The 50,826-nt window shown below is 40.0% G+C and overlaps 4 protein-coding genes across 4 annotated transcripts; 1 reads left to right on the forward strand and 3 right to left on the reverse strand.

The window, feature by feature from the left end:
- Nucleotides 1–906: 906 nt before the first annotated feature.
- LOC306835837 (bifunctional 3'-phosphoadenosine 5'-phosphosulfate synthase 2-like) lies at nt 907–11,860 on the reverse strand. The gene is given in 16 exon segments (XM_079362601.1): nt 907–1,693; nt 2,625–2,854; nt 2,947–3,215; nt 3,891–4,026; nt 4,237–4,442; nt 5,223–5,334; nt 6,194–6,307; nt 7,803–7,921; nt 8,061–8,199; nt 8,308–8,543; nt 8,638–8,752; nt 11,187–11,249; nt 11,253–11,329; nt 11,332–11,374; nt 11,376–11,430; nt 11,432–11,860. Coding segments are annotated over 16 exon segments (2,082 nt in total). The 5' UTR covers nt 11,458–11,860; the 3' UTR covers nt 907–1,551.
- Nucleotides 11,861–13,188: 1,328 nt separating this feature from the next.
- minpp1a (multiple inositol-polyphosphate phosphatase 1a) lies at nt 13,189–19,266 on the reverse strand. The gene is made up of 5 exons (XM_079362809.1): nt 18,602–19,266; nt 18,327–18,521; nt 16,044–16,141; nt 15,270–15,400; nt 13,189–14,076 (listed from the first exon to the last, which is right to left on the reverse strand). Exons 1-5 carry the CDS (start codon nt 19,188–19,190, stop codon nt 13,704–13,706), a joined length of 1,386 nt encoding a protein of 461 aa, XP_079218935.1. The 5' UTR covers nt 19,191–19,266; the 3' UTR covers nt 13,189–13,703.
- A 422-nt stretch (nt 19,267–19,688) lies between these two features.
- On the reverse strand, nt 19,689–23,314 carry LOC306835969 (multiple inositol polyphosphate phosphatase 1-like). Its single transcript, XM_079362810.1, has 5 exons — nt 22,671–23,314; nt 22,390–22,584; nt 21,833–21,930; nt 20,575–20,705; nt 19,689–20,328 (listed from the first exon to the last, which is right to left on the reverse strand). Exons 1-5 carry the CDS (start codon nt 23,248–23,250, stop codon nt 19,950–19,952), a joined length of 1,383 nt encoding a protein of 460 aa, XP_079218936.1. The 5' UTR covers nt 23,251–23,314; the 3' UTR covers nt 19,689–19,949.
- Nucleotides 23,315–25,063: 1,749 nt separating this feature from the next.
- Nucleotides 25,064–46,140, forward strand: LOC306835922 (phosphatidylcholine:ceramide cholinephosphotransferase 1-like). The gene is made up of 6 exons (XM_079362725.1): nt 25,064–25,189; nt 39,157–40,046; nt 40,161–40,278; nt 41,237–41,390; nt 42,143–42,309; nt 42,976–46,140. The coding sequence occupies exons 2-6, from the start codon at nt 39,433–39,435 to the stop codon at nt 43,150–43,152; spliced, it is 1,230 nt and encodes a 409-aa protein (XP_079218851.1). The 5' UTR covers nt 25,064–25,189; nt 39,157–39,432; the 3' UTR covers nt 43,153–46,140.
- The last annotated feature ends 4,686 nt before the right edge of the window (nt 46,141–50,826 follow it).

Below are 50,826 nucleotides of genomic sequence, written 5' to 3' on the forward strand. Positions count from 1 at the left end.
ATTTGAAGACACACATGAGGTGCAAAAATGGGATCCTTCAGAAACATTAGGCCAGATGACCAGTATAAATGTACATCATTAGGCTTCTGGGGCATTTGTCAGTGACATGGCATGATAAATGCCCATTAGTTGGGATCTTAATTTTAGTACTTAAGGTTCAGTTCAGCATATTCAAAAGGGGTTATTGCAGATTACATGATCTGATCCCATGTGAGGCTAATTAGGAATCCGCTTCTTACAAGACATATTGGGTCTCCTCAAAGAAGAACACTCATCTCAGGCAAATCTAGCTCTTACATCTCAAGGAACAGTAAAATTAATCTGTCCTTCAAGTTCAATGAACCCGTTCTTAAGAGTAATTTGAAAGAATGTCATGATCTCCTTTCGAAATGATTTGGCAGGAAAAGCCAATGTAACACTGAACTCAGTGTATTTCAGTTCAAACCCTGTATGTTAACAGTATTTCAAATATCTCCAATATTGGTTGCCATTGATGCTGGTTATTTAATTAGACACAAAAGCTAATGTATGTCCAGTACGGCTTTGTTTTGTTTTCAACCAGCAGATGGCAGCATCGCACTTTTAGTCTTGCAGCCAAACAATGCCCAGTTGACTTCAAACATGTCGATAAGTGTGCACCTTGTACAGACAAAAAGTCAGTGAAAGGTATGTTGCATAACCAGCTGCACACAGAGGGATTCAGGACAAATGCATCCCTGAAAAATAAACATTTTAATCTATTACATGAATACAGGGTTTATATCTTATCTTACTGGCAAATGATCTGAAAGAGTCAGAAATGATTTAACAAAAAATCAGCTATTTTATCACTGAATTGGACAACCTTTGTCCTCCAGGTCTTTATTATTATATGAATGCACATGCCTTCCCCATACAATCACACAATTCAAGTCAGAGATTTATAATGTTGATATTTTCAGAGTAAGGCACTTTCACATTTTTACACATTTGTACCAAGTTTGTATTTCACAACAATAGGAAACATGATGAATTAATCAACATCCATACATGTAAAAAGGCGCTTTAGGTAGTAATCAAACTGAAACTGGCCCTAATTCAGTTCATTTGCTATAACTTGACAAACATCATTTCCACATAATGCCATAAAAAAGAGAAATCTATGGTTCATCTATGTAACACATCCTTCAGAATGACATTACATATTTACTTACATGTAAATATCAAAAATGCTGTTTTGGAATGTGCTCCAAAAATAATCTCAAGTTAACTTTAATTTATTAAAATACATATCTTAAGTTAATTTGCATATAAACATACAATGGATTTATAAATCACATTGTTTTATAGGAAGGTAAACATTCTATTTCTTAACTACTGCAAGATGATTCATTTTGGTTTGGCTAAAACTTACATAAAACACCCCACAACTCATTTTTGTAACAAATACATCATTCTTAATGTGCATATTTTATGAGTGATTTTACAAAACTCTTTCTAAAATACTCCCCGAAGAACCTATTGTATCTTTTACAGTACGCTGTTGTCTGGCCAGCTGGATTACTATGTCTGCTACTTGTCCTTCTGCAGCGAGGTGTAGTACTCCACCAGCACCTTCCAGGCCTTTGGGGCCATGAAACCATCCGGAGGGTTCTCTCCGCTCCGAGCCATGTTTCTCATCTTGGTTCCAGAGATGAATTCAAAGTCAGCATGTCTAAGACGGGTGAGACAGCAGGATAGCTTGTAAGATGTAAACAAATCTATAACGAAAGCTTTATATATTACAGTGTCACATTTGGGTCACAGTTTATGCTATAACCGTTTACAGTGCTGACAGGACGAATCATGAAGTCAAAGATGGTTCACATTCTTATGAAATTCATTTTTGGTTTAAAAGGATGCAAGGCAACACTTCATCAGGTCAGCCGAATCAGTCATCTCTTTTAAGTCCCTTCTGAAGACATACTGTAAAACAGAAAGCCTTTCCCAGTTTTCATTTTGAATCTAAATTTTCAAACTCCTTGAAAACAACTCTATATTTCTTATACTTCTTTTAAATGGTTAAAGGGGTTGTCATTTATTAATGTTTGCCTTGTTTATTACTCTATGACTTGCCTGTTTTTGCTCTCTTTTGTAAAGCACTTTGAATCAAATATTCAACTGAAAAACAAAATAACCAAATTTGCTTGTGGTTGATCATATGTTGTTCAAATCTTCTATTAAGCTCCAGTGAGGAGGTAATGGAATAGCCTGGCATTAACAAAAATACCTTATTTATAAAAACAGAAAAGCCAACAAAATTGACTGTGTTTTATCAATGATTTGAATGCTTATTATGCTGCCATTGGTAGCTAAATGTTTTACGTAAGTAACTACAACATTAGTAAAGATGTAAAGGACAGAATCCGTAAACAACAGGTAGTGTTTTTTTTCCCGCAGGTGTTCCCAAATTTGACACAAAATGAAAGGACCTTTGTAGAAAGGATTAAGAGATACTGTCTAATTTTGATTTATCATTTAAAAAGAATAAACAGCAGACCACAGGATAATCTGAAGGTGGGTAAAGCTTTTTGGTTCTCAGGCTGCAAAAACATTAATTCCAGATGATAATATGATGATAAAATAACCGCAGACTTCTCTCGTACCGGGCTTTGTCGTAGAAGTCCATAGACCTCTTAGTCTTGTTGTAGGCAGCCACTCTGAAGGGGATGATCTCCACAGAGGTGAGACCTGGTGCCATGGTGAGGACCTTGCTCCCGTGGGTGGGTTCGTAGAGGTCCTGTTTAGTCTCTGGGTGAGGCATGCCAGCTGGGTCCCTGCCGACAATGTAAAAGTTGGCTCCGGCGATCATTCTCGCTCTGCAGTGCCACTGAACCTGATGAGATTGGGGGAGTTTTAAAAGTTAATATTCAACCACACGTTTGAACGCTTGAGCTAGACTGATGTCATACATAAAGTAGTCCTCACCTCTGTGGGCCCAGCATACATCATAGGTGAGGGGAAGATGGCCACAATGGTGTTGGCCGGGTCCAGGACGCCCTCCTCCAAGACAGCAGCATGCTGCTTCATCCGCCAGTCCAGAGGCACGTCGTCATCTTTGGTCCAGCCTCCGAGTGGGTGCAGCAGGAGGACTGGATTCTTGTAGCCTCGATCCAGAAGGCGCCTCTTGGTGTCCTGCATCAGCAGGGCATGACCGTTGTGGACTGGGTTACGAAGTTGGAAAGCGAAAATGGCATCTGAGGAGGACAACATGAAGGAGAATATGAAGCATTTTATAAAGCTGTACTGCGTGTAGTAATAGCTGTGTGAAAACACAATAAAACATTATTTTCAATACAGTGTCAGGCAACAAATCCCATTAACAGAGCAAAAGTAAAAAGAAAATGTGTTGGGGAAGGAAAGATTGTGTTATTGATTTGTGCTTTAGATTTCCCCCTAAATACTCACTAACATCAAATCTAAAGGCCAGAGTAGTAGAACACAAATGTACTATTGGTTTAAAGCTAGCACAATAAAGCAATAAGCTCTTTCCAACTTTATTACATTCTGGCTGTATTTTGGGTGTAAGGAGCACAGACGGGCACACAGCTTGTTGACCTTTGTCTCAATTCATACTGTTCTGTTTTGTGGTGACGATAATAAAATGACAAAACATTCATGTCAAAGTGACAGTAAAACCATGTGATCACACGCCAAGCATCAGCATGCTCATTCAAATTTACCATTTTGTTTTTTTCATTTGGTCCTTTTCTCAAGTTCTTCTGAAAGACAGAGGGGGCACAGCTAAACAAATTGCTTCCGCGTTTCCTTTTTAACCAGCATCCATGGATATTAGATTGCTCTAAGGTGTAATTCAAAGTCTCATCTACTGACAACCAAAATGTAGATTTTGTTTCTTTTGGTATTCTGACCTGCTTTCATGTCTTTGAACTTTTGCTTGAGCTGCTGTGGAGTGAGGCGGTACTGGTCAAGTCCATCGTTCCATTTGATTCGCTCCAGAACCTCCAGGTCACCACCTACCAGCCAATCACCTCCCTCCATAACCATCTGCACAAAGTGATGAACCGAGAATACCACAGCTGTGTATTAATATCCGATCAAATAACTGCCTGTTGAGTTTGGCACAAAACTACAAACACTTAAATATTGACGATAAAAGCAAACAATGATGGCACCTCTGGTAGATCTAAGAGGGTAAATATGCTGTTGATACAGAAATGATATCTTAGTGTTGACATTGAATGAATGCTTTATTACCTTAATGTAAGGGTGCTGTGGACAAGTGGTGCCCCACTGCCTGGCGCAGCGCTCCTCCTTACGGTGTTCGTAAAACTCAGGGTTCCTAAGGACAGCCACACGTGAACCCTGGTACTCCAGAGCAATGGCCGCACAGCCGTCCAGCTGCTGCTTGGTCTCAGCACTGACAGGCAGGACGATGGGAACAGTCAGGTTGATAGCCCCGCCTTGAGAGAGAAGAGTAGGTGGTGATAGCAACCATGGGACGTATCTTTTCTGAAATCTTATTAACAAACCTAGAACCATTAAAAAGCTGCTTTGAAAGTGATGGACAGTGATGCAGTCGAAAGGGTGTTCATGTTATAAGATGTTTCGATAGTTGTAATTAATTTGAACATTTTAGCTTGTTGCTATTGGGCGTAAACTTGCCAGCAAGCAAGAAAAAGAGAGCAGAGGAGTTGTTCTCGAGATCTTTTGGCTTTTGCTAAAGGCTTCACGTCACTCCGACCAAAAAATCCCAGTGTGGGCCGCTCAGAGATTTTTAGACTTTCTTCTTTTATTTTACTTTCATTCCTTTTTACATTTTTATATCCTCAACTGATTTGTATTCAAGTTTTAAAAGACATTTACCTTTTTGAATTTTCAATACATTTTATGAAATCTTTTGAAATCCTTTTTGACTTGAGTTTCTTCAGGGTGCCTCTTCTGCCTCGGAGGTATGGCCAACCACATCACAGCACACATCTACTGACAAAGATACACACCTAGCATCCGAATTGAGAAGGATTTTTTGTGGGACTAAGGCTTGGACACGGACTCCGACGCTTTACTGTTGTTCTCTCCCTTAAAAAGTCCTATAAGAATCCCACGTACGTACACCTTTAATGTGTTGCTGAGGTTGTCACTTTGAAAAGGAAAACTAGCAAGCTTATACGGTTAATGCTGCGCTGCTGTTCTGTTTCTTGGCAGATTATAAGAAGAGTAAATATGCTGCAGCCGTCTCTTACCGTCCAATAGGTTGCCAAAGTGTAACACCTGCAGGAACTCTCTCTCTCTCATGAAGCCTTTCAGAGGGCTAGCCCAGCCCTCTGCCAAAACCTGCACCCACTGCAGATCCAACTGAGGACAAAAAAATGATGACTCATTATAAACAGCAGGTGCCATGTGCAAATTATGTCTCTACTTCTGGCAGACTCACTGCTGGTAATCAGTGTTCAAATGTGGATACACGTATCCACATTTCTGTAGTTGCTCTATGAATAAAAACAGAGTTTTCTTTGAAAGATAAATAATGACTTTAAGACCTTCAGGCTTGTTGTGCTGTGTTTGAATGAGACAAACAGAGCTTCTTGTGAACAGGCTTTTATATGATAACAAACAACAACTCATTTGGCTGACAGTCTTAGAGCCTTATCACTGTAATCAAAAGTAATGCCTTACTGTATTATTATATACACATGCTAGTTTCACAGTGTAAAAGGCCACACTTGAACAAAACGTGTCCACTGACTCATTACCATGCTAAACTACTTTTTATCATTATTTTGTATAGCCATTATGCCTATTTTTGATAGTGAGGGCTTAAGAATGACAGGAAATGTACGGAGACAGAGGGGGGACGGGGGGTAGGATGGCATACACGAGAATCGAACCAGCGTTCACTTTGTTGAAGACAGTGTCCTCTGTACATGGGGTGCCTGCTCTAAGCTAATCTAAACCAGCGCTCACTTTCACCCATCCTTTAGGAAATGTGTGTTAGAAATCTTCATTCAGCTTCAGGCAGCCGAGCTGAACAGTCGGTAGGTTTTTTATGTCTTTATTAGTACCCAGGGAAGCCAGAGTAGACCATTAGCACAAGGGGAGCAGCAGGAAATATTTATGGGCTCATCATAAGCAACACTCTGTCACCTCCAGTACAGACCCCTTCGCCCCTCTGCTGGGTCATAAAATGAAGCCTATATACCAGTGACGGGCTCACCTTGGTGATGCTGATGGTGGGAAGTGTGTTTGCGTCAGCTACAGTGAGATTCAGCTTGTTCTCCGGCACAAAGAGCTCCTTCACCTCCTCCATGATCTCGCTTGGTACAATGTCCTACATGCACAGAAAAAAGGCTATTATAAATACTTTATTGTCGGATAAGGTGAGTTATGCAGGACTAAAACTGAAGATTATTGTCATTGTTCATTCATCGGGCAATTATTTTTCGACTGATCAATTAATTCGAGGGAGTTTACTTTTCATTTTATTTATTTTACAAAAAAAAGCAGCAAATCTTCTTATTTGAGACATTAAAACCAAAGAATGTCTCACATAAATGCTAAAAAAAAAAAAAAAAAAAGATTGAAATGTTTCATCCATTTTCTTGCCGTTGACCAAACACTTCACTATCAGGGTCTATGCTTTTGTATGGACTTATACAAGCTCTGGGTAGAATGGTTGTTGATTGTAGATGACACCATTTTTGAATCTCTTCAACTTAAGTTCATTTTTTCCTCTGAATAAAGTGTGTGTTTATCCGTCCACATAATGCACCTTTAAATGTCTCCTGTGATCGTGAAGTTTGGTTCAATCAGTTTTTTTGGAGAACATTGTTGATTAGTGAAAATGATTTTTAAGTGGATGACCAAAAGGTTATGATGTGTTATTTTACTCTTACTGCTACTTCTCAAAAGAATCTGCTGTGTCATACTGAACCAGGCAGCTATATGTGCAGTTAGTATGAAGAATGGGCGTTTATTTGACAGTGCATTAATTTGTAGAGAGGGCAAACTCATGTTGTTGAATCAGGATTACGTGGATTATTTGGTTATCCTTTAAGAGAAAGTTTGCCAATGCCTCATTGACAGGCATGTATATAGAAACTGTGTTGACATACATGCTATATATTTACTTAATAAGACAATTATCGTCACTACAGCCAGGGCCTTGGCAGCAAAAGCATTGTTACATCCTGTGTGTTTGTTTGAATCCTTCTCTGGGTCTGATATACTTAACACATTTACAAATCATTACATCAATGTTGCACAGAATTTACCTCTTCTTTTCTCAGCTGTGAAACGTATTTAGTGCTCCAAGACAGGAGGAGGGCTTCAGTTGAAGATCTTTGAGATGTATTGTTTGAGAAGCTTTTTGTACTTTATTCTTTTTTATCTCAGTGTGATCGAGACTGGAGCTGCGTAATATCACCCTGTGGTCACCACAGTGGTCTTTGCCTTTGGCTGGTCCTTCCTAACCCACCCCCTCCCTTGTGTAAATCCTTGACTGGATCACCAACAAAAGAACACAGTGATCTATTTGATTCAACAGTTAAAGTAAATGTTTGTTCTTTAATAGGCAGTGAGTACATCCCATCCTGGATCATCATTTTTCTTTCAGGACTTGAGCTGTGTGTTTAAATAGATATTCTGAATATGAATAGGTATTATTATTTGACGATTAGGTTGGATGATGAAGGCCTACAGTTTGTGAGATAGAGCATGTACAGAACAATAGCATCATTCTGTCACAGAAGTCTGGAAAAGTTTTCCAGGCTTTATTTGACAATCTTGTGCAAGGAAAACACATGATCCTGGTGTCTTTCACCCACCTGTTCCCTGAGCAGCTCCAACACTTGCTGGAGGCATTCGTTCACTGTGAGCTCTCCGGTTTTCAGCACAAGATCTGGAATCTCAGGGCGTTCATAATCTGAGTCGATCCCAGTGAAACCTGGCAACACATGTAGGAACCATAACTAGAGTCACCCACAGGTTGTAGAAAGGGCTTGGCATTACTTGTATGATTTCTAGAGTGGAAGGACAAAAAAATACAGGAGAAAGTCAATTGAGTTGAACATTGCCAAACAGACCTTTGATCTCTCCAGCACGAGCCTTCTTGTAAAGTCCTTTTACATCCCGGCTCTCGCACACCTCAAGAGAAGCATGGATGAAGACCTCGAAAAATGGCAAACCATTACTTGCATGGATCTTTCTGGCTTCCTCACGATCCTATAGGGGAAAAAAAATATACAGTATATTTAATATTAATACAGTCCAAAATATAGAGATGTGTCCCAGATATTCGGCCAAAAAATAAATAATTGAAAATGTTTTGACCTTAGCGAAAGGAGAGATGAAACTTGTGATGCACACCAGCCCGGCGTCTGCAAACAATCTTGCCACCTCAGCAATGCGACGGATGTTCTCTTCTCGGTCGCCTGCTGAGAAGCCAAGATTCTTGTTCAAGCCGTGGCGAATGTTGTCTCCATCCAGTGAGTAGCAGGGGATAGCATGAGACACAAGGAACTCTTCCAGTGCAAAACTGATGGTGGTCTTCCCGGCCCCGGACAAACCTTGTGAAGGAATGTGATCAGACATTAGAGAGAGTTCATTTTAGAGTCCACATGCAGCCATGGTTCATTTCAAAAAAATCCTTGTGAGAGTTACCGGTGAGCCAAATAGTACAGCCTCTGAAGCCTCCCCTGGTTCCCACAACCTGCCCCCTCTTGCTTCGGCTTACATGGTGGGCCTGGTAAACCACATTTGTCGACCTGTTGAGATCCTAAAATAGAAGAAATGCCCATGCATCGAAACAAAAATAAATTATGCGTATAAAGGATAGTGTGATAAATTAATCAAACAGGACCTTAACACATCTCATCGTATTAGATATCATAGCTCTGTACACAGTAGTTAGAAGTAAATGGTTTGTCAGGCTCTTTTCAAAGTGAGTATGTGGACCAGGCTGTGAATAAATGGGGTTGTATTGACTCTTAGAAGGGAGGGGTAAAAGGGGGAGGATGGCATGGAGGGAGGGAGAGGACCGACTGGACAATGTGTCCAGTGTGCTGCCTGCAGCCCAGCGATGATGTGGCAGTGATCATGCCCACACGTTCGCCCTCTGCATCCACTCTTCCGTCTTCCCCACACCCATCCCATGTCACCACTTTGCGCACACTCGCCCCTCCTGGCCCTGTCTGAAGGAATTCTGGGGTCCCTCGCACAGCAATGACTGAAATAAAAGATGTCCTTGACACATCACAGTTTGTTTCTTTCAAAGATTTGAGAAGAGTCACTACTTTTTTTCTTACTGGAGAGGATACAAGTACATAACCGTATCAATTAACATTATTAATGATAATATTATTGATATTTACACCAAGCAACCTTAAATATTTGACAAAAAAAAGGTTAATATAATTGTCCTCCCGAATCAATTCTTCATCACCTTTATGTGAGGAGAATCATGGTGTGTATGTATTTAGCTTGTTAAAGTTTTTCCACAATGTACTTTTATATTTTTGTGATTTATCTCATGATGTTATACAATAAGGAAAGTTATATTTGGGTTGTGTTCTCTCAGATAGTATTTTCAACTTGCCAGCATGTCTAAGAGACACTGGAGGCTGATCTTGAAAAGGCGGTCTTAGCGATGCAAAGGTGTGACACTGACGATGTAAATGTAGACTACGATTGTATCAGACGCCATTGTTTCACCACAAGCAGCATTTTCAAAGGGACCCGAGGCCTTGACTCACAAAAAAAAAACTAGAACAAATGAACGTCACACGCCCTCATAATGACCATAATGCTCCTCATATGACATGTAGCCTCCACTTTGTGCTTGTAAACCCACACACACAGAAATGTGGGACAAAGAACACTGTAGTATTCTATCAGACACCTTCTCTCCTTCCGTCACAGACTCTTACAGCCAGCACATCACTCCTTATCCTCTCCTCCTCCCTTTACTGCTGGAGAGAATATGGGGTCTTTTTTTCAGCCTGTGCACTGCTAGGTCACATCATTTCATAACTGTCGAAATATGTGAGAGATTAAAACAGCACTTTAGAAATACGTATTTCTTTCTCATACATTTAACTGTCCCATTAAAAACTGTGTAAGAATTGTGTCAAATTACCTCTATTTTGAAAACCTTATGCAACTCCTCTTCTCATTCGTCCACTTCAGTTGTCTTCCTGTTTCTCAGGAAATAGTATTTTGATAAAACTGATAACAAAACATTGTGAAACTCTTCAACTGAAGGCAAAAGCCCTGTACCACAGTTTGTATAAAAATGATGTGGGTGTTGCAAATAGTCATCACTGACATCATCAAATGGAAGGCTACTTTTCCCCATATAATTCAATCAACAAAATGTCAGAACAATTATTTGAAAGAGTTATCTTCTCGCAAGTATTTAACATATTTGATTAGTTTGTACATAAACCATTTTAAATTATTTAAAATGTATTACATGTATTGATGTTGTGTTGACGTCTGATGTTCTGAAAAGTGCAACTTTTTTGTAGTAGCAACAATACAGCTTTATGGGACAGAAAACACATGACAAGTTTGTGCATAAAAGCTACTGTATGAGACTGTACACTTCATGGTATTTGCCCTGATTTCTCGCTATTCTCATTCTTTGGACAACTGCGCATATATGGTCTCCAAGTTAGCAGCATTCCTGTGCACTGTCAGTCTACTGTTTCACAGTGGCTCCTTTCTCCCCCACCACCCCACACCCCTTTTAAGACACCCTACGGTATGAATGGGCCAGATTGACATGGAAACATTGCTTCAACAACCGGCCTATTCAGAGCCAAGGCTGAAACCATCACACCTGGAAGAGACTCAAAAACGGCGAACAAGTGAGCAGTGATTTAAAGAGCACACTGTTTATTAAACTACAACCAGGGCTTACTTACTTGAAGGGGGAGAGCAACTTTGCAGTCTACTCTCGCTGCTTTTCTGTGCGATGACTGCCATCGTATTGCAAGAGTAGCCTAAACAAGATGAACTGTAGCGGAGACTCACAGTGTTGTGGTATTATCGCGTATTAACACATTTGACGCCGACTTGGGAGGAGTTTCAGCTCCTTCGTTTTGGGACGCTGTCGGTTTACAAACACTCCTTTGCACTTTGCTCAAGCATACGAGGCTCAAATCTGATGACAGTTCTGTATCCTTCCAGTTAACTCAATATCTACTTACCGTGCAAAGCTTTTTCACTCCAGACATTATGTCCCACGACTGTATCACCGCCGACGGTCTGCTTCACTCACACACACGCAGGTCTGGGAGGATGAGGGAGTCTGCAGCCGGTCTGCTTCCAGTTGTAATCTCAAAACTTTTTGGCTGCGGTACTCGAAGAAGACGATGGTTTTTTTTTTTTTTTTAAAAAGGGACTTCCAAGACACGTAGCATTCCTCTGGCCCAGCCTCCAGCCCTCCTCCTCCCTCCTTCGACGTCCAGAAATCTGCATAATTTGCCGTTTACCAGCCAATACTCAAGCATAACGACACGACGGGGCTGAGCACCAAAACAGGCAGTTCTTATAGCCGGAGGTCGGACATCATGTTCATCTTAGTTCTGTTGAATCACTGTGCTTTTTTTTCAAGGCATAGCGGGACATAGCCTTGTTAGTGTTGCTTTACTGCCTATGTTTTGTTTCCAGTTCTAGGAGAAAATAACTCATATCTTTCCGCTAAAATCCGCTAACACACATCAGGTCGCTTCAGTTAACTTGCAGCCTTGTTGCTTAGTAACGGTCATTTTTATTCTCATTCCAGTTAGTTACAGTTTATCGTCAAGTTATGTTGTTAACTATTTGCCTACCTGCAAGATCTTTCCATGACATGGACATTATTGCGTCGAATTGGCAGATTTGTTAAATGAAAACTGACAATTTAAGAATAAAAACCAGTTAGTTACGAGAGGCAAGCAAGTTAATAAAGCCACATATTTTTAGACGGAATCGGTGAAATGGCAGACGCAGCCCAGTCTGATGAGTTCTGTGACAGAGGGAACTGGGAGGCTATTTTGGCAATGGGCATCAAATATGGGTTCTTTAATAGGAAAGGAAAGCTTCTTTAACTGAATAATGTAATAACATGTATTATGTTACCAGTATAACGCAATGAAGTTTGCAGTCACTCTTGGAGTGTTGGGTAGTGGTGGCTAAAGAAGTGGGGATAGACTTTTCTTAATTTTCCCACCAGATGTGTTTTTAGGTGACCCGTCCAGCAGAGGAAAATGGCCTTTGTTATAAACAGTGACATGTGAGACTACTCATGCATATTCACTTATAGTCAATGAAAGACAGAGCAAGATCCACCCCTCACCTATCCTAGAAAAAAAAAAATATGTCAGTCAATCAATGGAGGAAGGACCCTCCAGAGTCTTCAACGGAGACAATGTGATGAAGGGACCTTCAGCCAAAGATTTTAGTTAAAAAAAAAATGTAATACAGTTAAGTGTCCACCAGGTTGCACTCAACAAAGTAAAGAGATGCACAGAATACTCTTTCCAATGAAAATAGTGCACTACAATGAATAGGTTGCACTGCCCCACCACATCAAGCGGGTTTCCTTCCTTGTTTTGTCCACTGAGATAAAACAACCCTGTATTAATCCCACAAAGACATTTTTCCATTGTATTAAATACAGGTTAATGAAGGAAGTATAACGTTTTACATGTTTAAAAGATCATATATAGCATTTAGTGATCATTTACCAGTAAAACAAAAACAGTTGCAATATATTAATATTGTCAAAGAGTGCCTTTTCAGAATGTGGTGCCCAACAAACACAATATTAAAATAATAGCCAACATCAAAAGGAGCTAAGAAATTTTGTTCTAAATGCAGAAGTATCCAGCTTATTTTTTTATTCTAATATGTAGCATAAACAATAAGTGTAAAGAACAAGCATAAACAAGCCTATAGTATTGAGTTCCATACAGGAAAACAATACTGCAAAACATAGATAATAACTACGCTAGCTTTCTAGAATGCATGGGGCCATCAGACACATCTTTCATAATTAAAACTAAATGACATAGCAGTGACTAGAGTAACTGTAAAAATGATTGATAACATACTTTAACACAAATGTTGAAATATTATCACTCTCTGAAAAGTAAATAGATATTTGTACCAGAGCACCATAATGACCAGATTAACCTATATATGTGCCAATTCTATGTTACCAGAGGGTTTAAATGACTTGTAAGGAATTTGCAATGTTAAAAATACCATAAAGTTTCTGTTACAGTTGATAACACAATCTTTGGCTTTCTCTTAAACAAGGGATGACGCATATTTTGGTGACGCAATAGCACTTCCAAATTGCAGCAAACTTAAAGAAATGTTTCAGTCCAAACTAATGATCAGGAAAAAGTGATGCATGTCTCAACTTCCTATGAACAATATATAAAATGTGTACACTGCAAAAATAAAATCTTTTGTTCCTGCTCTAACTTGTGCAATTATGAAAAGAAGCCTTGATAAAAAAATAAATAAAAAAAAATTAGACAAGTGTAAAGATCACTTCTTTTTTTTTTTCTTTTCCAGAGACAATATTAAACGCTACAAAGGAAAAGGCAACTAGTGATAAGTTCATGTTTGCATAGTAGAAGCATTCTGGTAAAATGATCCCAATATTTTCACTCAATTTTTCAGATTCAGCCTAATTCACTATCATGCCTTCTATGCCAGACTTTCACATCTCTCTAAGCAAGATTATTGAACAGCTGACACTCAGTCTCAAAGTCACAGCCTTGCAGCAGTTCCCTGTAGTGCTCTTTGACTTCCTGATAGAGTGGTATGGAGGCCTCATTCAAACCAGGGAAAGTGACAGGCTTCTCGTTGAGCAGAGGCTGCAGTCTCAAGTCACCGTCCCCACAGTCGTACAGCACAAAAAGTAAGTTAGCAGCATATGGTAACATGTTGCTGGTACGGAAGGAGCGTTGTGTTGTTGTGGCGTAGTTGCTTGAAGTCAGGGTCTCATTGTCTTTAAAGAAGCCGAGGAGGGTGAGCAGGGGCAGGAGGGTCTCTGCATGGCCCACCTGGACTGTCACAGCTTCAGTCACCTGCTGGCCTGGCCTGACAGGACAGGACAAAGGGCAACTTTTAGTTTTGGGGTCTTGGTCAGACGAGACTCAACTTTAACAGAATTGGCATTTGACTATTGAGTCATTTTAGTTGAACATACGGTAGATTAAACCACAGATAATGACATGAACAAAAAAACAGACCTGCTATGGATTTTTGGTTTTGTACTTTTCCTGCTGCCTGTCATTGTATTCATTTATTTATGTATTTTTATTAATACCCTTTTTTGGACATTTTAATCATCAGTTCATGTGCTGAACAGATAACTGATAACTTAACAGTGACACACTGATGCCTGAGGAAAGGGTGTACTTTTCTTTAACTTATCAACACATTTTTTAATTGTCAGCTTGAGCTTGATGTGGACTAGATTTTCCAGACGGAAAGTAAATAGCTGTAGCCAGAAAATGAAAATAATGAATTATTTATTTTTGGAGTAATGACACCATGTTGATTTAAAGCTTTGCCCCTTTTATTAGATTAATAAATTGTAACGTGTAATGTGTGTTAAAACAGGCCGTTTGGAGATTTTACTTTCATGATCGTGTGCCTTGAATCACAGCTCACGTGCATTTAAAGCTACAGACACAAAAACAGCCTGTTCTGAGCAAGGCCGAAAAAGAGGGGTTTACAGGCATGATACAAAACAGAATCAGAGCGGATTTTTGGCAAAAACAAAAACTTTAAAGACATGCTTTGGGGAGCTCTGAGACTTTTAATTTAAACTGGTTGAAAAGGAGTCTTGTGAGCTTTAAAGTAACACATTTTAGATTTAAGAAATGCAATATTTGAGTCACTGGGAGCCTTGACTTCAGGATAGCCCGATGCAATTAAGGCTAAAATGGATTTCCAAAGGTATTTTTTTTACATTGGATAATACATAAACAGACAAAAACTAGCCTTACTGTTACATTAGATAACGTGATCTTCCCATGCATTCATCTGCAACTAAGATTAAAACGATGTTTGGGGCTTAAATGAGGGTTGGCTTTCCTTTTTTTAAGCATCAGATGTGCTGCTGCTGAAAATAGTTCTTTAGTAGGAACAATGTTCTCCGGGCTATACTATTGAGTATTGGGAGATGGGGCATAATTTTTTGTCTTTCACACTATTTTTCCACAATAAAAATAAATTAACAACCCCTCTCCGTTTCTTCACACCAAAACATTTTGAATTGTACTCACTTGTTCTTGTTGGCTGCTCTGTCCAGTCGACTAAAAACATCGTGGAAGAGGATGCAGCTTGACTTACTGTTTATATCATAACCATAGCCTCGTTTCCAGAATTGTTTCAGGTCATTTGCATACTCCATCACCTGTTGAACCAGAAAGACTCATTCACTGTTAGTCTGGATGTGGCAAAGGCTTTATGTAAAGACTTCAAATATGATGCATTATACTGCCACACACACTTTAACTAAACATTCTCACTTAACTCTAATTTTCTAAAACCCTACCTAATCATAGAATCAGTGCTCCTGGACTTTCACCATTTCTCGTTTAAATCTATTGTCTGTTTTATTGTATAGAGTCTAAATAATTTATGATCTGCTTTTTTTGTTTGTTTTTGCTTAACAATCGTTGTCTTCTTATCCTTATCAATCCCAGGCAATATTTCAGGCTACATGAGGAGCATGAAGTCAGTTTGTAATACAAACCCCTCTTTCTGACATACAGAATGCCTGCTAACAGTCTCTATATGAGTTAAGAGAAACCATTGCTACTACTTGATTGTTACTTTTTTACTTTTTAGTTGCTTTATTTTATCTTTTCCTGTTTTCCCTGTAGATCTTGTAATTCTGCAAGTGAGATCCCCTTCTTGTATTTTTCTTGCCAAACATAAAAGTTTAACCAAAGCATCCACTTGTGCAGAACAACTGTGCACCCCGTGCACACAGTTAGAACTTTGCAAAGTTTAAAATAGTATGCAGGATAGAATTAAATAGCGGAGGCTCGTACCTGTGCGTCAACCTCGTCAAAAAGCCGACACCAGGGGGAGTTCACAGTCTTGATGGCAAACTCATAGGCACACAGATAAAATGCAGCTTCGGCCATATCTGGAGGAGAAAGTTGCAATCAAACGTTAATAAATTGTGAATTAGGAAAGGCCATGCTGAAGCCATTACAGTGAGCACAGGGCAGTAAAATTACAGTTCAATAAGTAATTAGTGCAGTAATTAGTCGCCCTCTGAGCCTATATGCCAAGGTCACAACTAAAGTCATTATGGGTTACAACTCTCTGATGGAGTGGAGGTTCTAAATTAGAAAACAGCTCCCCCTACTGTGCAAAAAGTAAAACTGTGAAATATGACCAATTGACATGCTAAAAAGGTTACGTTTGAATTTAGAGGGCCTAAAGCATTGTGAGGAATACGAAATTTGTGAACAGGCAATCCTATTATCAGAAATAAAAGTTTTTAATCACAGACAGATAACATATGGAACTTATTTTGTCAGCTTTTAAGTAAATAATAAGAAATAAATCACATCATCAAGTGTTTTGTTCCAGAAACTGTCAAAGCAAATGCAAATGAAAGTCTTCATTATCTGTACTTAGTGTATGGATCAAATACTAAACAGCTCTTACTGGACGTAGCTTTCAAGTACAAGACATATAGGAACCATATATTAATAGCTATTTATCCATTAAAGCTGTAGATATTGTTGATGAAGCCCAATTCTGTGACACTTGATAGTTCTCAAGGCAATTCAACTCATCAAAGCTGTGTTTTTTACTTTTATAGAAGCAACATATGAAATGTTTAAAAAAGAAAATATATGTACACAGCTAAAGAACCCATGCCTCTACAGCAGGTCGGCAAATCTGCCAAGAACATCAACATCAAACTACAGAGTAAGTGCCATTGATGAAATTAGGTCATTGTGTGTTTATATGCAGCAGTATACTCAGACTAGGACAGTGGGATAATAACTAAAAAACAATGGCTCCAGATGTTAACAGTGCTGTGTCTGATGATACATTTAGTTTGTAACAGCTTTAAAAACTAAAGTAGGTGTAGTTTTATCATGAAAGTCTGAGATTGTAGAGTGACCTTTACTCCTCTGTCCTCAAAACAAAAAAGGTATCAACTATCTTTTAAACCCTTCAGAAGTCAGGGAGTGTCCACCTTCACCCTTTAGGGCACATCACGACCTGCATTGTGGAACACCGGTGTACACTTTTGTTTTTTCACAAATGGATGCAAATTCAATGCCATGCTATACAATGCACTTTACTTTTCCCTATTGTGGAATTTATCATGAGCCACTTTGACACATGCACTCTTGAAAATGAACAAAAACATGTCAGACAATCTGCAGCTCAAATCCTCCTGAGTTGCTTGTTCACAAACATGTTCACTAACAGCAGGAAGTTTTTCCTGATTTGGGGAAGCAAGCCATGACCAAAAAAAAAAAAAAAAAGTCCAATATGGCGGATGAGCAACAGAGTCCAATGTTATGATGACAGTTTTTGCCTGCCAACGCAACATGTAATGGGACATATTGACAGTACAAATGAAAGAGCGTAGAAGAATATGCCATGGAGCACAAAACAATGAGCTTTTTCAAAATGTGCACTGGTTGCAGAATATAAAGGTCATCACCCCTCTCACTTGCTCACAGTGGATTGAGCTGAATGTAACCTACTGTTTTCTCACATCAACTCTTGAAATTTCCAAGAGGGCTGGCACGTTTTTTTCATTGAATACAGCCGGAATAAAAACTGTGACTGTGTTCACACATGGTGAACAAAACTCCTGTGAACTTCTGAATTTTCAGTGTGATTTGGGTTCCTGTTAGGATGATGGATTTTCTTCCCAGACCAGATAAACTCACACAGATATACACAAATGTTTGAGCCTAAGTTTGAACAACTTATGGGAAATCAGTTCAAAATTCAAAGTATGCCTATTCTCTTTCCATTTTTATTTTCAATGAAGACATTTTGTTTTGTATTTAGAGGTAACAAAACAAAATGTCATCCTCAGATACTTTAGTTTTCCTTTTTCTGTCTTTAATTTAAAGCAGTTTCATAAACTCTGTTCCTCTGTATTGCCATATTGTATTGTTTTACATTCTATTTTATCTATATTGATTATATTTTACTTATGTGCTTACTCATGCTCCAGTTGCTTTTCATTATGTAATGTTGTTTTGAACAATGCAAACAAACTCCAACCTTTGACCTTTAAAATGTTATATGCTCTACTACAGGGTCTGAATACTTTCATCACTACTGACCATCTGATATGGTGCTGTAAGGCACCCTGAGACGGTCTGCGATCTTCTGCTGGACCCTCCTCATCTCTGGTCCCTGCTTGAAGTTGTCCATCTCTGACAGAGCTGAAGGGTTGTTATCAACTTCATTCACAAACCTGGTGCAACGGTCAAAAAACCTCATGAGAGCATCGTTCTCTGCATGGTCAAACTCCTTATCTGGGTAGAAAGAAAGGTGCAGATTATAAAGAAATGCTTAAGCACTTAATCACAACAGTAGTGTTAAACCTTGGACGTACCTGTAATGCCCCAAAGCTCTGTCAGTCCTGCTTTAAAGGACAGTGTGCTGTTGACACACCTATGCTTTGAGCTGGTTATGAATTTGATAAGACCACCTCGAAGCTTCTCCTCAGTGATCAATGATGGAAACAGCTTTGACAGCCTCACAGCCAGATGCTTGTGGTCGTTCACTCCTTTCTGGACTAGTCTGCCGTCCATGTCGTCAGTGTACCACATAGTCCACTGGTTCTTGATCTCATGCAGCCAGCTCTCTTTACCTGAGGCGCTGCTCTTGACCAGTTCGTACAGCTTTTGCATCTTCTTCACGTTTTTCACCGTGGGGTACCTCGTCCCGTGTCTTATTATTGCAGTCAGGTGGATTTCGCGACATTGTGACGACGGAGGCTGCAGAATAGATCTGTTTACAGCCAGTATGTCCTCTATGAGATACGGGTTCACTTCCTCATACCTCCCTTTCGTGGTGAAATATTTAGCGATTGCTGGTATGTTGGGATTCTCCACTGGGTTCACATCTTTACGGAAACAGCAGCACAATCCGATTACTGTGATGAAGTAAACAACAGATGATTTCCGGACAGTGACCGCCATGGTGCAGCCTCGTAGATGGGTCTCGTGCACCCCTCAACTTCCCACAACTGAATGACGTCTTTCATGGGGAGGGTATGGAAGGCCAATGATGCCAAAATTCAAAATACTTTTTTTGTCTAAATCATTTCAGTCTTTAAAAATTAAATCCAAGACCCAGAGTGGGAGCACTATTTAATTAAGACAATGTCAAGAGTCTGTATGGGATTCTAAATTATTTCATTTATAAAATCTTTAAAGACTGTTGTTCTGCACAAAACTATAATTTCAGGCGTATGAAGCAATTATTTTAGCCAGTTATGAAAACTAAGACACTTCTAAAAAATACTGTATGTTGAATTTTTAAATTACAAAAGCCTCAAGGTTCTTCTTAAATAAGAGTACAGTGCATTTCAGTAAGCATCAAAGGGATCAACAGAACAAAGACAACATTTCTATTCAACCAATTGCATTTTCATATTAGGATCTTAGGAGCACATTAACTATGTATCAGACTATGTGTCAGTTAAGGCAAAGCAACTTTATTTATATAAGCATTTTCATGTGGAAAGGAGAGTCAATGTGCTTTACACAGGAACGACTACACAAACACGAGTTTAAAGTATTAAAATACAGATATACAATAGTACATACAATCATACCAAAGGAGAATAAAAGTATGTATAAAAAAACTTAAAACAATTAAAAGCAATAGATTGCATCATAATTATTTGTGAAGTGCAATGAGAACTCTAACTTCCTTATTAGCTCCAGCTTGTCTGCTTAAACTTTAGCAGGACTCTTAAGCAGTTGACACTCAGCCTCAAAGTCACAGCCTTGCAGCAGTTCCCTGTAGTGCTCTTTGACTTCCTGATAGAGTGGTATGGAGGCCTCATTCAAACCAGGGAAAGTGACAGGCTTCTCGTTGAGCAGAGGCTGCAGTCTCAAGTCACCGTCCCCACAGTCGTACAGCACAAAAAGTAAGTTAGCAGCATATGGTAACATGTTGCTGGTACGGAAAGAGCGTTGTGTTGTTGTGGCGTAGTTGCTTGAAGTCAGGGTCTCATTGTCTTTAAAGAAGCCGAGGAGGGTGAGCAGGGGCAGGAGAGTGTCTGCGTGACCAACCTGGACCGTTACAGCTTCAGTCACCTGTTGGCGTGACCTGACAGGACAAACGGGTTCTCATCATTTACCATAACATATACAGTGACACTTAAAACATCAATTTCACATAGTAAATAAAACAAGTGCGAGACAGCAGTATATACAAATGTAACAAGAAAGGTGGGGTTGTTGACAAATGTTTATACTACTTAGGTTATTTTTAGGCTATATGTGTGACAACATTTAAACTTATATTTGAGGGGCAAGCTAAAAAAATAAAAAAATAAAAAAAAGCATCACTTACTTGTTCTCGTTTGCTGCTTTTTCAAGTCGACCGAACACATCATGGAAGAGGATGCAACTTGACTTGCTATTAATGTCATGACCATAGCCTCTTTTCCAGAATTCCCTCAGGTCACTTGCATACTCTATCACCTGTGGGAGCAGATGTAGTTCAAAGATAGCCATTATGTGGGTGTGCTGTACACAAAGACTTTCAATAAGAAAATCCGAGGGGAGTTATTTCAGCATTCTGTAAAATGGCATTTCAGGTGTCAGGTCAGATTATAAAACACATTTTCTTTCTTATTCACATAATGCCTTGGGGTTTCTGAATAAAGAGACACAAACAGGTTGTCTTTTTCTTTTTTTCTATTATAAGTAACTATAGCCCTCCTCCCTTTCTTAGAAACAAGACATGGGATATCTCCAGAATTAGTCTGCTGTTGTAAGTGCTCAGTACCTCTGACCTACATTCAATTGGTTTTTATGTTTGCTCTTTCTTGTTTGTGTTGGACTCAATAGTTGTAGTAGGCTGTGTACATTCCCGTGCCCCTGGGGTTGGTCAAGAGTTTCCAATATGGTTAGCTGAAGTTCATCTATGCATATTTGTTGTGACCTTATGGCAAAATAAACCAAAAATATAACCCTTACGTAGAAAATCTGCCCTCTTCCCTTCTAAGACTATGAGAGACTAGCTTGTGATAAAGTGAACAATACTTGAAAATACAGTAAATACTTGATGACTGAAAGTTCAGTTTTAAAAGATGAAATAGTTTCAATCAGTCATGATGAATTTACATGTATATAAATATTTTTTTGGGACACTATTTAAGGTTTAAAAGTAATATATTTTTATTTTACTTTAGAATATTTTTAATTGTGACTATGACAGTGGAAGATACTCTTATGAATAAGAATATCCCTTATGAGACATGCTATTAACCCCATCTTCTAAAGTATTTCTGAGTCTCGTTAGATTTCTCAGTGATAAATTGTACTGACATCACTGATTAACTTCATGCAATTCAGCCACACTTGTCTTGCCATTAAAATGGAAATCTTTCTTCTCACTTCTAAATTCAATATTTTCTTCTTTAAACACTTACAGAGTGTCATCTCACCTGACATTAAAACGTTGTGTTTTTTAGCACTGCATGAATAAATTTGTACCTCAGGCCTCAACGAAGGATATCAAGTCCCACTTTTACCCAAATCATGGCACCTATGCTGCGATAACATTTGAACAAATCTCGCTTTAGTTGATCACTTATGGCTCCTACCTTGGCATCTTCTTCGTCGAAGAGCTGACACCAGGGGGAGTTTCTTGCCTTGATTGCAAATTCATAAGCACACAAGTAAAATGCAGCCTCAGCTAAATCTGCAAGAGAGAGGTTGGGATTTAAAAATGGTTGTTTCAAACTAAAAAGAGGAATGTCACTCAAAGCACAGGCATAAAATCTCTTTCACCATCAACTGTTCTACAGTTGCTTTGAATTGCTTTGTAATACGAAGGTAGTATTGCATTCCTCATTACTGCTTAAGAACTACAGTAGGATAATTATTCAAATTTCAAAACAACTTGGTTTGAAAGCCTTTGCTTCTTCAAAAATGTTGAATATCCACCCACTGGACTCTAACAACTATATGCTTTGATTTACACTTGCTGGTGTACTATTGTATTGAACCAAAAATGTGTCTTAAAAGTAAAAACACTCTTAAATATGAGACTTTTTTTTTCAGATCTGAAAATTACCTCTGGACACAAAGTACTGAGAGGATAAATACTCTAATTTCTAAATACTTATAAATTACTAAGCATAAATATTGTGGGAATTACCATGTGTGATTTGACTGTGAGCTATACTGAGACGGTCTGCGATCTTCTCCTGGACCCTCCTCATCTCTGGCCCCTGCTTAAACCTTTCCACCTCCACCACAGCTGAAGGGTTTTTATCAACATTCTCCACAAACCTGCTGCACTTGTCAAAAAACCTCATGAGGTTATCATTCACTTCATGATCAAACACATGATCTGGGTAGAAAGAAAGGCACAGTTAAAAATAAAACTAAGAAGGGCACAAAAGTGGAAAATAACGTGTTATATCATTATGGATGTACCTGTAATGCCCCAAAGCTCTGTCAGTCCTGCTTTAAAGGACAGTGTGCTATTGACACACCTATGCTTTGAGCTGGTTATGAATTTGAAGAGACCACCTCGAAGCTTCTCCTCAGTGATCAATGATGGAAACAGCTTTGACAGCCTGACAGCCAGATGTCTGAGGTCGTTCACTCCTTTCTGGACTAGTCTGCCGTCCATGTCGTCAGTGTACCACATAGTCCACTGGTTCTTGATCTCATGCAGCCAGCTCTCCTTACCTGAAGCATTATGCAGGACGATGTCGTGGAGCTGCTGCATCTCCTTGATGTTTCTGGTCGTGGGGTACCTTGTCCCGTGTCTTATTATTGCAGTCAGGTGGATTTCTTGACATTGTTTAGATGGAGGCTGTAAAACAGATGTGTTTACAGCCAGTATGTCCTCTATGAGATATGGATTTACTTCTTCGTATCTCCCTTTCGTGTTGAAATATTTGGCGATTGTGGGTATGTTTGGATTGTCCTCTGTGTTCACATAATTATAGAAACAGCAGGAGTAGATAAGAACAGGAATGACGGTGAATTTACCCAAAAAATTCTGCATGATGCACCCAGAAAGAGGCTTGAAAAACAACTGTCACCAAAATGTCCCGAACCCACAACATCTCTTTCACAGCATTCATTGGGACAGAGCAAAGTCCAGTTTTTTTTTTTTTACCCAAATGACCTCACAGCAGCACAATAAATTTAACACATTGTGTGCTTGCACTCTGGCTGTTTGTGCTGTTTGATGTAAAAATATGTTGTTGTTTTTTTATAAAGAAAGAAAAAGAACATCATTGTCTTTTGAGATCAACAAGTTGTTTTATTAATCATGATCCATCTCCTTCCTGTTTCAATTATGTGTCATCATTTCACTATGCAATGCAGTTTATTGTTGCTGTGATGCTGTCTTAAATGGAGAACAAGTTATGATCTCAAATGTGTCATGTCATTGGACACGCCTGTTAGCAAATATAGGGAGTCCTCCAGAAGTGTAATAGCCTACATCTAATATAAATATTTCTTAGATTTGTTTTGGGAGTTTTAATGCTTATATTTAGAGATATAGGACAATGGATAGAGTCTGAAACCAGGGAGGATTGACATGCAGGAAAGGAGCCACAGGTTAGATTTGAAGACGGTCTGCCCACCTTTAGAACCTCAGCCTCATGTGGGGTGCGCTCTAATCACCAAGTCACTGTGCATTATCTATCAATATATTCTTATTTCTTTCAACTTATGCTATACAACTTATCATGTTGTATACCAGATACAGAATGTCCAATGCGCAACACTGATGTGAGTATTTTTTACAGATTCCTGGACCTGTTTTTACATTTTTTTCATTAAATATTTTGTGTACAATTGTTGCTTTAAAAAAACCCTGTAACTCTTGTACAATGATTGAATACTAAGACCTTCTTATATGTCATTTGTGTATCAGCATGCATTTATTTGTTCAGCTTTAAGATTGCCTTTAAAAATGCATGAAGAAGATCCAGGTGCTCATTGGCAGATTTGAATATGACGAGTGATTACATTTAAGATGGACTTAAAACAAAAAATAGACTTCTTTGAATTTTCAAATTAATCTATTTCACCTTCAGTAAACATTAAAACATGGAATACATATACAGATATTAACATATATAGCACATATCACAGATCTCATAAAAAAGCTTATCTCTTCCTTTCTGTTAAAATTACACCTTCACTAAAAATCACTGGGTTAAAATTGAATTGACACTGTTTTTTTCTTTTCAAAAAAAGAAAGGTTTCAACTTTACACCTATTAAGTTGTTCTCCTTAAACTATTTCGTTGATCTCATTGGAAGACACAACATGATATTAAAATATACACTAGGCCTATGTTTTTTATATACTTTTAATTGTAATCGGGATTTCAACTCCTTTTCTGATTTGGTCCGATTTGATGACTACTTCTTCATCATTTTCAGTGTGATGTCATTATTATAGTATGAGAGCAATATTTTCCATATTTGTGTTAACATTTTCACCAATAGGTGGCTTAAGACGAGGCAGATGAGGGGGCTGGCTTGTGCTACAACTCCAACTCACTGCATTTTCTGCGGAGTTTGTCACAAGGGCTGTGTTCAAATGCTCCTTCCAAGCTCCAAAATCGGAGTACAATCGTGTTTCATGATACAATCATGTGTTGTCGCGAACTTCAAAACGTAAAATCACGATGAGATATGTTACGAGACGTGTCAGATAATTTTGGTGTGTTGTAAGTAAAAAAAAAACGAATATTATGTTCTGATATGCCTATTTTTCACGTTTTGTCGTTTGGGCGCTTGAAGCTTTTCTTCGTGTACTGGAAGGCATCACAGGTGACGTCACGAAGGGAACTCCCCGCTTCTCCAGTCACAAAACGCCTCCCCATGAAAACACACCGGACAGACTCACACAGGGCTTCTTGCCACATTGCGGTGATAACCACTACAAACAGAGGAGAAGTCCTTCAACATTTAGACGTCGAGGTAAATGCATAACACACTCAATAATCGATTTAAAAAAAGAAAGAAAAAGCAGGTCAAGTTAAGGCCCGTCGACCCTTTGTTTGGTTGGTTTATTAACACTGTATCTGCTGTAACGTTAGCTCAAACTATGTGTTGAAATATAACGGTTCAGCTGCGTTTCTACATTGTATATCAAAATATTATTATATTTACAGCCAAATGAGACGCTTGTTTACTATCTCTGTCTTCTGGCCTTATGCAAGAAAAAAAAAAACAGTTTATCATTTGACGACCAAACATCTCCCGTTATCGCTAATCCAGATCCAACGTGATGAGCGGTGAAGCTACACACAGTCCACTTAGTGTGTTAATTTCCAAAAATATTGAGCTAAAATACGATTCAGGTGTTTAAAACAAGGAATAATTTACTGTCTCGTTAATACACCTATTCGCGCTAAGAACTCAGAACCCCCCCAACCCAGTTTTAGGCTGTCTCTTAGCTAGCGAGCGAGCTAGCTAAAATACTGAAGACGCCAGCTTTATCTATTTTTAGGTTGGTCTGTACATAAGCCCTTAAGCCACACTTTACGGTGACTGTCGAGGCCTTGTTGTGAATGAAATAACCGTTTTTTTTGCATGTTAAACCACCTGTGTCTGCCATGGTTTTTGTCCATGTAACGCTATTTCCCTCAGGTGTGTCTACTAACGATACCATGCCAGTAAAAAAGCCGATGTCATCTCATGTGATCTCCTTATATCCTCTGTAAATATGTACGGTACTCGGATCATTAACAATACTCTAACATGTGGATGTCCAGGCTGCTGGCTGTGTCACTTTTTTTACATCTGTTACTCCTCGTTTATTCACCACGGAAGAGGGCGGGACGGGTGACTTTGTTTCAGCCTCGTTTTTCCGCAGACACGTCTCTTCCTCCTTTGGGGAAAAAAAATAGGAGACAAACTTGATCTCAGATGTGTTTGAACAGTTGGGGAAAAAAACACGTTTATCCTGTTAGCAGGAGTAGCATTCAGCTAACAAACCTGGAAAAATAACACAAGCCACCGAACTGTGAATCTTACTTGATTGCTGACTTTTGAGCGCCTTCATATTATTATACATTTTCAGAAGTCATTTGTCCAAACCACTGCTTATGCCTCACCCACAAAGCCCACACTGTAACTTTACACTGACAGATTAGCCAGGAGAGACAGTGATTAACACAAACAGGAACATCTCTGTGCAGAGGAACTGGTGAGAAAGCACATTTTCACAGACAACCAGTGTGACTGCGGCAGGGCGAGTCAAAGGGGGCAAAATGTTGAAATGAGTCAATGGGCTTTATTGTTGGCACCGCATGCAGTGCTCGTTGCTTAAGCAAAGCATGTCAGAGTATCAACAAGTGGAAACAATGAGTTTTCTGTAGGTGACGCGGCCATAGCTCAGCTTGGAAAAGTGTCTTAGCCAAAAAACCAAACCCATTGACTAATAGGAGCTTAGATCATCAACTTCCTCTGTTTTGATAACAGCACAGCTTTGATGTCCTTAAAGAAAGTTAATACAGAGTTTCTCATTGAATGGACTTACTTGTTATGTATTGAAGATAAATAACGCTGGTATATTATTTTGGATGGAGCACTGTCCTTTTTACTTCGAGTGGCTTTTTCATACTTCACCAAATTGCAGATTTACTTACTGACATTTTCATCAATGAAAGCAGTTTAGCTTTACTGGATGCGACTCAGTCAGAACTTCAGCTATAACATGCCCTAGCTTACTGTTGCTAACTTCTCACATGGTAATATTATGCACTTATCTTATCTATTCAAAGAAAAAGAGAAGAACAGGGAGCACTGGGAATATGGATTAAGTGCACATATCAACAGACGAGACAAGACGAGGGCAACAGACGAGACTTTTAAAAGAAGAAAGGTCTGTCTTCATGCGCCTCCTCTTCATTTCAGTCACTTTAAGGCTCAACTTTAAAGTTTACCGCGGACCGGGCTGTGGCTCCCTGTATAGAAATGAGTACTCCTGAGCACATGTGTATTGTGAAGTTTCTGTTTGATATCATCACAAGTCAGTTGGGTAGACAAGCATTTCCCCACCCTACTGCCAGGTCAAGGCACGTTTGTACTGACTACATTTGAAACTCATTTGAGCTCTTTTGAAACAATTACACATTTACGGACGTGTGAATCTGAGCCTCTGAAGCCGCTAACCTGTTGATGACATTACCTGATAGCCTTGGCTTGTTTGTTGCTCTGGCCCCTAGGACTACATTGTTGGTGCCAACCAGTGTTTGACTTCCATCATAGGTTTGGCCTCCAGAGCCACAATTTGTAATGGCCTTAATCTTGTTTGTGCCATAATTAGAAACACTCAAAGTTTAACTGCACTCACATGATGTCTCCTGTGGCCTTTATTGCTTTTCTTCTTTTACAAATCTAGGCTAGTATGTAGCCTATTTCGAATTTTCACAGAAAATTAATGATGTCGCGAGACCTTTTAATCATCAATGTGGGGCAGAAAGGCCCAGTTTAAGCAATTTAATGTCATCTTACTTGGGTGGGCTGTGTATGAAGACAATAAAAAAGCTACAAGTTTTGTTCGGTTTTGCTCAGTTTGACAGCGCGTGTGTGTGTAAGGGTTGATATTAAGCCAGTTGATGAAGGAAAATGGCAAATGTGGTGTCAAATGTGTAGAGACGAGGGCGGGGAGTAGGGAGTAATTGTGAGGAATTTTAAGTAGTTCAAGATGCCCCTTTGTGTGGGACAGCTTGTTGTTACTTTTGTCCTATTGTCTTGCATGCTGACATTACACCTGAGCGGAGTAACCTTCTGTCCTGACTCGCTGGCTGAAAATCTTTGTCTCTCCTGCATTCCACGTCTATCCAATTTCTTTGGGTGTTTGTGCATTTAATGACACATATGGGCTAAATCTTGCCTCCCCCCACACCACCACCAAATGTTCGTTAGCCTTGTAAATATAAATTGATTGTTATTATTGAAAGGGGTGGAACTCCTGTACAAGTCCGTTGGGCTTCTTTCCCTCCTTGCACCATTTAGATTTTTTTTGGGGGGATGTGTGCTAAACAAATAAACTAAACTAAAATAAACCACCATCTCTCCCTTTTGAATTGCACAGGGTAGAGTGTCCTGTTTCTTCATGGGATCTAGGCCAAGTGGTCGTGTTGCCCACCAACATGTTGTGGTGGACGTAAGCAGTGTCCCCTTTTCTCGTTTCCATCGCAACCTCTTGAAACAAACTTTTCACCTCAATGTATTTCAGCAGTTCAGTGTGAATAAAAACCTACATGTGTAACTTTAAATGTTTCTGAGAGGGACAAGAAAAATAAATGAAAACATAACGGTGGAATCAAACATTTAGGAGACAAAACATTTAAAAAGTAGATGAAAGTTCCACATTTTCTTTTTCTTAATACAACCGTATTTTTTCCCCTACTAATCTGAAATGGTTAAAAACCCTTTCTTTTGTATCTTGCAAAGAGTAATTGAATATCAGAGAATACATCCAGCCGCTTGTCTTGTCATTTTCCACTTTAATCTGGAACTTTTTTCTTTTTTCTCCCTCAGCCTCTAACGACAGTTTTTAAGTTTTTGCTTTCAACTGCCCAATATAATGTGCTGTTTATTTTTTCCTTTTACTTCTGCCACCGTTGACCATTGAAGATGGTGTGGAAAGCCTCTCTGTTACTTTCCTTACCGGGTTAGAACTTCTGCTTCTAATCTTTATGGATGTGAGGATAAGAGACGATGTACAGAATCACCTTTTCTGTGGTTTTTGGTGTTTTGGTGTCCTATAGTTCTTGTTGTCTCACCCTTTTTAAATCTGTCTTAAACCTAATGCTGAAATGGTGCAACAGTGCATTCATCGTTTAAATAAGATGTCTGAAAAGCTTTCAGCTTCTAAAGTTCTTTTTTTTTACATTGCACCCTGGCAGACATTTAAATAGTACTACTGAGAATAATGTGCTCTTGTAACATTTGTTTATAAAACATTTTTTAGAGATGACAACGTTTTTAATAGTGCGATAGAGTTTAAAGATCATTCATTTTGGTCTTGAAAGTGGTACAGAGGATGGCATGTTTAAGATAGTTGCAAAGGTTAGAAAAACAAAGAGAGGTCCAATGTGCACAAAAACTCTTTGTTATGTTTAAAAGGCCAAGTCAGACCTGCATGTCTTTTGTCATTGTGTGAAAGAACGGAAACCACACCCCTTGTGTTAGTGTGTTAAAATACTACTCACCTGATTTTACAGCCTAATCAGGAAGCAGACTATTCAAGAGTCAATCAATTAATCAGTTAATCAGTTGTAGAATTGTTTGTTCCTCCTTTACATGCAATGTGCTTACAGGCCTGTGAGGATGTATCAGATATCTGATGACTGGAAAGATGGGCTGAAGGCTGCGCTGCATTCCAGTTTAGTACCTGTTGACTAAAAAAACAAAAACCCTCGTGTTGTGTTTGATATCATTTCTGATGCGCCTGCAGCCACGCTCGAACAGGGATACTTGCCAAGTCGTGCGTCGGTCCCTCTGGGGCTGTGAGGGCCCGACATCCAGATAAGTGATTCATAAAACCACAGGTGGTTTCCTCATTAGCACACAGCAGCTGCCATACAGTGGTTGTCATGTCACTCGGCTCCTTTGAGATTTCTGTCAGAGCAAATCTACTCCTTCTGGTCCGTCTCATCTTCACCCTCTGCCAAACACCTAGCTCTGTTCTTTAACAGACTGACTGGACACAATGTTGTTTAATGTGTTAACAATGTGTTAGCAGTGTTACAGGTCTTCGTGATGAAAACGGTGCATTGCAATATCCCAGCTCTTTATTGATTTAAAGATAACATATCAAAGGATAACGAATGTGACGTTCTGTTCGACTGAACGTTAGCATTCTCAGCCAGCTATACGAAGGTTCAGACGTAGCCTAGCTTAAAAAGCTCTAACTCACAACAGAGTTAACACTCTGCCAACATTTTAGGTGTTTCACCAGCTGAGCTAATACAAACGGAGGTAGATGTTATGGCTTAAATCTTACACCTGTGCCTCCGAGTAGATGTAAAGTCCTCCATTAAATCTTGTTGTCATAGGGAATCTTTGTGAGAGTTGTGATGACTTGGTCGATGAGAAGCAGAGGGATTTACACACTCATCTGTCGTGCATTTTCATAGATCCTTCAGAAGTGTATGATGACTTTGATTTGGGATCACGCTGATGTTTTCCACGAGTGGAGATAATTCAATCCGTCCAACAATGGAGTAAGCCACCAATAAATTAACTGACCATGAGTTAAAATGTTCACCAATCTGTGCCACAGTTATTTTTAGGGATGTAAAGATTAATCGTGAGGCAGTTAAAAATCGATCCAAAGGTGTCAAGGTTCGAATCGGTTCTCTGAAAAGGGACTGGCAGTGGTATGGTGAAGCGTCAGCAGCTGTAGAGCAGAGGAGGTTGGTTGTTATAAGCAGGCGTTACCATGGCAGTGGAAGCATTTTGGCTTCCCACGACAGAAACCGTGTGCAAATATTACAACAAGACCGAGAAACTTCACAAACGGCACAACCAACATGACGCGCAACATTTCATCAATCCCCTCCAGATTCTCTTCAAATAAATCGTGAGCGAATCGTATCGTGAAATGAGCGAATCGCCACATCCCTGGTTATTTTACACTGCTTGTGGTTTAAAGATGTAGATGCTGTTTGCGCCCTGTCATGATGCTCTGTCATCCCCGGGAATTCGTTTTCCTGCTTGTTGTTGGTTAAAGGCAGTCAACTGAAGTTATTTTCAGCTGTTTGTCTGTTCAGAGGAAACTTGGCTCAAGAGGAAACACTGAAACAAACACTGCATTCACGAGCGCGATTGGCCACAGGAAGTCAAAACGTCATATCTGTGACAATATTTTGCTTAGTTTGAATGTCATGGTCTACTATTCAAAATTACACACATTACGTCTCTGTGGCACAACCAAACAGTGACATAACTTGAGTACGTATGTCGTTTCAATGAAGGGTGTAGTGCGGACTTTACTCCATACCTGAAGCTCCGCTCAGACGCTGTGAAAAGGGGCCGGGGCTTGATTGTGCTTCCAAGGTTTCAGTTGTCAACTCTTTTTAAAAATCGGCAACCTGGCCATCATCAGTCACCTATTTTTAACACCAACAATAAATAAGGACGGCAAACCTGTACTCCGTGTGATAAAATGTTCATCATCGTTGCTCGTTTTATTTTTAAATTCGATGCCAATCACATCCCTGACTTTTCACTTGGCTAATCCGGGATCCTCTGGCAGAGAATTCCAAAGCGGCAGGAGACTGATGGAAACAGACATCAAGTGACTTACGAGAAACAGATTTTAAGGAATCTGTGAACACAAACCGACATCTTTGTTGTATTTTATATCCTTAAGATGTAAACCTTGTCAAGTGTCAGATAAAACACAAACTACAGACAGTGTTACTGAGTTACTGTAGCAAAGCATTAAACATGATTGATCATCGATGTGACGTTCGCATTATAAACTTGACCTATGGATGTTAAATATGCTGAATATTAAAAATGGCAAACATGAAATAAGTTTGTGCCCTGAAAGGTTGCGAGGTTTGATACTACTACATTTCAATATATTACAGTTTGTGTTGAAGACGCACAGGCAATGCAAAGAAAAACCACACAGCATCATTGATGGAGTTGTGATCACAGCTGACACACTTTGTTTTAAACCTCTGATTTAGAATGGGGACATTTCAATCTCTTAACAGTAGTTGAGCAGTTATCTGACAAACCTGAAGAGCACTCTTCAGGCAGTAGTAGTAGGAGGATGTTGTATAATGCAGCACGTGTCGGAGCTTCTGTCATAGCAGTCGGATTGATTTCTTCTCTGATAAAAATAAACATCGGACCTTATTTCCTGTGGACAGAAAGTGTACTCATTCTCATGTTGTTGTTTTTTTCTCTCCTTGATCGTTTGTGTGATTTGAACATGTTTATGATGAGACTTTCTTCATTTCTTTTCTTTTTTTTTTTTTAAATGTGTTTTTGGCCTTTTGCCTTTTATTAGAGAGGGAGACAGTGGATAGGGTCGGAAATCAGGGATAGATAGAGAGAGAGAGAGGGGGATTGATATGCAGGAAAGAGGCCAGAGTCGAACCCGGGCCGCCCGCTGGACTGTAGCTTCCACACGTAGGGAGATTTAGTACGTAAAGTATCCTTGAAGTGATGCATTTCTAAACTTGTCAGATAGGTTTATCTGTCGCTGCAACACATTGTTCCCGAGATGAGGAGTCATTTGTCTCGAAGGAAGGATGTCATTGAAAACACTCATGGCAGCTTTGGAAGTTAAAGAGAGGACATTGATCTTCGATGATCCGTGAGCGTCTCCAGAAGAAGAAGAAGAGATGTTGTACATATTAGTGAAATACAACTGAATGAAACATCTGAATACTAAGTGCAAAGATTAAAGGACGTTAAAGGCAGGCTCGTGTTTTCTAATTGTAACAGACTTACATGTTAAAGAAACTTGACACTTCTAAATGTGTAGTCGAAGTTGTGCTGTACACAAGTATACAGAAAGCATCGAAGAGTAGACATAAGCTTCAAGCTAAAATATTATCATTCATTGACAAAAAAACCCCAATAGTATTAATTTAGTTGTGCTCAGATACTCATAATAAAATTGATCCAATTCTTACTGTGTCCTCCCCTCCAGCTCCAGCAGCTTCCGCCTGTAAAAACTGACATTTTCTCTGCTTCTCTGTTGCGACGGTGCTCGCTCATGGCAGATTCGTACATGAAGTATGAAGGGTACAATGTCGATCTGCTCTGACGGTGTCGCCCGCATTTGTTCACGTCGAGTTCACGTGGGCTTTAGATGTATTTTTGAAAGAGGCAGGGTTTGAGTATCGCCAAAGGGATTCAAGTTCCTCGCTCAGATTTTTGTGGATACTCGGTGATGCAAACACATGTTAAATCCCACATGGGTTGATGTTTATTGCAAACGTAAGGATGGCATGTGGAAGCTGACCAGATACTGTAAAACTGAAACCATCTGTTTGTTTTTGAGAGGTAGATGAGCTGGTCCTTGAATCTCCAAAATGCTGCACATTCCAAGCATGTTACTCATCCACCTCCCCCCCCCCCCCCCATGTCCGCTGAAGCACAACTGTGCAGAAACACTTGCTCCGACCCTCCCAAATAGTTGAACTAAAACAGACTTTGCACCGCTGGCCGCTGAGCATCTGAGAAGTTAAGAGCGCATTACAAATGTTGCTCCTGGTTGTTTGAGCCGAGGTTTTGCTGATTATAACCTTTACAGCAGGTTCTCTGAACACGCCGGATACGTCATACGTCGTAAAGCATAGTCGAAGCACATTAACCCATTTTAAAGGCAAGACTACTTGTGCAATCAAGAGCTGCACTACATGGTCAATTTTTAACCATCTGTCACTTTAAGCAGACCGGCCCCCTCTCGTGTAAATATTGGCTCCTTGTATTGTCTTCCTGTGGGGCGTTTGCGGTGTAAAGGGATACAGGTGAGAGCATGTTGTTTACCCATTGTTAGTTTGTCTATCAAGATTGGGGAGGGAAAAAAGCCTGTAAAGGGATACTGCTTTTTTTTCCCCCCCATAAAACAATGTTGAAAGGCTCGGACAACACCCTCAGGACCCGACACAGGAGAATAGCAAACAAAGCACTCCTTTCACGAGAGTTATTCGAGGGGGGGGGAATATCACGTTTGTTTGACTTTTACGCGGCGGACCCGAACCTGCGGTGGAAGCAAACGATGCACTGTGATGGCTGTCAGCCAGGCGCATATCACCTCAAACATTTGCTGGAAAAAAAAAAATCCGATCAGTTTGCTTGTCAGCTCGTGTCAAGCGAGGCAACAAAAAGACGCTCTCATCAAGATGTCACCGTTTTGAACTGGCTCCGTTCTGTTGCAGTCCCGTTCACACCTCAAAGCTCTTTATTGTTTCTACTCGCCTGCAAATGAGGTTTGTTTTCCAAGGTGATTACTTTCCTTCAGCTCTTCTATCCCTCGGTGGAAGCCCTGGAATAGTTTGAGATTTGTCTGGGCACCTAGCTCAAGCACAGGCATGTTGTTGTTTTGAAAAGCCCAGCTTCAGGACTTCTCTCTTCCTGTCCTTAACTCACATGGCGCATTTATTTGAAATAACCGATCATCTCAGGATGACTAGGGAAGACCAAACGTAAAATGTCTGCGAGCCCGTCTGCGTACCTCTAGGCGCTTTGTATCTGTGCTAACATCTCATCACTATTCATGCGTCTGTACTCCTGATAGTTTCACCAAGGCCATTCTTTTCACCGGCACATTTCAATCTCACAAGTCGCGTGTGTCTCAAGGGCCTAAATCATAAATGATTACATGGAAAGTGATGCATTGCAGGAAACTGATGTGCCGGGATAGAGAGAGAGGGAGAATGTAGTCAAAGGGTGCCAGCAGGGAGATAAATAAAACGAAGGAAGAGGTGGAAACGAAGAGGACAGAAGGTGACGACAGGTCAGGGGGAAAAAAAAACCGAACAAGCATTTTTCCTCCTTTCAGGTCGACGGTTGATTCGATGACAAGAGGACGGGGAATTCAGACAAAACATGTGGCTTTTTATCATAAAGCTCCAATTTCAATCAGGCAGTGATTTTAATCTGTAAACAAAAACCCTGTAAAACCTGTAAAGTAGCATCAGTTATAATCTTGAGGTCATCTGTGCCGCTTTGTTAAATGGAATGTATCATGGAAACTTCCCGAAGTTTGCTTTTTAACCCTCTCATCGGGAGTCATCTTAGGTATTTGGAAATGAGTCGGTCAGTGCCACTCCGGGCTGCCTAAAGATGGGCTGCGGAGGGCGTGTTTATGTTTGTGTCAACTTGACATATCGCACTCTTGGGTGGGATCTTTTTCTGGTGATGTCATATATCCTCTCCCGCCCGCCCGCCCAACTTTAAAAGCAGGGATTTTTAACCCGTGAAGTTACTGTCACGTTATATGATACTGTCCCACAGAGAGTTTTCAAAGAGAACAGCCTGAGTCGTCGTGTTGCTCTCGTTCTTTTGGGCAAGTAGTCAAAGCTCTAAAAAGTGTAAAAAGTTTTTACTTTTGAATTGAATTAGGTTTGAAGCAAAACTGATTGGCTGAACAAAGGTCAGACCTATGCCCTCGCTCTATCTTTAAAGCTGTGTCAGCTGCAGGATGCCTGTTGGAGGTCTGTTCGTATCTGATAGTCATGTTTTCTCTTATCATTTCGGTCTGTTTCCTCGCGGCCTTGTCATTGCATTTAGAGCTGTTAAACAAAACAAATTACTGTCTTCCAATTAAAACCCAAGGATCACATATATAGTCTGGAATAAAAAACATAATTATATATATCCATCCTTATGAGGTTAATGCTGAGTCTTACTCGTACAAGAAGCTGAACACTTTTAACAGTCTAACTTAAGGTTGCCAGCAAAGACGGAGAAGCAGTCAACAAATGTAAAAGTAGGTAAAAAGTCTCATTTTTTTGGAGAAGAAAGACATGCAATCAACACATTTGCTAAACCTCAATAAACAACATCTGTTTGTACACAAGGAAACCCACGAGGCATTTTTTCAGAAGAGCTTGTTCCACTTTTGTCTTCACCGCCGAGGAGGCCTCGACTGAGCTGGTAAAGCGATGCTTTCACCCGAGACCACACTTCCTATGAAGAAAGACAAACATGCATTATATAAGCAAGAGTTTTTCAAACTATGTTCCATCACAGATTTGGTGATGTAAGAGACGAGTGACAATGGTACAATATCATTATTTCAAAGGACTGCAGCCTCTGTTTTCTGTGACTGAACAAACTTCAACGTTTTTCAGCCGCCTCCCAGGAGGAAATGTTGTAAAGTAAAGCTGCTAGGTGTGGTATCCCTTTGAACTAAAGCACTCACGTGCAGACACGCTCTAAAGCTGTGTGATTGTTGAGCCCTGAGATGCTGAGTGAAGCCATTCAGAGTAAATATTGATTTTTAAAGAGAAGCAAACTTAGGTGTTGTCTCAATAGTAATTATCCTGAACTTGTTGCTTTTGTTTCTTTGGACACATGGATACACTTCCTAAAGAGCAATTTAGTGCTTTGTGACTTTGGCTGCATCACAAACCATTTTTTTTTTTAAATGATGAATCCAACATAGGCCATGGTAGCATAATGCAACAGTTTAGTGTACCTTGCTGGATCTGAATCGAACACTTGAATAACTGCAAAGAAAGCAGCAGCGAGGTTTGTGGTGGATTTGGAGACGAGCAATAGAGGCTGAAGTATAATTCACAGACACGCGCTCAGATGAGGGTTGTTAAGCCACGCAGGATTTGCATGATTAAGGCAAAGTAAAAGGAATAGCGTTTGCACTTCAAGGCAGAGCTGAGGATAAAACAAAGCGAGCCTTGTTGGATGTTTCTCCAGTGTTTGTGCATTCCGCACAGAGTCCGTCTCCTGTTTCGTGATATATGGACTCAGGGATGAGCTGATTCATCACATTAGCGAGTGTAAACTCTGTGCCTCTTGCTTTATGAGCAGGTTCAAAGTTCAGCCGGTAAAGCGTGTGACTCTGAAAACCCCTCAAAGACCCCTGCAGTGGTGTCTTCAGTGTGCGTGCAATGCTGAAGGTTTTTAGTTGCATTGTGTAAGGAAAGAAAAAAAAAAAAAAAAAAAAAGTACCACTTCCTTGAACACAACCTCAAACCAATCATGTCAGTTCTGTAAGTAGAAGCCGGCGCACAGTGTGTAAACGTACAACAAAAGACGTCCAAGAACACAGCGCAGCAGCACCGTACTTACAATCCTCTCCTTACGTGCTGCCGTCTTTGCTGTTGTGAATGTTGTGTGTATCTGAAGGGGAACAGAAAGAGGTCGAGGTCAGAATCCTTTGTTTGGACAGCTGCTTCATTTTTTTTAATTTTTTTTTTTAATCTCGAGTAAAATTCCCACCATAAAGTTGAAGCATTGCTGCACTTTGCTCTCGTTACTCTGCAGTCGAACTTTCTTCTACTCGAGTCTCTTTTGTGTGATTTCCATCTGTTTAGCTCCTGGCAGAAACGTTCTTAACAAAGTCTCAGCTACTTGTTTATCACCCGTTGTTTGTTAAACCTCCACACACAAAGCTTTGCTTAGGTGGGATTCTCCACAGCCTCGTGCTAACGCAGGGTGTGCGTTACCAAAAGGTCAAATAACAGCCAGAGAAACATATTCAGCTAATACAGTGTGTGCTACACGCATTGTATTCGCTCCATGTCTGGCTTTATTGCTTACTAAGAACAGTAGCATCATTCGATACACACATACTAATTCCCACACAGCTTTAGCAAATAACTAATAAATGACAACTTAAAAACACAGAGGCTTTTTGAAGCTACCTATCCATAATGTAATAGTTGAATAAAGATCAGTTTATAGTTTCAGGATTATTTTGTTTTTCCCTTTGCCAGTTAAATTGAGTGAGATTATTTCCTCAGCGAGCTCGCTGTAAGCTGATTCATAGACCAAAGGTCCCCGGCACAAAGCTGACTCAGTGACAGCTAATCTCTGATGTGTCTGAATTGTATATCGTTAACGCTCTGGAGCAATAGCTGTGTTTTTTTCCTTTTTTTGCTCAGTTCAATGATGATATCCTTTTGCCCTCTTCAGAGCATGTAAAAGTTAACAGCAGGGTTATTCGAGCTCGTCCGAGGAGTATTTTTTTTCCTACAGCTCTTTTATCCGTTTGTTTGATTGAAACCGCTACGAGGTCAAATTCTTCCCCGGAGCTTGGCAGGAATACATCTGATACCAGGTGTTTGTTGAAGTTGTAGTCGACCTAGCTTGTAACCCATTTCTTTGGCCCTATTTTCCTGGCCTAAATGAGCAGGCCTCGGAGCTCAGCTGAGGGAAGAAGAGACGAGGTACTGATGTGCAGTTTGTTGTCCTGCCAACCAGCCTTTTGGCCTGCTAGCTGAGGCTTGGCCGGCCGTGCTGGGGCCCGACTGCTGGCTGATCGCCCTCTTCACAGGGGTGGGGCTGTCTCTGTGCTGACCTTCACTCTAATTTATGATTTCCTCCTTGCAGTCCTTGCCCCTCCACTCCCCTCCCTCTTTCCTTGTAAAGCATACACTGCATGAGGACATGCCCTCAGATGTACCTCACACAGATGGACCTCTCACTTGATGGTGTTTGGCTTTGCTCTTGCATGAATCCTGAAGAGAAACAAACTGTAACAGACAGCAACAGACTGTACAAACACATTTCCCAACTGTAAAAGCGGGTTTGATAGTATTTCTCTCTGCTGCACTCACTGTGTAGAAGCACCCTTCATATATTATCTTAGTTTTGGGTCATGAATTGTTCAAGTAACTGAAATGCCGTGATCAACAGAATTGGCAAACTCCTCCATCAAAGTGCTAAAAATTAAGATTTATCTGTTTGACCCTGCCGAAGGATTGATCACTGCCCTGCTGTACATGTTCTCATTCCTCTTCCCGTCCATTAGTTCTCCCCCCCCCCCCCTGTCACGGCTGTTATATATTGTTATTGTGGTTGGTTCAAAAATACCGCTTGTACAGTACTTGTTGGAAAAGATGGCCATGCATTAAACATGAGGTGGTGTAAAATCAACTTTTAAAATGTTTCCCTGCGGTGAAGGTCAAAGTGTTGAAACCTGCTGATTGAGTCTTCATCTGTTACTAATGTTACTGTAAAAGCTTTTGAATGATATTAATTATGGATGTGAGGTTTCATGTATGTGTGGAGTGCAGCTGAAGTTGTTTGCGCCTCAATTTCCAGTAATTGAGATTTGGCCAAACATGTGACTTGTCTTTTATTTCTTCAGAACTACTAGTTTCCTGGTCTGGCTGTTAATCCGGTCCATAGCTACACCACACACAGGAGACTGTAGGAAGTAGAAATGGTCATCCGTGCATTCTCATTTCTGACCTATTACGTTTCCTACACAGGCGGGCATTGTGCAGGCAACAGCTGATGAGGTGAAGAATGCCAAAGGAGGCCGCTGTCCTTCACCTGGTTATCTATCAGCCCTGACCCTGATCAACCCTGACGCATTCTGTCTCCCACATCCCTTCAAGAGGAGGCTGGGCTCCCTCTGGGTGCAGGTAACACCATGTGCCAAAACGGGAGAGGACTCTACGCTGCCACATAAAACCGTACAACCTCTTGCAAACTTTCTCAAGTGAGAGGTCTCTCAAACTCCTCCGCGTCACCCACCAGCCAACATGAAGAAGGTGACACTGTGGTCGGCGGAGGACGTCTCTGAGTGGCTGAGCAAAGAGGGCATGCCGGAGTACATAGACGCCCTTCGTGAGACGGGAGGTCTGGATCTGCTCAGGCTCACAGAGGCCGATTTCCAGACGTCCCCCCTCTCCCTGGTGTCGTCTGACGGCGGGCAGCAGTTGTTGGAGCGACTGGAGACGCTAAGGATAGAGACTCACATCGAGGCTCATAAAAATGGGCACGCGAACGGGCACGCTGGTGGGCTACCGAATGGAACTACCAAGCCTCAACGGAATGGCACATTGGGGATACAGGACTTCAGGATGGAGATGGTCCACATCCCCATCCCACCCGTTGAGGCCTCACGCCCCTCCTTCCCTGTAGAATGGGGGAAGACGGGCATAGCGTTCGTCTACGCGGTGGTGTGCTTTGTTACGACCACTGTGGTCATTTCAGTGGTGCATGAAAGAGTACCGCCAAAGGAGCATACCCCACCACTGCCTGATAAATTCTTCGACCTGTTCAACAGGGTGGAGTGGGCCTTCTCCATCTGTGAGATTAACGGCATGCTGCTGGTGGCACTGTGGCTGATACAGTGGATGCTCCTCAAACACAGGTACGGCCTAGCTTGTTGCTAGCTAGTTGTTTGTTTTTCAACTTCTGAATTCAATCACAATAATGAGCACGTTTTTATTCTTTTTTTTATTTATTTATTTTTCTCTGTTTTCAGGTCAATAATTGGCAGGCGGTTCTTTTTCATCGTGGGCACACTCTATCTGTACCGGTGTATTACAATGTACATCACAACTCTGCCTGTTCCCGGGATGCACTTCAAATGCTCTCCAAAGGTAAACCCGAAGTCCACTTTCATTTCACTCGCTGTTGGCTGAACATCAGTGATTTTATTCTTACCCTTGAATGTTTTTTGTACAAACATGCCGAACAGCTTCAGATGAAGAGTTCCAATCTCAAAGCAGAAAACCTTGTTTTTCCACTCAATTTTTTTCAGTTGTTGTACTTCCTGTTGCTATTTTTGCCATCATTTGTTGCAGAAATCAGTGTTTGAAATCATTTTTGTTTTATTTTCATTAAATGCAGAACCACTGTGCAGTGCAGCATTAATTTTTCAGAGACAAATTAAACTATCCTCGTTAAAATCAGTGAATCATCGATGAAGTCTGTGTTTTCCATGAATGTTTTTTTATTTTTTAAACCAACCAGAAGCATTTGAAAACACCATCTGTAAACACTGTTGTTTAGTTTAAGTTAATAACCCAAATCTGCTTTTAAAGAATAAAAGCATTATCGTTGTTAAGGTTTGGAAATGTGAGTGTTAAGGTCATTGACCATGGCTACTAAAGCAAAAAAACAAAACAACGAGAGCACGAAACATCATTACACAGAAAACATTCAAATGCATGGTTACAAGCTGAACTCCTGCAATTAGAGTGTCACGAGGAAACGACAAATGTAAGAGCAACCAAAAGTAGTTGAGGGATCAAATAAAAAAAAAAAAACTGTGTTGTATAAAGGGCGAGGCCTTTAAATGAAGATTTAACCACAGCAGTAAGTAACTCGAACGTGTTAGGAGGATCATTGGTCCTTAGATATTTTCTGAGTATTAACCGTTACTTTCCTGCGATCAGAATTTGATGGAGACGTTTTAAAAATGCGCTCAGAGGTCATTTAGAGTAAAAGAAGTATGACAGTAGTTTTTGAGGTGAGACGAGGCTCTATCCACTCGTTACGCGTCATTAGACGTTCATGTATGTTCTAACCATGACGCCATGGCTGTGTGTCTTTCAGCTTCTCGGGAACTGGGAGGCACAGATGAGGAGAATAATGAAGATGATTGCTGGTGGAGGCCTCTCCATCACAGGTTCCCACACCATGTGTGGAGATTATCTGTACAGCGGCCACACCGTCATGTTAACACTTACATACCTCTTCATCAAGGAGTGTAAGTTGCACTCTGTGGTTTCACTGAGAATGTATGAAAACATGTTTTAACTCAATGCTATTGTTTTCTTTGATGACAATGTTTTTGTTATATATGTTCTATAATTTGTGTTCAGAGGAATCGTCTCCACAACACGTGCTCTTCTTACTTCCATATTTGTGACAACGTATGCTCGGTTTCACAACTCCCTCCCTCCCTCTTCTCAGTTCCTTCTTTATGTGACGATGTGTCACGCTGCTTTGCTTTTGCAACAAGTTTCTGAATAATCCCAGGAAATGTAGAGACAGTAAATGCAACGCAAACGGTTTTGCTGTTCACTCACACGTCGGTAAACACGTTTGTGTCAGCGTGTAACGACATGACACTGTTACACAATCCCATTCGAAGTGCCTCAGCAAACATTTTTATTATCTCACTGCTTTACCAGTAAAGCCACTTTCTGCTTCACTGAGCACAAGGGTCACACGTTATTGTATTTTAACTGCTTGGTCAAGTGTTCGATGTAGCTACAGCTAAACTGAAGTCGAGGGTTCCTTCCTCTTCTATATGGCATGGTACTTAAAGGATTTCCCATCTGTAACAGCAGTGACATCTAGTGTGAAAAAGCAGAACTGCATTGTTTTTATTTCGGCTCTTTTAACTGTTAAGCTCAATGAAATATTTCCAATCAGCCCTGAACGCATGCTTAGCTTAGCTTGGTTCAGTCTGGATCGTTATAGTGTTCATCTTGCTATTCTCATTTTAATTGGCAGATTCTCCTAAACGCTTCTGGTGGTACCAATGGTTCTGCTGGAGCTTGAGCGCAGTGGGGATTTTCTGCATCCTTTTGGCCCATGACCACTACACTGTGGATGTGGTGGTTGCATACTTTATCACAACGCGTCTCTTTTGGTGGTACCACACAATGGCCAACCAGCAAGTAAGTGCAACATGCTACACAACTTTTATAACACAGTTGGATTCTGAATTAGTACGCTGGGCACGTTGCTAAATTAAGTCCACTCGTCTGCATTGTTAATATCCATGTTACAGAGTGAGTACAATAAGGTCATGTGATATCCTTTTTTGTTAATCCCTCTTCCTGCACTTTTGTCAGTTCAACGCTCCACTACATTTCTTGAGCCGTTTACCATCTGACTGATTCATTGTCAATGTGTTTTAAGATGCACAAGCTCTCTGCATACACATTAGCAGGGAAGAATAAATAAATTGTTTGTTTTTTCTCTTTTTTGCTGAAGCTACATACCCAAACAGATTTGAAAAAATTGGTACAACTCACACGAGACCCCTTTAGCTATCATCAAATTAGCTTAGCATAAAGTATGGGGTTTATGACCTGTGTTGTTTCTACACTTGGGACCATAGAGTTAGACCATTAAAAGAAGACATGTTAGTGTGTGAGCTCTATAGCCATTGAAAGGTTGATTTGATTTAAATAAAAGAGACGGCTTGAAACACTTAAGCATCAGACAACAGCATGTGAAGTGGAATTAGTTTTTAATATATTATACCTAAAACGCTCAAAACAAAATGAATGCTAGCAATCAATGATCCCCACTCACAGTTTGTGTGTTGTTTGTTTCAGTCGCTGAAGGAGACGTCACAAAGTAACCCTTTCTCACGAGTGTGGTGGTACAGACTGTTCCAGTACTTTGAGGAAAATGTAAACGGCACGGTCCCTCGAAACTATCAGCTGCCGCTGTCATGGCGAGCGTTGCAGTGGAACCGTGGTGTGAAGTACAGCCGACTGGACATCCAGTGACCGCTCATCGTGTCAGCAGGCAGGCGAGACTTTGACTTCCTTAAGTGCTGTTTTTAGCCGGGTGAAGATGGCACTGTTAAATGTAGCGCTGTCCTTTCAACTCTAGTAACAGACACATCCCTGTCCACATGGGTAGCACTGTGACCCACCTAGTATTTTTTTTTGTTTTCATGTATGTAATATGTATGTAATATATATTATTTTTGTTTTTTTTTTCTTGTCCTTTTCTCTCCTCTGGTAGCTTTGTAAACACAGAGCACTCATTTATATTTGTTTTTCTTTTCCTCTTAAATGGCCACACGACCGTTTCTGCTTTTTGTCAGCAGAGCTTTAAAGCATTTCAATAATCGCTTAAAATTTTTGGCCAAAAAGGCCTCCATATTTTTCTCTCTCTGCACAAACCATAATTAATGTCTTCATCTTTTTCAAGACTTTTTGTGCATAACGTGTCAATCGAATACTTTTATCAAATACTTATTTGATAACCAAAATGCCATGAGCATTTTTTTCTTTTTTTTCTTTTTTTTATAGTTGATTACTTTTTGTAAACCACCCTTGCTAAAATGAGTCAAAGGTGCAAAAACAAAGATTTTTTTTTTTTTTTTTTTTTTTTGTATGTCAGACTTTATTTTTCAAAAAAACAAATGATGTCCAAGAAAAGATTTTTAGATTTTTACCTTTTTCAAGATGGATAAGTGAGAGCATGAGAATTTAACGTTGTGAAACATGAATCCAGTGCCTTCCTTAGCTTGATTGTAAAACAGTTCAAGTACTATGTGTCTTGTGTCTCTGTGCCGCGGTTGTGAACACGCCATGGTACGAGGTGGTACTTAGTCAACAGTTTTCTTCCCATGAATGTAAAAACAACTAAGCCAGCCTTACCAGAGAATCACTTCTCCCCAAATTTAGGTGCAGTGAGTGAAATGTCCAGTTTATTTATTTTGATTCTTCATGATGTCAGTATTGGTGTAGCTGGTTAATACTGTTCTAACAGAAAATAAGGACTGTTAATTGTATTTTTATTTCCATAGTGTTCATTATACCAATCAGTTGTTGAAGAACACCAGCCATGTTCAAAGCCATTGAAGCTCAGTCACCCACCGTGTCTGCTAGTTTGACTTTACATCATGACATTATACGCTGATTGGATTAGACATCTCTCCGTGGCTGAGTTATACTGGACCTTACACTCTTGTGCATCATTGCTGCATCTCTCACTCAGGAGATAACGAGCCCCTCCGCTCTTGTTCCCCACATTTTGAACTCCTCATTACGCTCTTGTGTTGTATCTTTTGGTGGAGCGGTCTAGAGGGGAATGTGACACTTCCTTTGAGGAAAGGGAATGTCAAGGCAGTGAAAACGGAAGCGTCCGTCACACTTTCTGAGCATGTCTGTCATGAATCCGCGCGTGCTTAGTGTGGCCTTTTTTCCCTCGTATTAAATCCAGCTGCTACTTCTACAGTTTGAGGACAACAGATCCTCTCCCATTTCCTCCTTTAACAGAAACAGCTGTCTAGAAGTAGCAAACACTTAGCATGAAACCTATTAATGGGGAACAAGTAGAAGCATGATGCACAGAGCCGGTGATATTTTTGGATACCATTGATTTCCATGAATGTGAAAATACGTTTGTATCATTATTTCTGGCTTTTTTTTTGTCTTTGTGTAACTATGACTGAAAGATTAAGTATTGCACAAGTTCATCTATAGGGAAAGATTTAACTGACAATGTGAAATGTTGATTTCAATATAAAGCATAAAGGATTGAATTAAAACTGCACTAAGTTTAAGATTATACATACAAATGAATAGTAATAATGATGGTGATGTAATTAATTTCTTTAAACATTGTCTTGAGATGAAGGTGAGAAAGTGACATAACTTTCATGTAAGCTTGTAAGACCAACATGAGTCTTAATGTTTAAGACGAGTGACAGCACAGGTTTAACTTGTTCCTGTATAGCATAGTCCAATCATTTCACCTCTACAGAGAACAATTCTTAAGAGCACAGCAGCAGGTTCCTTAAATGCATCTAAATCTTGATGTGACAGTTTTTGAAGCGATGGTTTCTCTTATAATGTCCGAGGGGTTTTACGTTCCCTGAGATGGCGAGGGTATGAGGGCGAGTAACAATAAAAATGAAACCCAGGGGAAAAAATGGAGGAACAAAGTAGAAGCAAATTTCACAATCATTTATTTACAAAATCACAAAACTAAACAATCAAGGACAAGCTTCTTTTTAAAAATACAACTAAAGAGGGGCCTAACAAAATACTTTAACCAAAACAAACTAAGATCAAGATATCAGTCTTTCCAACAGGAATAAAACACACACTCCTTCCTCAGAAGAGCAGAGTAGCACACAGCCAAATGGTCCACTGACACCTCCCCCCCCCCCTCTCCTGCTCCTTATACCTCTGCCCATGACTGCTAAGTTGCCTCTAAGGCTAAGGAACAACACCTGGAAGCAGAGAGGAGAGGGAGAGACAGCAAACACATACACACTAAAGCATGTTACAATTGTCTAAAAATGAAGGCGAGAAAACGACATAACTTTCATGTAAGCTTATCGATCTGAAACCTTGTAATGCCAGCATGAGTCTTAATGTTTAAGATGAGTGACAGCACAGGTTTACCTTGTTCCTGTATAGCATAGTCCAATCATTTCACCTCTACAGAGAACAATTCTTAAGAGCACAGCAGCAGGTTTCTTGAATACATCCACATCTGGATGTGACAGTGTTTGAAGCGATGGTTCCTCTTATAATGTCCGAGGGGTTTGAATGAAAGTTGGAGACAATGTTAGTCTACTAGTTTGCCAATCAAGTTTTTTTTTTTGTCTATAAAAACTGTTTGTTATCCTGTATGTTTCTATTAAAACTCCTCGCCCTCTTTGTCCCCTGTTTGTGTGTATACCAGATGTTTGTAAGATATCATAAAGGATTCTACTTGGGACGCTTTTGAATAAAACATTTTACTATAATGTACTTCATTTGCTGTCAGTCTCTTTTGTTTGAACTTGTCACAGACAATCTGTTTATTCACAATGAGGTGGTCTTAATGTGTTGACTCATTGTGCCAAAAGATGATGTCATTGCAGAGCTACAAGTAGCCAGCAGAGGGATGCATTGAGTCGTTAAGAAATCCACTTAAGTGAAGGAAAGGACATTGCATCATGTTTTTTTCTTTCCCTCTGTACATTTGTGTGCACCTCCTGTCCTGCGAGTTTTTCCTGAAGCAGTTACTTAATACATTTGGCACAACGTGGGACTCCCTTTACCTTGTTAAAGTGTTTCTAATCAGAATACAGACTTCAGTCTTCATGTCAATATTTTAAGTCAGCTGAGCCAGACGTGTTTGAACAAGCATCTACTAACTACAGGCACATTTGTGTTAAAAATATATTTAAAATCTAAATGAGTAAAAAGGTCTCGATTAGGAGGGTTCGAGTAGCGTTACTCATTATAAAAACCTTGACAGATCTGCCTCATAATAAAAGCTCTGCATTGGTCCAAATGCAGCTGTGTCATGAAAATGTTTGTGAAAACTGCTCAAAAGAGTCCAAAAAATTGGTGTTGAAGAATTCAACAACTCCCACCAATAAGCTGATAAAGTAGAATGCCTTTTCTTGACATTTGAGGAATCAAAGTTGTTGTCCTCATTCTACCCAAATATGTTCCTGAAAATGTGCAATTGATCAAAGGGTTGTCACCACAGCCTACAGATTTCTGAGCGGCCTAAAAAAAAAAAAAGATCACAACCTCAGCTGTTGATAAGTTCAGACTTAGGGCTCTGAGGCACCATAAGGCTTTTCAGTAAAAAAGGTCCTCACCATATCTGGGATGAAAAGCTGCACATTTATATATTTATCTCGAGCTGGTTCCTCGTCCAGCTGGAGAACTTGCTGGCACCCTGGAGAGACTCCCACACACTTACTACTGTACAGAGTCAAATGAGGGAAAGGAGAGGGAGGAGAGACAGCTTTAAGCACCCTCTACATTCAACCAACTTCATTAAATAGGTCAGAGTGATGCTCTCAGCTTAATGTGGCTAAAATATTTTAATTATGTAGGTGTACAGACCGTACCGTGGACAGAAAACAGACTGTGCTTAATTACTGTCTACTTGTACTTTATTTGACAGTTTGGGATGGTTAATGCTCAGTGCTCAGTTCCCAAATTTAGTTTAAGGATCATGAAATCATTTTCTGTAAATGATTGTAATCCATAAATGTGGGAAAATTTGGATGTGGAAACTCACCCTTTTGCTCCGGCATACACATTTCAGCAGCTTTTTCCCAATCTGGTCCCTCTCTCTCTCTCTCTCTCTCTCTCTCTCTCTCTTTGTCCTGCTGTCCTACAATCATTTACCACGAGACGAAAATGTTTACAAATGTTTCTTCTCTGTGATTATTTGTATTATTATTACTTAATTAGAAATGTTCCCTCCCTAAAGGTTTTTATGCCAAGAAAAATGAAATAGCCTGATTCATGGGTATACAGCAAATAGTCTATTCTCAGCAGTGCTGTGGTCTACTGTAATACCATACTTAGTCAGTGGAGATCATGTCATCTGAGAGCAAATGGTGTTTTGACTATTAATGGATAGTTCGGGAAAGTGGGTGGTATGAGAAAGAGGGATTCGGGTAATAAAACTGTCAGTCTGTATGCAGTCATGTTCAGGACTTCAATGCTTATCTCTTTTGTGATTTCACTAGTGAGAGTTAATGCATAGGATAGGAATATATTTAAATTTAACGGCATAAAGTCCATTAAGCATCCAGTAACCGACTTCATAGGTTTTATGAAATTGTGTTTTCTGTCTATGTGGAGAAGCCAAATTTGTATTTTCTTTTTAGCTCTGTTTTTGGTTTCCTCCACATCGTGGAAAAATTTAACTGGTTCTATTAAAACTCATATGAATGAAGCATTGACCTTCTAACAGTGTTGGTCTGTTGTTTGTTGTCTGTCTGGTTATTGAAGGCCTTTTCACTTTGCATCAATTCTGGCGCCCCCTGTGGGAAAAGCAGTACTACCTTTTTTAAACCCTGTTTTGGAAAGGTGCTATATAAATGAAGTTTATTATTATTATTTGTCTCTTTGCTGATTTTCCCTGCAAGTGTGTAAGTAGTGTTTTCTGATGACATTTCTCATCCTGTCATTGTAATTGTTATCGAAAATGTAAAAAAAAAAAAAAAGAAAGAAAGATGCTATTGCAGCATGCTGCAACTCACCTACCCAGCAATTCTGGTTCCAAGCATTTAGAATAACCACTTAGAAATGACCAATAATTCATCATTATCAGCATGATGTTTGCTTTAGTACAGAGACAGCGGAATTGCATTAAGTCTGTTTCTTAAACAACTAGAAACTCTTCACAGCAGTTTTAACAAGTGGGTCTCTATGGCTATAATGTCATATCAGGTGCCTTATATGGCTGAAAACAAGAAGAGAGCTGTGAGAATAAATCTCAAGTATTCACAGGTCAGCTCCATAATAACTTGAAAATACCAAATTCTGTTCATGCAAGAAACACTGCAGATGAAATAACGACAAGTGACCCATTTTCCACATTGACTTTAAAATGTAATTTATTTGTGATTTTAAAACTATTGATCACAGCTCCTTTCAGTGTAGAGCGCTTAACGTACTCTTTGTGCTGCAAATTTACTCTGCAGCAAGCACATATCTAAAGAAGCTCAAAAAGGCTGAACTAGCGGCATTGAAAAACTTCAGATAAGATCTATTTGATCTCTGAAGATATGGTGAGGTCACAGGGAATATAACACTAGTCTGGAGGACTCACACACAGAAATTCCATTTTAAGTTACCCCTCAGCCTCACAAAACTTAAAGGTTTTTTAGGCCCAGAACAAATGTGCTGATGATGTAAGTAGCTGTAATGATTACAGTTATTTTCATCACACACTCCGTTATCAGGGCTAGAGAGAGATGTCGTGCTGGCCCTACACTCGTCTCAAGATGCCATGAAATGACCAAGGCGAGCAGAGGCGAGCATGTCATTTGTGCCGCCCTGCTAACCACTGAAGTTTACCCTCGCTTCACAGCTTCATCTATGCTGTCAGCTGGGCCAACACTCCGCCTGAAATTGCAGTTTTTGTCCATCCACCACTGGAGATTTGACTCAATGGCTGTCATAACAGCCAATGTGACAAGGTGCTGATTTTCAGGAGTGGCGCTAATCCCCGGCCATGTTGAACACTAAATATCTAACTCTAGCACTGACTTTACTTTTAAGGGCGGATATGGTTTGTGATTTCACTTCCTCCACCTTCTACAATCATACACATTTTGGACCCAATTCCCAGTCTAGCTCAAATCGCCTCAGAAAATGACATACTGTGTGATGTATCAAGTTGAAAGTCATCTCGTGCCAATCGAGGGGGCACTCTCATAGTTGATGGAAACGGTTTCTGTGCCATCTGTCCGCAGTCCTTGCCACCCGTACTGGCACAGTGGGGCTAATAAATAGAGAGACATCATCAGACAACTCGTCACTCTACCTGGCACCACGATTTTGATGCATCATCCATGAACAGACACTCAGATTTCTGGCTGCTGAGTGGTATATTTTTGTGGATGGATTTTTGGATGTGGACCAGTTTTGGGGGGAGCAGATGGCAAACTAATTCCTGCCACATACTGGTTTTAAAAATGTCATTGAAATAGAGTCCACACCACTGCTGTACTGTGGCTTCTGGCATCTATTGATCACAGAAATGATGATTTAGTTTGTTGTCCTATTTTTATGACCCAGCTGATAAATGCCTCACTTTTATCAGAATATTTACACCACTTTGAAAAGCAGAGACTCACATTTTCAGACTCCCATAACCCCTGACTACATTCAGTGATCGGTGTTGTTGGGTCTGGGAAGGTGTGACTTGTTACACTTTTAACCACACTTAACAGGGAGGAGGACATTTTTTATCTCTTCATCAAAGATGCCATCAAATAAACTGGAAACTGGAGACAACGTTATTCCAGAGGATTTTGTGTTTCTGCCTCAACATCTTTGAACACACAAATCGAGAAGCTGTTTTTAGGCTGAAGTAGCGATATGCAAGCAAACAACTATGTCGATTTGCACATCCAATTGCTAGGAGAAACATTCTCGTTATTTTCAGTTCGCCTGACAAATCATATACTCAGTACTCTTTAAGCGGGTTTGATCATGTCAAATCTCTACTTACAAATTCTGGCTAAAAATATAGAATCTGTCTGTAAAAGATTTTTGAGGGCAATTAGTGTTTACACTTATTATATTGGCAATGGTTTGTGTTAAGAGCAAATGAGGTTAAGGTTAATTGACCATAGTTCAATCCAAAGTCCATCAGCAAACCGTGACAATTTAGCAGTTTATTCATGCTCATTTACAGAGGTCTACATTAAATGCAATTATCAATTTGGTGTGTCACGACCCGGCTCAGGAGGTCACAACAAAGTATGGGAGACCACACAGTTTTTAAGTTATTCAAATCTTTCCAGTATCTATTTAACTCTATGCAAAGAATCAAATAATGCACAGTCAGTAAATCAGGTGGTGGTTACAATGTTGAATGTGTGAAGTGTTGACCCCCGAGTGAGAGACGGAGCCAACTTTAATCCTCAGGCCTAGCCTGCTCAGGTGCATCAGATCACATTAATTGGCTCC

Source organism: Symphodus melops (assembly GCF_947650265.1).
Source record: "Symphodus melops genome assembly, chromosome: 15".
In the NCBI taxonomy this organism is placed as follows: domain Eukaryota; kingdom Metazoa; phylum Chordata; class Actinopteri; order Labriformes; family Labridae; genus Symphodus; species Symphodus melops.

Excerpts from the sequence above, each read along its gene's own strand:
- minpp1a (XM_079362809.1), bottom strand. The coding sequence starts at position 19,190 with ATGGCGGTCACTGTCCGGAAATCATCTGTTGTTTACTTCATCACAGTA. Across the intron at positions 18,522-18,601 it reads AGAGCTTTGGGGCATTACAG|ATAAGGAGTTTGACCATGCA; the intron begins GTACGTCCAAGG and ends CTTTCTACCCAG. Across the intron at positions 15,401-16,043 it reads TTGACGAGGTTGACGCACAG|GTGATGGAGTATGCAAATGA; the intron begins GTACGAGCCTCC and ends CTGGTTCAACAG.
- LOC306835969 (XM_079362810.1), bottom strand. The coding sequence starts at position 23,250 with ATGCAGAATTTTTTGGGTAAATTCACCGTCATTCCTGTTCTTATCTAC. Across the intron at positions 20,706-21,832 it reads TCGACGAAGAAGATGCCAAG|GTGATAGAGTATGCAAGTGA; the intron begins GTAGGAGCCATA and ends CTGCTCCCACAG. Across the intron at positions 20,329-20,574 it reads AAAGCAGCAAACGAGAACAA|GTCACGCCAACAGGTGACTG; the intron begins GTAAGTGATGCT and ends TTGTCCTGTCAG.
- LOC306835922 (XM_079362725.1), top strand. The coding sequence starts at position 39,433 with ATGAAGAAGGTGACACTGTGGTCGGCGGAGGACGTCTCTGAGTGGCTG. Across the intron at positions 40,047-40,160 it reads TGGATGCTCCTCAAACACAG|GTCAATAATTGGCAGGCGGT; the intron begins GTACGGCCTAGC and ends CTCTGTTTTCAG. Across the intron at positions 42,310-42,975 it reads ACACAATGGCCAACCAGCAA|TCGCTGAAGGAGACGTCACA; the intron begins GTAAGTGCAACA and ends TGTTTGTTTCAG.